This window comes from Quercus lobata, chromosome 3 (genome assembly GCF_001633185.2).
Source record: "Quercus lobata isolate SW786 chromosome 3, ValleyOak3.0 Primary Assembly, whole genome shotgun sequence".
NCBI lineage: Eukaryota > Viridiplantae > Streptophyta > Magnoliopsida > Fagales > Fagaceae > Quercus > Quercus lobata.
The window spans coordinates 27,752,530-27,824,618 of NC_044906.1; the positions used below are offsets into that span (position 1 = coordinate 27,752,530).

Below are 72,089 nucleotides of genomic sequence, written 5' to 3' on the forward strand. Positions count from 1 at the left end.
ATCAAAGTAATTGGTCAAGCCTAATCAGCTTTCAACATAATTGCAGTGAATTGTCTCCAAATTTTGCAGGAGACATTCTTTTCTAATCTTTCATTTTGCTACTACCTGCTATGACAAAGAAAGTGAGATGAGAATTGTCTCCTCAGCCAACAATCAAAATATTTCCTTTTCTTTGGAATTGAAAAAAAAAAAAAAAAAAATCCTTTTTATTTTATTTTTAAATCATAATATTGAATATTCGTAGATATGATACCGGTAGCTGCCAACATTTTTAAATCATAATATTCATTGATAGTTTTGTTTCTTTTTTTGCATTTTGTAATCTCATATTCGCGAGTCCCAAAAAAATAGTGTTCTTAATTTTGTTGTTTTTGTCTAATAGCTGAGATACAAAATACTGGTAGGCCTTTCAATTGTGAACCATCCACAACCATGATGAAAGTAATTGCTTTACAATTTGTTGGTTTGTGTGACTGTGAGTGATGGATACCTTTTATCTATATAGACTTATCATTTTTTATCGATTCTTCGCAATTGTACAAATTAATAAATTGTGAAATTAGGCGTGAGAATGACTGTATAAGTAGGTGGACTGGAGTTCATTCCATGCTTTTGATACAATATTATTAGATTTCTCCAGTTGATTTAGATGGCACCTTGAGAAGGACCAAACTGTTAATAAAATAAGTCTCAAAACCCATCTTGCATATGCTTTTTACACGTGTAAAAAGAACCAAAACAGCCAGCCTTTTGAGGCATTTTAAAGAAGTTTCTGAGCTCTAGTTGTGGTTGGTTGGAAAATTTTTCAAACTAGATGAACCCTTAAATTCAAATATGCTAAAAGCTTTTTTGTTCAGACTTTGGAAGATACCCTGTTGTCCACCTTTCAAAACCCAAAAAAACTTTATAAGTCAAAAAGATTCAACCGTCTTTTTAGAAAAAAAATTCCCTCCTACTCTCTTTCTAATTTGGCCCCTCTTCTAAGAGTAAAGAACTAAATCTGAAGCTTTTTATTTTTATCCTTCCTATATGGTACTAGTTTCATAGCTTACTCAATTCTCATTTGTGGTGGCATGCACTTGCATCTAATTGTCTCAATCAGACAGTTATAGCTTGTCACATATATTTTAAAAAATTGTGAGTTGAAAGTTGAAACCATTTCAACTAGGCATAATGATGTATGTTGTAATTTTTCTCAAGACGCGTCAAGAGTTTTTTAATATAAATAAAGGGTATCGTTGGATCTCTCCTATGGAAAGAATTTAAGTTCAAATCCCGACTTTTTTGGTTGAATATTGTAAAAAACTGAGTTTATTGGTAATATAAGTATTGTTTAAAATTATTTGGGAAAATGAGGAAAGAGAGTGAATTTCAGCAACACTATTGCTGAAATTGCAAAAAAAAGTATGAGAGAGAGAGGGAAGATAAGTGATGTGTCAAAGGAGGGAGAAAAAATTGAATTTCGGTAATGAGATTACCGAAATTCTTGCTGTCCCAAGTTCTGCTCTTGAAGTGCCCCAAGTGCTATGCTAGGTGGAGTGCTTGAAAGAGAATATGAATTGTGGCAACCAAGTTGCTGAAATTGTAGGGAAGGAGGAAAGAGAAAATATGAATTATGGCAACCAAGTTGCCAAAAATGGGAGAAAAAAAAATTTGTGGCAACCAAGTTGCCGAAATCTTGGGGAGAAAATATGAATTGTGACTTTTATATGTATATAGTTATGTCATACAAAGTGTGTTTATAGAGAGTGGTATTAATTATTATCTTAATTTATAAGAAAGGCTATGATTACAAAGTGAAACTTATTTGACTTTTTTCTTTGGCTATGGCTTTTTCTCTATTGGTTTTGAAGATTCATTCTTGCACGTTCATGATTACGTATATGCTGAGATCTAGTGCCATTGCATGAGTAAGTAAAATTATTATATACACACACATATATATATATATATATATACTGAGATCTCGTCACAATTCATCTTTTTTTCCCACATTTTCGGCAACTTGGTTGCCATAATTCTCTTCTTCTTTTTTCCCTCCCATTTTTGGCAACTTGGTTGCCACAATTCTTATTTTCTCTCTCCTCAATTTCGGCAACTTGTTTGCCACAATTGGTTTCCTTTCAACCAGTCCTTTGCAGGCACTTCCACCTGGCAGCTGGGCAGCAAATTCAGACAGCAAGAATTTCAGTAATAAGATTACTTAAATTCAAATCCTCCCATCACATCACTTGTGTTTCCTCTCTCATACTTTTTGTTAGAATTTCGGCAACACTGTTGCTGAAATTCACTCTCTTTCTTCAACTTGACAAATAACTTTGAACAGTACCTATGTCACAAATAAACTCTATTTTCTACAATATTCAACCAAAAGACTCCAACCTCACCTACCATCGTTTGATTTTTTTTTTTTTTTTTTTAAATTCATGGTGATTTTTGTATCTCTAATTGGATAGACTTCACTATCTTGTCATCTCTATAACAATCATATTATTTATAGAGAAAAATATATAGAGTTTAAGCATTAAAAATCAAATTTCGCTTGAATTAGTGAAAAAGAGTTATTTATAGAATTGTAAATGAGTTGAGTATTAAAAGTTCAAGATTGGTTATTTAATTTTATTTAATTTATAGCATGAGCGTACCACTACTACACATGCTTGTGCCTAACACTTATAAAGCATGAGTTATAAAGAATTGTAGTGGTACACTCATACTTGTGCCAAACACTTATAAAGCATGAGTGGGGCGCTTCTCTTGCCGATGTGGGACTGCACTCAAAGTCTTCCCATGTCACTTGAGAGCAAAACTGTGCGGGCTTGACTCCTTAAAGTGGACAAACAAGCTTGTGGGTTGCCAGGAGCAAAATCCTCCCCAGCCCCCCCCCCCCCGACATATATATATATATATATATCAGTATATTTTTATACATAAATGTATGTAAACATATATTGTTATATGTAGTTAAAGTGAACCTTATATTGACAAGATGGTTCATAAACACATTTTTATTTTTTAGCTCAAGCCTAAACTTAGGTTTAAAGTTGGCTCATTTACTAAACAAATGAATAAGAAGAAACTTCTTGAGTGGTTCATGAGTATTCTCAGTTATAAAGTTTTTTTCCTTCAACTACCATGAATGTACCTGTTAGTTAATCCTGGGAACATTGTGGAGCTGCTGTTAATTAAGTAGACCTTCAAGATTGCATTTTCCATAAGCATTAGAGAATTTAGCACCAATTCATTTGATTCATATCCCCGCCGGATTATTACACAGGGGACTGAGTTGCAGTGAAATGGCTGCCCAAAAAACTTGCATTTCTGAAGAATATTGACTAGACTCAATTCCTTCCTTCACCATCATATAAAACAAATAATTTTTTTAAACAAATAAAAAGTGAAGAGATAACAGCCCACTGTTTCATTAAACAAATAATTCAGCCCACTGTTGCAAGATGTCAAAATTTATAGCATCCAACACCTTTGATGTAGTGTGCTTTTTTAAAATTAAATGTTAAAAAATAGCATTTATAGCATTTGACACCTTTGATGAAAATGTTCTAGCTGAATTCATCCATAGCCTTATTAACACATCGCCCCTAGGAGGCTAGGATACCATAGCCAAACCATAAATGTTGTAAGCTTTATGAGTCAGCACTACACTCAAAAGAAACAAACTTCTTTACACACAAAAATAATATTACAGAAATACCCACTCTATTCATGTATTTATTACCTATCCTCTTTTATAAAATAAAAAATATGTGTGTATGCTCGTAAGCATTCTCATCAAGACTTCTAAAAATTTTAGCATTTAACATCTAAAAACCTAAATTTATAGCATTTAACACATCACTTTACAATACACCTAACATCAAAACTTCTATTTTTTTAACATTTCATTTAAATATTCTTTCTTTACTATTTTTTATTCATTTTTTTTATTTCTCACTCTCCCTCTATCTCTCTCTCCCACTGTCTCTCCATCTTTCTCAACTCGGTCTAGAAGCTTCTCCCTCTCTCTGATATTTGCTCTCAAAACCTCCATGGCCTGAGCTTTTCAAACTCATCACCTCTAACCATGGCCATAGCTACAGCCACCACCACCAACCACAACCTCAACCCCTAACCACTAAAATAAATATTAAAAAAGAAAAACCCACGGCACAAACTGCAGCCAAAACCCACCACAAAACCACCATAAAACCGCCATAAAACCCACCACCCTAGCAACCTCAACCCCGATTTGAACCCACCACAACACGTCGCAGCCAAACCCAACCCAACCTCTCTGATGACCACCACCCAGCAACCCAACCACCACAACCAACTTCAACCCAAATGGACCAAACACCCGCCAAACATTACACGAACCACCAAGAACCACCAAAAAACCACTACCACAAGAACCATAAAAAACTGCCACAAGAAAACACACAACACGCCGATCTCCACATCGGTCTCCACGTTGATCTCCTCCACGCCGATCTCATGCCATCACGTTGTTCTCCTCGCCACCAAGCCGATCTCAAACGTACGATCTTGTTGTGAGGCAATGAGGAAATGAGAGAGAAAGGGAGTGAGGAAATGAGAAAGACAGAGAGGGAGTGAGGAAATGAGAGAGATGTGGGAGATGGAGAGAGAACCAGAGAAATCAGAAAGGAGAGAGATGTGGGAGACAGAGAGATAGAGAGCTGGAAAGAGAATAAAGAAATTAATAAAATATTATACAATCTTATTATAGTGCGCTTTCAAAAATAAGAGCATTCCCATTAAGCATTCTATATGCTAAAAGATGCTTTTTTTTTTTAGCATTTATAACCCAAAAACGTGTTCCATCAGAGATTGCATATGCTAAAAATTTTGCAATACTGTTACAGTGAGCTCTAAAAAATAAGAGCGCATTGTAGCACTATGCTATAATTTTTTATTAATTTCTTTCTCTCTCTCTTCCGTGTTTGTCTCATTCCAAGTCTTTTCTCTCTCCTCTCTCACTTCTCCACTATCACTCTCTCTCATGCTCTCCGTCCCTCTCTCCTTCTGGTGTCTCTCTCTTAGGCAAGCCCTCCATAGTTCGCCAAAACATGCCACCGCCGTTATTCTCCAAACCCACATGCTCTCTCCTCGTCATCATTATCGTCATTATCTCCATCCCCCCACTATCCGATCTGAATATGGTTCCTCCACCATCCACATGCCACCGCCGATCTCGTGCTTTCCATCCACTCCTTTCCTTTTCACTGTCTCTCTCGTGCTCTCCGTCCACTCCTTCTTACTTTTTCTTTCATTTTCTCTCCGCCTCTATGTTTCCATTTCTCTCTGCATCTCGAGTTCGTGGGTCTTGGGTGTGGCCGGGATGCGATGCTGGGTGTGGTTGGGCTGCGGTGGTTTTTCGTGGATCGTGGGTCTCTACGGTGGTTCGTGGTGGGTCTCTATGGTGGTTCAGTGAGTGGGTTTTGCAATTTGATATCGGTGAGTTTTAATTTTAGTGGGTTTGATTGATTTTGGTGGGTTATTGATTTCGGTGGTTGGGTTTGTGGGGTTGATTGGGGTGGTTTTGGGTCTTTGTTGTGATGTTGTGATTCTTTGATTTGGACGATTCTTTAATTTTATGGCTTTGGATGTGGAGGTTTTTTTTTTTGGCTATTGTTTGTGGTTGCGGCGATGGTGGGTGGATGTGGTGGTTGTGATATGGGTGGATGGATATGGTGGCTGGCAACGCTGGGTTGTGAAAGAGAGACATAGAGGAGAGAGAGACAAAGAAAGAGAAAAGAAGAATAAAAAATGATAAAGAAAGAATATTTAAATGAAGTGTTAAAAAAATTAGAAGTTTTGATGTAAGGAAGATTGTAAAGTGGTATGTTATATGTTATAAAATTGGGTTTTGAGATGGTAATGCTAAAATTTTTAGAATTGTTGAAGGGAATGCTCTAAGAGTGCACTGTAACAAGATTGCAAATTTAATAGCATATACACGGTTTGATGGAGCAGGTTTTTGGGTTATAAATGCTAAAAAAAAAAAAAACATCTTTTAGCATATACAATCCTTAATGGGAATACTGTAAAGGCTTTCTAGGTACCCCTCTCAACAGTGACAAGATTATATTTTCTTTTTATTTTTTAATTGAGCTATAATACACATGAATTATAATCATAATTTATTCACAACATAATGACATAAATTACAAATATAATGGGGTTGGTGGATGTATATAAATATTTTGTAATAACAATTTGAGTTCATGAGGTATAATATTTCATAATAAATTTTGTAACAACAAAATTATGTACAAATTTATTTATTTATTAAAATACAACAACAGCATCTCTTATGTAATAAATAGCTAAGTGAATTGATAAATTCAATGCTTAGTCCTGCATATTGGTAAATAAATTTATTTTTTCCAATTATATATGCAACATAATTAACTGTACAAATATAAATAATAAAAAAAGAGATAATTTTACATTACTGATTCAATCAAAAATTAAAAATCATCTTTTTTATACTTTTTTTTTGGGTGCTTAATGTCTCTTTTATACTTCATAGATATATTTTAGAGAAATGTTGCGTCCTTAATATTTTCACAATACTATTACAACAAATTATATATAGTGAGTTGTTATTGGTTCTAATTTGAATTTATAACTTAAATTACTTTTTTACCCACTCGTGACAATCAATAATAACTTACCACTTAAAATTTGTTGTGAAAATAATATAAACATAACATTTCCTTATATTTGAAGGTTTTAAGTTTCTAATAATAAATAACATGATTATTATACATAGCAAAAAAAGTTACCCTTTCAATTTTAAGGAGGTACGGTTTTGTCAAAGTTTGACTCTATTAGCGTGTTTATATGATAAATTTACATCAGTCTCTTGAAGTTTGTCACCTTATTGAATTTTCTATAAACGTGACAAAAAAGTCCACGATCAAACAAAGGATTTCTATTCCCCTTTGAAACTATATTATGAGCATTTCATTTAATATTTTACTAATCAAATCATGTTATATGTTTTTTTTTTCCCTCTTGCAAAATATCAAAGTTTAAAATAAAATAAAATAAAAAATTCAAACACATAGAAATCTTAGGTTATGTTTGGTAACAGTTTTTATTTTCTATTTTCAAAAACTTGTTTTGGGAATATAAAGAAAAAAAATCATTTTCTTCTATTTTTGAAATCAAAAACATGTTTGGTTATTTAAAAAAAAAAAAAATAGTTTTTTGAAGAAAAAAAAAGAAAATACTAAAATATGTTGTTACTAGGATTTAAATTTTAATACTAACTTATTAAATGAGACAGATTCATTAAATTAAATTCGTATTTTCATTGACTCTTAAAAATTAGAAACTGAAAACAACATTTTGCATGTTTTTAGTTTCCTTCACAAATTGAGTTTTGAGAATAGTTTTTGTTCTTCCTCAAAAAAAAAAAAAAAGAGAATAGTTTTTGTTTTCTATCTATTTTGGGTTTCCAAACAAGTTTTTTTTTTTTTTTTTTAAAAAAATCAACTATATGGATATATTGATCAATAAATTAAATACTTGAATTTCAAAATTGATTAATTTGGTCCGTAAAACCAACTTAGATGCAAGACACTATTAGGCCAGTTAGTCATTTTTCTCTTTTCTATCTTAAGGATCAAATTGACTAGTTTTAAAATGCTTTGAATCTAGTCGGCCTATACTCCGAATAAGTTAATAAAATTTACTTTTACTTTAAAAAAAAGTACCTATAATATGTTTTTTTTTTTTTTTCTCCCTCTTCAATGACAAAAAATCCCAATTAAGATTTCAAACCGTCAAGATATTGAGAAGGTGAAAAGAAAAGAAAAATGTAGGCATCTTTTGTAGGGGCAGATGGTCCCAATGTCCCATATTTAGTGTCTTTATTGACAGACAGGGGACCTCTAAATGAGCCCCCGTGCCACTGTATTTAAGGGCCATGGCAATGTTTTCTATGCAAAAAACCAATGGCGAAACAAAGTCGCATGGATTGGACGTGAATGGAGAGAGCATTTGGTTTGGTTTATATTTATTTTGCATTCACAGACACAGCGTAGGGGGCCACGTTTCTTTCTCTCTCTCATGCCTTACGTGAAAGAAAAGTGGATCTCATGTAAACACACTTATTTGGACCACATTCAAACCAAACCAAACTGAGGAATATCTGAATAATGAATATGACTCTTATTGGACTATATTTTTAAAAAGGGAATTTTTAAAATTCAACCGACAATTTGACGAGCTCATAACCCCTTTTTTTAGAAATTAAATACATATCATGTGTTTTTTTTTGAGAATAAATACATATCATGTGTTTGCCATGAGCTTTTAGCCCCTCAGTTATTATATATTATAGTTATCATTATTTTATATAAATATTTATATAATATTATAATTATTCAATTATAATAACCCTTATTGTCATCATTATCATAAATTTTTTTTTTTTTGGTTTATCATAAAAAATGATATTACTATATTAGAGTTTTTGTTTGAATCTTGTCGAGGACTATTTTTTTTATTGGCCATATGTGTCAGCACGTCACTCCCTTAACAATGCCCATTTGGATCCACTTCAGCATATATTGAGATTGACTCAAGTCAAAAAATTTCATCATTCGTTATGAATAGGAGTTATAACTTTTAACTAAACCCATTAACTCACCCATTACCCACTTAATTTGAGTAAATCTTAACTCAACCTAATTAAAAATTTGGGTTAAATGTGTAAAAACCTATTAGGTAATCTAATTAAATAAGTCTAAATGGTTAAATGCACTGGATAAGCAATGAGTAAACCCATTTTTATTCATGTATGGCCAAAGAATGTCACTGCTCTCCACTGATCAGTTTTTCCAACTACTTTCGTCTCTGGTGTTAGTACTAGTTTCTTCGCCGGAGACTATGCAAACGGATCATTATTGCAATGTTGTTTTGCAAGTAACAGATCAAACTCATCCTAAGAGAGAGAAGAGAGGGTCAAATTCATAGATCTACAACATGGCTTTTTGTATAGTTTGAATTTCTGATTTGGGCGTGTTGTTTGATTGCTGAGAAAAATTGAAGGAAAGAGAAGAAAGAGAGATACTTTTTTATGTTATTAGGTTTTTCATGTGAGAAAGCTTATAAATCTTAACAGTGGTTTGCTTTTTTAGTTTTGACTAACAAGATCTTATGATGCCATGATGGCAAATTGTTTATTTTTTCCTAATCCAATTTTATATAATTTGAATGTGTGTGTGTGTTTTGTTTGGTTGCTGGGAAAATTTGAAAGAAAATAGAGGAAAGATAGATAATTTTTTAGTTGGTATTGAATATGAAATTTTGGTGAAAACTCAGTTGATTTTCTTTTCCTGGTTATCAGGTTTCTTTTATTAATGAATATTGAACCAGATCGTTGCTCCTAAATTGATTTTATGTTCAACCAATTAAAATTTTATCAATATCTTAATTTGATTTGGTGAGTTGAATTTTAGTCGGGTATGATTTAATTCATGAGATTTAATTTATTTTTTGTTTAAAATTTTTTTTAATTTTATTATGGGTTAAATGGGTAGGCTGTGAATTTAATGGGTTGGGTGGGTAATGTGTATTTAATTTATATTTAGATAGGTAACAAATGGTTAAATGAATAACTTAGTAGCTAACTCATTTATGACCCAATCCAAAATCTACCCAATCCGCCTAATTGCCACCCTAACTAATGGAGGAAATTGAGTTTTTCAATATGAACAGTTGAACACACATGCCAAAAAAAAAAAAAAAAAAAGCAAGGAAAAGCTAGGGTTTGTTTGATTTTTGTTTTTGAAAATTGATTTTTTTTTTAATAAATAAAAACCAAATGTATCTTGAGATTAAAAGGGAAAAACTATTTTTCAATTTTTTTTTTTTTTTTTTTGGTGTGGCTTTTCACCCCTAAAATGTGTTTTTAAAATTTGTTTGGCAATTTATGTTCTATTCTTGGGTTTATCTTTTATCTATCATAATCGATAACATCCAAACCAAGCTATGGTGGTGATTAGTCACCAAAAAATTGTCAATTGTAAAGGTGTGTCAAGAAGTCTGACCTCTCAAGACTAATTTTTCCTTGGTGCGATAATCACTCCACAAGTATACGTGCTTATGGAGTGTAGGGGGTAAGGGTCGGGGTTCAAGTCTCTAAGAAAGAGCTTTCACACACATATATACTTAGATTAAAAGAGAGTAGAATTTCTATCTTATATAAAAAAAAATAATAAAAAAAGACTAATTTTTCCATTTTTAGCAAAACAAATCTTAATTAATAATTACCACCTTCGAACAAAACAAAATTTCTTTTCACACTAGATTCATTTTTTATAACCCTAATCGAAACGTTCGCAATGATAAAAACATCAAAAAGTATTTTCATGTTAGATTTGAAGACACCTAGTTCAATTTTTGCATCTATTGTTAATGAATTTATCCTTACCAGAGTGACCACTAATTGGACATCGAAATCATGAAACTAAACCTACCCTAGTCCTAATTACCTATTGACTTCCAAAGCCTAAGATCCACCCACCGTAAAACACTCCCGAACTCACATATTATGTTAGTTAGGCGTCGTTCCTAACCGTTGACCCATCAAATTGCCATGATTCTTTTCAAATCTAACATTGACATTTGACAGTAATAGTGAGAGTGAGACCGAAAATGAAGGGATTAAAAAAAATGAAAAAAAAAAAAGCCCTCAAGATTTGAAGACTATTAGACATTTGTCACAAATTTGCCACTATCTATTTAGAGGCAGACATCTAAAACTACAAACACTAATTTCAGAGTTTTCTAAAACCAGGCTTGCACAACATTTCCCAACATCTTTGACTGTACACTATAGCTAAGCAGTAAAGAGAAATGGGTTTTGCTCAACTGATGCAGCCCACTGTTGCTATATTTTGATGGTAAATTTAGCATTTTAGCAAAATGACTACACCAATACTAATGCTCTAATCAGAGTAAATTAGGTTGTCAAGATGAACTTTGAAACGACCTGACGTGGATGGATAAAATTCAGAGATTAATATAATCAGTTTTTGTTAGTAAAATATTTTTTATTTTTCCTAAGGGACAACATTGTCAAACAATATAATTTTTTTTTTTTGTTTTTTTTGAGAAAGAAAACAAAGAACTTTTATCAAGAAAAACCAGCTAAGTCAACTTAGACTACAGAAAGAAAATGTGGTGAATCATCGTTCATCTACACATGAAAGTTTGAGATATACACATCTTACCTGGCAAAACTATGAGCAACCTTATTACATTTTCTCTTTGAGCAATATCAAACAATATCTTGAGTCAGGAATTGACCTTTTTGCTGTATAAAGCAAGATTGTGATCTAAAATCTAAATACGGCGCAAGCTGACTTCAATTAGCACAATCTTACAAAAATATATTATTGACTTTCGGCAAAAATGTTTAGTGGCTATCTTAGTCAAACCACTTTTTAGGGCAGTGCAAACAAATGCTCTAATAAAAGATTTCATTGACCCCTTTAATAAGGCTTGTTTTTCTATAAAGTTCTTTCTATAAATTTTCGAGTTTTAATTAATTTAACAGGTAAAATTCTTATTGTCAAATAAGAAATATGAAGTTAGAACGGACTTACAAAAAAAAAAACCTAATTGGTGTCTTTATTTAATAATAAAAAGTAATTATTATAGAGCAAATATCGTAAAATGAAATTCGATTGTATCTATAAAAAAAAAAATGGTTATTTACCGTATAAGCAAGAATTATAACGAAAATATTACAAAAGGACTCATTTGGTATGTTTATAGATTTTTGAGAATTAAAAGGGGCTAAAAAAAAAAAAATTTCAAATTTCGAGAACTAAAAATAGAGCTCAGACCAAACATATATACTATATCTTTGCCTAAATTTTATATGCTGATTGATCCAGGCTATCTTGCTTAATTTGATTAGAGTTCCTAGCTACTTCCAAGTATTTGTTTGAACTTTGAAGCACTCCAACCTCGTGGGAACAAAATGATAGCACTTTGAACAAACGCACTTAACCTCGTGAAGATGAAATTTAATCAAAGGTTATCTCCTTAATTTTCCAACTTAAAATATGTGGACAGGTTTATACTTTAAAAAATTATACGAAGTGACAGTCTCACTCGTGCACCATTGGCCATCAGTGAAATTAGCTTTGTCAAGTTACCTGGTGACATAAAGTTAAACATGGGCCATGTTTGCTTAATTTGTCTAATCTTAATCACCGAAATTTGACCTTTAAAGTTTAAACTCCAATAGCAATTATCTTCAATTTTTAACTCTGGTGAAAGGTCAAGAAGAGCGGTGAAAGGTTAACTAAAGATTAGTCAAGATTGGTGGTTGCTAGACGATAAATTTATGAAAAGTAATGAGAAAAATTAGGTTAATCCAATTCAGAAGGGGACAACAATTTCACTCCCTTTTAGAAGTTTCCTCAAATCTTGTCCCAACTATAAATTACCACATAATATACTTTGTGCAAAGAAAAAACAATAAGAAAGGGGTAAATCTCAAAAATTTGTTAAAAGGAAAAGTTAAGGATATTTTAAGTGTACTGATTTAAAAAAAAAAAAAAATTTATAGAAAAAGAAAAAAAACAATTAAAGTAGTGTAAAAAATTTTCTAAAATAATTTTATTAACAATTGTCCTAAAAACACTCGTAAATAGAGTCTACAAAATTGCAAATTCATTCTTTTGATTATGTGTGAGCCGTATTGTAATTAGTTGCATGCATAATTGTTGTAACCCTACTTGATACTTTATAGACATGAATGCCTTGCATAAACAACATGCAACTTTTTCTTCACATGAATTTCTTTCTTTCATCGACATTAAGTAAATGATGAACTAGAAACATATCGGAAAGTGTTGCATTGCTCTTGATTGCAAGAAGATGAAGTTTATGAAAAGGATTATTGGAATTTAATTTCTTCTACGGTTTGGTTAAAATAAATCAATCACAATCCAAAAAATGTGTCATTTGTACTTTCCTAAGAGCAAATAAAGATGTTTCTTTGACTTGAAACATATTTTTCTTTTAAGTATTGCCCTAAAAAAGTGTGTGCCTCGTAATAGGCACCATAGATGCTAGTGCCTGAAGAACTTTTGAGTTTTGAAGCTTCTGCTTTATTTATACTAATCATTTTTAGTTATTTACAGCACTTTTTTTCCATGTGATGGTTGCATGTAAGAATCATAAGAATGTTTGACTTTTGCATTAGGTGATTAATCTTAAACCCTAAGCATATATCATGTATATGTTTACCACTTATCAAGTTTGGTAGGGAAGCACGTGACATTTACTAAGGTAAAAACCCATAACAAAGGACATTGAAATCATTACAACACTGTTTTGGATGAATAAAATCATTCAAAATTATGATGTTAATAATTTATTAACAACAAGAATTATTCTATCAAAGCTTTATTGATGGATACTATTTACAATTTGGAATGTACCTAATGAATCCTAGATCCATTTACTGTCGAGATCCAGTATATCTTGAATGGACAGATTTGGGGTAAGCACTTTTTTAAAAAAAAAAAAATTAAAAAAAATGATTTTATCATTAATTTGAAACGTATACGCCATTAGGTTCCAAAAAGAAAATTCAAAAGGTTTTCGAATAAATCTTGTAAGATTCAATGAATTGATAAAGACCTCACCTTATTAAAAAAAAAGAAAAAAAAGATCTCACAATATAATTAGTCATTTTTAGAATATGTTAAGAAAACTAAAGTTTCTCATGGTCCAAAAGATTAATCACTTCATTTGCTAGACCTTCTATTGGTAAAAGCTTAAAAAAACTGTACCCCATTTTTTTTCTTCCTTTTGTGCTGGGAATCTGAGATATAGACTTCCAAATTGTATGTGGTTTATACGAAGAAAAAATTATATTATAAAGTAATCAAGTAATTTGACTAGTAGATTCTAGTTAAACCAATTGATAAAATTTCTAATAATTGAATGAGAGATATATAATTCACTGGTATAGATAGCATATTTATAGAATCATATCGTATCATTTTTTTTTATAGATTCTCAAATTGATTTTGTTCTCTATATTTTTTCTCCTTCCTTCTTGTGTGTTATATAAAGCCATATCCCCTTGTTGTTATGGCTCCACATAGAAAATGACGATTCAGAAGAAAAAGGTTCCTGTCCCATTAATTAAATGTTAAATTATTTTCTTAAGCAATGTCAACCTCACTCAAAAATTCGATATCTTTCATCTTTCGCACGTGTGATTCTGCGAAGAAAATAATCACAAATATATATTTATTGTTACACATAATGGAAGCAAAGTTCAGAACGATTTCTTTTTGTTGGATCCTACAAAGTGATTTGCATTTGGACCACAGCATTAGATCTGCAAAGCCTCAATGTATTTAAGAAGTTATATATGATTGAGACTTTACATTCAATGTTGTTGACTAATTTCTTTGTGCTTTTCCCCCCACTTGTTTGCAAAATTAAAATTCTGGGTTCCTATCATTTGATTGTCACTACTTCTACTAAAACTATAATGAAACCAAATATATTCATTGAAGTAAGTAGTAGGTTTCTGTCTCCATACTTTGATTCCTTTATTATGGTCTTAAATTTTTAGAAATAAAAGCTTTCATCAGATGGTAGAAAATCACACCAAATAACTTGAGGAACCACTTATAAATGCTCAAAATTTTTATTTAGGCTCATTCAGTGTCATTTATTGCATTTGGTGGATCCTAATTCCTAGGCCCGTTGCTAGATAATGCATTATATGCTGCATATGCCACCTTCACCCAACCTTGCTTAAATTTTTCTCATAATCTCTTATTGTTTAATATTATAAAGAATTAAATAGTTGCTTGTGGGGTTTATCATCTCAGATAACAATGAGATAGGCAATATAGACTATAGAGCAATCATTATTTTCAGCCCAAACTGGTCTGTTTAACATTTGGGCTACCAAAATAAGGGACAGGCCTCAATATTTCTTGTTGCTTGAGATGTCACCGAAGGGGATAGGCTCAGGTCTTCATGTTGAAGATTCAAACTTGAATTTTTTTTTGGTGAATTTAATTAGCTTTGTATTGGCTTATTCATATTTCATAATGTCACATGTCCTGATGTCCTTATCATACTTGTTACTTGATTATAATAATATACATTTAATCTTAATTAATTATACGTTTTGCACTCCACAAAATAGTTTAAAGGTACATTATAGGTTTGGGAAGTTTTAAGCCCAAATCAAATCAAGAGCAGTTTCAAGAAGGGGTAAAAAAACAGAAGCGAACCAATTTCAAATTGTGCTATGATTATCAAGTTAAGGTTGGATTGAGGTGTCTTTATCCAAACCTAATTTGTTGCCATCGCTTGTCACTCTACAAGTATTTTACTGGAAAATATCTTTCTTTTAGGTTGATAGGTTCACTTCTCACTATATTTGTGATGTCTTAGTCACCACTCTATTAACTACTTTACTAAAAAAACAAGAACTAAATAGCTTGAATGACTCGCTATGATAGGTCAAGTCTTAATATGTAGTTACAACGAATGTTGGTTTTCAATATTAAATAACTTAACTGTTCATCACAAAATATTAAATAACTTAACTTGTAAACATTCACGAAAGCAAAGACTTAGAGGAACGGGGATGGCTACGTTTCATCTGTGTACTGGACACGATATGATGCGGACACGTGTTCAAAACTCTGCATCGTATTGTGTCTAATGCACAAATATACTGGATAGAAACTGTATCCTTATAAGTCCAATAGACTTATAATGGACTCAAAACAATAGGGAAAAGTACAAGTCAATTTACATGCTAAATTACTATTTTCAAAATTTGTTAAAGGGCGATTCACGATTAAGGAGAAGACTTCCCACACTGTATAATCCTTTGTTAATTTTGTAACAAAGTTAAAAATTAATAGTAGCAAGTAGCAACTTTTGAAAAAAAAACAAGTGGGCTATAGGAATAGGGCAAAAATCTTTTCCCTAATAACATACTTTTATCCTATTGCAAAGCATATATAAATAGCATGACTCAATTTTCATCACCATTAGTAGTAAAAGTATAATCACAGCTTTTGCAAACTGTGTTGGTAAATTGGTATGGTAATGCACAAGTAACAAAACCATAGCCTCTAATTTAGTTTTGTTCTGAAACAAAAAGAGAAAATCAACTGCTATAGCTTACCATTCATAATCCATCAAGGCACACTCTGGATCATTATACATAATGAAGAAGCATAGGCCCAAGGCCCATATTCATGCTAGGACTAGAATGAAAATACGAAAAAAAACGAGGGTCAAAACTGTCATTTCTCAATGAACAAAATATGCCACCTCATATTGGCTCAATCTTCTTTTCTTTTCAACTTCAATAGTAAAGTAAAACTAGGAATTTCCAAGCTAGGACTGAAAATTAGAATACAAAAAATCAAACAAGGGTCAAACCCGTCATTTCCGGCAAAACAAAATAACAACCTCACAGAGCATAACGGCCTCTCTCTCCCTCTCTCTCTCTCTTCCGTTTTTGGAATTCTAACTGCCCAAACGGGTTCAGCCACTAATAATTCGCCACGTGTCTCGACCCCATACGCCCCACCACCCACACTCGCGCCCTATATAAACATCCCCTCCAAGGTATTAACGGCCTCACCTACTTTTGCGATCCAAAAACCAAAACTTTCCCGCTCTGAATATAGAAGAAGAGAAAAGTGAGAGAGAAAGTGCGAGAAAGTGAGAGAGAAAATTTTTCAGATAACAGAGAGAGAAAAAAACACAACAAACTGAGAAAGAAAATAGCAATGGCCGCTGTTGCTGTACCTTCTCCTGTACCTGCTCCTGCTCCTGCTGCTGCTGCTGCACCCACTGAGACTCAGAAGAAGAACCGAATTCAGGTTTCCAACACCAAGAAACCACTCTTCTTCTACGTCAATCTCGCTAAGGTATAATCTGAATCTCTCTCTCTCTCTCTCTTTTCTTTGTTTCGATTTGTGATTCGATGTTCTTATGCTTTTGTTTGATTTTCTCTTTGAGGATAAAGAATGTGTTATTTTTATTTGTTTGATTCTTTTAGAGGAATTGAATTCATAAAATGATTGGAATGGATATGTGGTTGTAGAATGTCGATCTGTTATGTGATTCTTTCTTGATTTGTTTGGTTGCTTAGAAAACGAAGGAAACGAAAATTAATGAAGGAACATTAGTTTAGTTTTCTTTCTCTGTTTTCCAAGTAATTAAGCTAATGATGAGTTTTCATTTATCGAAGATGATTTTTTTTTAACCAATCTTGGTGACAAAATTATTGTAAGATTGAATAATTGTAAGATTTTTGAATTGGATCCCAGGATTACAGATTAGAATGCAACTGGTTTAAGCATTATGAGATGAGATAATGGAGGAAATGAAAAAGACCGGATTTGGTCAATCTTTAACACTTTGTTTGGTCACATGGAAAGAAAATGTGGTGAAAGAAAAAGACCAATGCGTTTTATTTATTTTACAACAAGAAAGTTTAGTTTTTTCTTTGTTGCAGAGATACATTCAGCAGCACGATGAGGTCGAGCTTTCTGCTTTGGGAATGGGTACATTTTCTGCAAACTTTCTTTTTTTGAATTAAATTTTCCTCTGTTTTATGCCCAAACAAGAAAAAGATGTGTTTGTTTTTTTTTTCTTTTCCATTGAGGGAAAAGAAAGAAAACACAAAATTTAATTGAATCTGATTTTCTTGTGCTATATATAATCAACTATGGGTTGAAGATTTCATGAATGATTAGCAATTGCAACTTTTTATAAGTACTCATTTTCTTTACTTCTTGAGTTTTCTTCTTTATCCAAGATCAGTGAATCTGATATGTTTGACCATGTGCCTTATATTATTGTGATATATGTTTGACTATGTGCTCCTAGGAATAGTTTTGACAGATTTGTTAATTATTGAGTTATGAGGAAGAATGGACTTCACAAGAATAGGCTTCCAATGATTGATGGGAATTTGGAATTCTCATGGGAGTTTAGTTTTCCAGAATAATAACACTATAGGTTCTCTTTTCTTTGCCTTTGCTTCCCAGCAAAACCAAGGATAGGGTAATAATACGTGGAACTTTTATAATTCACATTGCGCAACTTTGTATACTTTCTAATCCAGTGCTTTTTCTCGCCATCTATTTCAATTTTGTATGTTCTTTTTTGGGTTAGGAGTTATCATACTTGCTAAAATTCTTCAAATATTTTATTTCATTACAGCAATCACTACAGTTGTCACAATCTCTGAGATTTTGAAGAACAATGGACTGGCTACTGAGAAGAGTAAGAATCCCATTGTCCCAATGCTAATAACCATTCCATGTACATGATAATAGTGATAGCTGTTTTGATGATTTTTGTTTATGGAATCGAACAGAAGTTTTGACATCTACTGTTGGCATGAAAGACGAGAACAAGGGTCGTGTTGTTCAAAAGGCCAAGGTGGTTTTTTCTTTTTCTTTGGGGGAAGGGGTGATGTGCATTTGGGTATCTTGGTTCAGTTTGTTAAATTTGCTTTAAAAAATTATGATTATTTCTGATCTCTTTCTTTTTGGTTTTTGACTTTCTATTCCCCTGAATTTAGATTGAAATTGTGCTGGGGAAATCTGAGAAATTTGACTCTCTGATGACTACTGCTATGACTGCTGCTACGACTCCTGCTACGACTGCTACTACTACTCCTGCTACAACTGCTAATACTACTTCTGCTACAACTACTGCTAGTACTGCTACTACTACTCCTGATTCGACTCCTGCTATGACTCCTGCTTCGACTCCTGCTGTGACTCCTGCTCTGACTACTGCTACAACTGCTGCTACTAACGCTACCACAACTGAACCTGAGGCAGCTACTGAGGGCAAGAAATGACTACATGAGGCCATGTCAATCTTCCTTTCTTGTATCATTATCGTTTATATCATCTGCTTCAGTAGAGTTAAATAGTAGAGTAGGTAGGTACTTTCTACAAATGGTGCCTCTAGTATTGAATAGTCACGAGAGTTGAGAGACTGCTACTTCAATTGAGTGACTTTACAGGGCAGTTGCAGTTGTATGCTTCTGTTTACTCTCATTCTTCCTCAGAGAGTTGTAGAGTTTGATCTCTGTCAACATATATTTTTCTTTTCAGACTTATATTGCTTGCTGCACATAAGTTCTGATGTTTGAATGGATCACTAACCATTCTTTCCAGACATAATTGACTTGGGAATTATTTTTACTATAAAATTGTGGGATAGCATTTTGTGTTTTGGTGAAATCCAGAAATGATATTTTTCTTTAATGTATGCTCCAAAATCCAAAAAAGTACTGATTATCTTTCTAGCTTTCACTATGGTTTTACGACAAGGATAACCACAGTTTAATCTGTTGTAGTGGGAGTCATCACCATCACAGATTTTTTTTTTTTTTTTGCTGAGAAGAGTCATCACAGATTAACTTATAGGATGGATGGGTGGATCATATTATTTGTGTATGCGTGCGTGTGTGCATGTGTGTCTTTTGTATCTTGCAACTTATAGAACTTATTCATAAGGAATTGACTATCAGTAGTAAAATTGTGCTTTAAAGGTAAAAAGTTTACAAAAGAGCAGACCAACAAATTAGGAGGTACTGTGCATGGGATTACAGTGAACTATATATTGTCATATGTGATTGCTAAGCCTATGAGGCTAATGACATGAGGTAGGGGCGAACCACATATCATCGTATATGATTAATAAGCCTATGGCATACCATGCGCTTGGGATCAATTGATGCCGAGCAAGTCCAAAAACTATATGAGCCACACTAAGTATTAAAAGAAGTTGGATTGAAAGTAAAACAGGGGCCAATGCAGTGCTGTTTCTGCTCCCTCCATGGGGTTTTGTTTTCAGGGTTTGATTCCTATCTTATTATAAAAAGAAAAAGAAAAAAAGAAGCAGGTACTTGCTGAATCTGTTTGATATTTTCTATGAATTAATATTGCTCGTGCTTGTTTCTTAAGTGTTTAAAATCCTAACTTTATTTTATATATACATTTATGTGTGTGTATTGTTACATAAATTCAATGTTTGCCTACTTTTGGGGGAAGCAGATTGGAAGATTCTGGACTTGGTTTTTTACAGTGATAAAGATTCATGCCTTGTTTCAGGATTAAATTTTGGCCATGGCTGAGAATGTTTCACATGCACAAACACATACACTAAGAGACATTTGGAGTCGTTTAATAAAAACGTCTGATGGTGTTGACTTTTGTCATATGAACTATATGTAAAAATGGTAATTAATCTCTAGTGGGGCTGACCTATAGTTGTGGAGACAGTTCTTACTTAATAGAGTGTCTAATTCATAATTTGCTTGCTGAAGTCAAACTAAACTGAGAGAGGATTTTATACATAGCATGTGCTATGCATATGTATTTTACCTACCCATTAATTTGAAAATTATGAGGGAAGTGGGTGGTAAATGGATACAAATAAAGTAAAACTAGTGAAAATATTGTACTCTCTCTTTCTAAATATAAGGTCTAATAGGAAAACTTCTCTATCCTATGATATTATTTTCACGATTAAAGGAAAAAATAGAGTATTTACAAACCAAAAGGATTATAGCAAAGCAAACTTGACACGGCTTCTATAAATTCCTGGAGTGGTCCTCGTCCACAATTAAAGTGTTCAAAGGAAAATATGGTAAGAATATCTACAAAGATATGTGACAGATTTGCTAGTAACTCACTCATAAATTCTATTTATCGTTTTATGGGTAAGGACATAAAATTGTCAAAACTCTACAGTCTAGACAACCAAGCGTTGAATTTATAGCCTTTCATGTCCTTCAACTTCCAATTCTCTTGAAGAATAGGATTTCCCTGGATTTTCTCTGTGCAAAACCCCTGACCACCATTGAAAATTTTGCTGAGTTCTCAACAAATCTATCTACTCATCCTCACCTCAGTTTCAATGATGTTTTTTGAGGATTTTGCAAGGTATGGCGAACTCGTTACTTTAACAGCCGCTACCCGTTAGCAATCATTTATCAAATATTTATGCATATTTTCATTTTGATATCTCTATGCACTGTGAAAGTATGTATGCCTGTTTTCTCTTTCCACTGCTTAATATAATACCAGTCCTGTTGTTATTGCTATGATTTAATATCTGAATGTTATGCCTCCTTTTTTCTGGATCTATAAAGCCATTGAAATGGAGGGATGGTATTGCTATCACTACTATCACTACAAAAGTTAGTTTCTGAACCTAATTTCATTGATCATAGTAAGGCTGCCCTTGACAGGTTTATTTTTTATGAACAATCTAGGTCGATAATGACAATAGGCACTTCTCTGAAAATTAATTACATCTATTGTTGACAAATTTTAATGTTTTCATTCTTGATTTCATCAAATTTTATAACCTATAAATTCCCTGCGTTTATATTATTATTAAGACTCAAGAACGTACGGCCTGGTTCTGCTGCTGTCCTTTTACCAAATTAGAATGACTTCTGTCATGGATCCAAGCTAGTGTTTTGAACCTTATTTCTTTGTCAATTTTACAAATAAGCACAGGCTTTGGTTCTAAGTTCTAACTGTATTCGTCCAAATTTGAAGTGTGATGCGAGAAGACATACCAAATCACATTGAATGAACCACTTTGGATGGTTCTAATTCTAAAGTTTTTGCCAATGTCCACTCGTAAATGAAATTGTGTATATACTATTTGTTGGATCATATAAGCTGGTTTTTTCCTTATCAACCAAAAAAAAAAAAAAAAAAAAAAAAGTAAGCTGGTTTCAGCGATAACTAGGAAAATAGGCAAGTTTTTTCTTTGACCTTGATTTCTTATTTGTGCCAGCCATTTTATGGGGCCTATAGTGCTCATGAGTTGCACCAGGAATAGACCAACACAAGGCCTAACAATTTTGTTTTCTGTGGTCTTGAATCATCTTGTCACTATCCTAGTGCATAGCTGATGGTCCAAATTCTCATAAACCAAATTTTGTATAGAAAATCAGTAAGGCGTTTATTTTCTAAACTAATATATTTCATCTGAAGTGCCTTGTTTTCCATCATGATTTTTCCACACAGGCCAAGACTATGCACTTGACTGAAGTGTCCTATGGCAAAATCATGTTATTTTTACCCTAGCAATGGAATGGGATCCAGGCCATAGAATTTAAAAAAATATAAATAAATAAATGCAGTAAGATAGATGTCTTAGGGATTTGAAAATTGTTCCCTCATTGGTAACTAGAGGAAGGGCAAACTTTTAATTACTAACAAAAAAAGGGAGTTGTCTTAAGTTACTGACTATAATTATTTCATTTTAGTTTGCAAGCTACTATGAAATAATACTAGTGCAAGGCTATAATAATGTCCAAGAGGTTAATTCTTATCATTTTATTACAATTTGTAATATTTGTCCACACCATTATAGACTTTTACTTCGTGATATACTCTTTACAACCTCCTTAGCCTTTGGATCCATTACCTTTCCTATACGGCTATACCACATTAGACTTTTGTGTTTGCTTTTTTCCTTTCATTGTAGAGTTTTATAGTTTCTTTAACCATGTTGGGTACCATCTGATCTGGACCAACCGTATACATCCCAACCCAATCTACCAACAAAGTCAAATTTCATACAACTTTTTTCATAATTATTGAATGGTATGTGGTGGCAAGGATTCAGATCCTCTAAATTTCCTAGGGCATAGTTGTCAGTATTGTACGATACGCGATACGTATTGTATCGTGTGTAAAAAGTTCCGTATTGTACCGACGTATCGTAAGTGCTCATGAATCGTACGATACAATATGTGTATTGTATGAATCGTATCGTATCGTAAAATTGTACGTATCATACGATACATAGACAAATGCTTTAAAATGATATTTTTTTATTATTAAAATTTGTACTTTTATTTGAATCTAACAAGTTGTTAGACTTGTTTTAAACATAAAATCATTAGGGTACTTAATTTAACCTAATAAAGTAACATATTCATAAGTTTCTTTCCCCCTCTTTCTTTTACAAAATTTGGACTACACAGTATACACTTACACTTCACTTTAATATTTACAAATTTATTTTCTATACTATGAATAAGATATTAATTGAAAATATAATTATTTTTTATTTTTTTCATTATTGTTATATGTTCAAGAAACTAGAATGCCAAGAAGAATTTTTTTTTTTACTTATTAAAAAAAAAAGAACAAGAAAAGATAGCAAATGTTAATGATGATGAAGAAATAAATCTGCAAAATAATAAACGTGATGATAGCATTGACTTAGACGAGGTTGATTAGCCAATATGATGCATATGAATGGTCATTTGTAATATATTATAACTTTTGAATTTAAGCAATTTGAATGTGTATGTTATAAACACATGCTAGTTTGATTTATTTAATTAGCTTGTTAAATATTATTACATAAGTGATGAATAAATTACTCATTAGCTGAATATGTTCAAAATTTATAATGAATATAACTTTTATACATGTGTATCTATAATTTTTTTTATAGATTTTATTAAGTGTGTGTGTATCTCACGATGCACAATACAATATGATACGATACACGATACAAAAAAAAAATTAAAAATCGATTCACGATACGATTCACATTTTGACAACTATGTCCTAAGATACTCTACCAATAGATTTTTTTAAAAATCCTAACCACTCTTTTATGATTTAAGGGTCTAGATTCTGCCATCTCAACATTCCACTAATAATATTATTAAAATAACAAAATAATGTTGCAAACAAAACAATTAAGATTATTGTTAGTGGAATGCTGACATGACAGAATCTAGACCATTAAATCATAAAAGAATGGTTAAGATTTAAGGAAATCTATTTGGTAGAGTATCTAGAAAATTCAGAGGATTTGAATCCGTCGTGGCAATAAGAATGCATTAGCAAATAAGGTTTTAACTCCTTTTCTTTTCCTCTAGCAAATGAGAATATATAGGGCTAGAGATACGTAAATCTTCATATATTTTTTTTTCATGTTATGTCTTGTTTATTTCAATAGAAAACCTTATGTCAAAATAGTTATTTGTATTTTTCTATGTTAGGTAGTATTTGAAAAAAAAAGTCAAAGAAAAACTATTGATTAACTTATTTTTTTATATTAATTTTTATTTAGCTTGGTATGAGTCTATGAGATAGAGTTGTTTTTTGCTAGAATTTTATGGAAAACAATTTTGTCTCATGCGAAACTAAATGAAAAAAATAACTCTATTTTATGCAAAACTAAATAAAAGAAGTTGAAAGATAATTTTTCAATTCAATTTAAGGATACTATCAAATTTAGGGAAATGAGATGGTTTTCTAAAAAAATATTTTTTGAAAAACTAATTACATGAGAAGTTGTTAACATACTAACTATCTAAGTACACGTAAAACGGTCGTGAAGAATGGTCCTTTGACTGATTGTTAGGTACAAATTATGACAGTATTTTTTGTACAATAATTAAAATAAATAAAATAAACTTACCCAAGCATACCCTTTAGGTGAAAGTTGGGAACTTTTTTCCAGCCATATCTTCGTAATTTCACATTTCCCTAAGGACTAACATGCAAATTCAATTACTTTGAAGGACCACCAAAAAAAAAATCACATAGAGTGTGGGTATACTCTACCATAACAGTACAAAATAAATACACAGTACCAACGCCCCCCACCCTCAATCACATAAAAAAAAGATCTCCTCATTTTCCTTATCTCTCTCCCTCGCGCTCTCTCTCTCTCCCTTCGAAACCCTAAAACCCCAATTCTTCTTCTCTAACTTTCCAAACCCTAATTCCTTCATTCTCGAATTCCCTTCTCTCTCGGCTCAGTTTGCTCTAGCACTCTTAGTTACTCATGTAAGTATATCAAAGAAAGCATCGTGTATAATCTCTATATTTCTAGGGTTTTGTTGGTCCTCTGATTTCTTGTGCACTTGTTCTTTCTCGAATTTTTTTTGCGTAATTGGGTTCTTAAATTTTGACCCGTTAATGCATTCTCTTTGTTTATTCGTTTTATGGTTGTTTCTAATCCAAAAAAAAAAGTGGGTTTTGTAGTGTAATTCCCTGGGATTAAGAGATTGTGAATTTGGGGTTATTTCTTTGGGTTATTGTTTTGTGTGACAATAATGTTGTTTGTTTGTTTTCCCGTAATTATTTTGTTTATTTTACTCTTTATTGTGTTTTCAATTTCCCTATCCACTAGGAGTATGCTTTAATTTTTCGTGTAATGTCCATGTTTTGTTGTTGTTTTTCTGTTATTCTTACATGTATGTATGAACATCATGTGTATAGCTTAGGGTTTTGATTGCATTGAAAATAGAAGAGAGAAATGAAAATAGTAGTGAAAATAGCAATATTCATGGAGATAGTTGATGCCGAAGGGGAGTTAGGTGTAGATGTTGGAAACAAAATCAGGGTTTTGTGTTTTTAAGTTGTTTTGATTATGTTGTGCTTGACTTAATGTTGAAGTGAGCTAAAATAGAGAACATAGAATCAGAAAGATCAGCCTTGAATGAGGCTTTATTTGAGGCTAAGGAAAATAGTCACTTTTGCTTGTAGTAGAACTAAAATTTATAGCCTATCGTTATAGGTTTTCGTTGAAAATATAGAATTTGGCCCAAGTAGCGGTTTAGCAAAGAGTCTTTACTTGAATTGAGGTACAATTGTGGGACTGATGATTTCCTTTTAGCTTTGCTGGTTTAATGCATCTAACCATTGTAATAAGATAACATCAAAAAGTTAAATTCTGGATTTTAGTTTTGAACTTTCTGAGTTTTTAATTCTTAATATTATATATATTTATTTATTTACTTATATTTAATAGGCTTCATGATCATGATTTTGGTGCGTCTTACTCTTGATGGTATAATTGATTGATCTTTTTTGTTTCTTCTTTTCCCCAGCACTACACTTATGGCTGAAGTTGAAGTTGATCATGTCTTTGTTGAGCCTGACGTAGATCAAGTACCTGAACAAGTAGCTGAAGAAGTATCTGATCAATTACCTGATCAAATACCTGATCACGTACCTGAAAACACAGAGCCGGAACAAAAACAAGGGCGTGATGAGGATTCTGTCATTGGAGGTGGTGAAAAGAAGTGGCCTGGATGGCCTGGAGAGAGTGTTTTCCGGATGCTGGTTCCTGCACAGAAGGTTGGTAGTATAATTGGACGCAGAGGGGAGTTCATCAAAAAAATAGTTGAGGAGACAAGAGCTCGCATAAAAATTCTTGATGGTCCTCCAGGGACAGCAGAAAGAGCTGTGAGTTTGTTTCTAATTTTTTTTTATCTTGGTTCAATTTATTTCCTCATTAAGCTTTGTGAATGGGCTGGTAGGGCAGAAGCCGTTAATGCTTATTGTTTGGTGGATTCACCATCAATGTATTTATTATTTTTGGTAGTTCAACATGTTGCTACTATAACTGATATTAATGTGTTCTTATTGTTTTCACTAATTTTAATTTCTACTTGGGAGCTGATTAAGAAATTTCTGGGTATTAAAAAATAGTTATTGGTTACATTAGCTTTGAAAGTTAGTGCTGCAAGCAGAGTTCCTCTATTTTTCTTCAAATGTTGAGTTTGGATGGCTATGTTCTGAGAGTAGCCGGGACATCAAGGAATATCCAGAGAGGCATTTAGAGAATCAGTCTTTCAAATATTTCTTCTTAGAACGTATGTTGCTGCCGGAAGCATAACCCTGTATTTAAGTGTTCGATAATTGCTGAAACTTTTAATGGTCAATGTTATGGTTTGGCCTCTGTGTGTATGACACCAATGATGTCAGCCATATGAAAACATGATATTTTAGGATTTTGTAGAGTCAACTTAGACAAGAAACAAAACTTTCTGAATTATTGTTTAGAGTTTCTTAATTGTAAAAATTACTAATCATTACTTATAAAAAAAAAAGAAAAAAATACCAGTCACTTTTTCAGTTAAAATCTATAATAAAGAGGTTACAATTCATTTTTAGCCCATTTCTAATCCATACTAAGTTATTAATTATTCGTTGAAAATTTGGAAAAAGATGGTGGTACTGTGTATTCGTTTATGAATTTAGGTCTATAAGTGGGATGATATTACAAACAAACATGATGGCATTTTCCATCCAATATTGGAATTCCTAACTGTTCTAATGAGAATTAGGATCCTTATAGTGGTCCAAGATTCTTGGAATTCATTCCTTCTCCACATATACTAGTTGCCTACTAGGGTAAAATTCTTTATGAATACTGTAATTTTTCATTATATAAAATTTAGTCACTCCTTAATCACTTCTATTACCAAACGTGAGAAAATTATCTAAACTTGGAAAGCAACCTAAGAGAACTAACAAAATATGGTAATTGGCTATGCACTGTAATATAACTCTTAAAATGATGTAACTAATAGAAGACATGAGGAAGCATCAACGTAACCAATCCATAAAATATAAATATAGTTACATCTATTGTAATAACAAAAATGAATCTGTGCAGGTTCTGTTTGCAAATTTTAAGGCAACGACTCAATCATCAATAAGATCTCATAGTTGAAGAACCAAAGGTCCAGATTGCAGGGATCAGCATTGAGTATTAGAAAGTGCTGAACAGTTGATCTGGAAAAACCATATGCATCTTGTACGCACAATTGTACCAAGAAGCTCTGCATTCTATCTGGTAACTTCAGAACCTGGATGATTGATGTCTTGCCGCAGATTATAACACCATAAAAGAAACTTATAATCTGCAGTCATATGATCCAGAGATTGCCATAAATACTAAACTTCTCTGAGCTCTCCTTAAATATGCCTACGACGAATTAGCCCTAAAAGAAACTATATCAAAAATAAATTTTGTATAATTTTTCAAAATAAAATCCTAAATTTTATTTGTTTATACTGCTTTGGTTAGGTAAAAGAAAAATCTTACAAACCAAAATCTAAAGTCCATAGCTTAACAATCCACTACCATTTTCTTAAAAAGATAAAAAAAAAAAAAAAAACTGCATAATGCTGAACATGCATCTTAAAGTAATTACAATTTTCCGTATAGAAGATATTCTAGGCTTTTGTAGGTTTATGTATAAAGTCTTTTTCCCTTGTATGTTTAATCTATTTTTGAGAATGTTGGAGGTTACTAATCGTGCTCCAATGATGTTATATGATGTCGAATCAATGCCTTTATAAATTGTCCAGAGATTTAGACAAACAAGTGTCTCATATTTCATCTATATTGAAATGTTACCGAAGAAGTTTTCTTCTTCTAAGCTCTCTCTCTACCCCCAACCCCCTTCTCCCTGGATGCAGAAAAAAAGCCAAACTGGAAAAATCGAATACAAATATGACTTCTAGGTATAGTTGCAATCTTTAGTATGACATTGTCCTGAAACATATGTTAAAACTCATAATTTTCGAGGAAACAATGAAAGATCATTAACTGTGTTCTCCTGGGGGATTTTTTTTTTTTTTTTTTTGGGGGGGGGGGGGGTGGTCTTGTTTTGTTGTTAAATTATTTCTCGTAAGGGGTAGGTATTGGGGCTTGCTTGCAATGCCTTTCCATTCAACCTTTTGAATTGCGTGCGTGTCATCTAAAACCTTTCTTTATTGACAACATATCAATTTTGGAAGATTTATCCTTGACAGGTAGATATCCAAATGTATGAAAGTTTTATTAGCAATTCTGAATGTCTCATAAAGCTAAATATCTATTTATCTTAAGTGTTAATTTCTAATACTTGATGTTCATTCTTTCAATAATTTCATAATGTAATAATGAGGTTGATGTAAGCCTTTTTTTTTCTCTGAAAATTGTGAAAGGATAGTTGTTTTGGTAATTTTGTTTTATCTTCCTATTCTCTCTATATTGTATAGGTATTTGTGGATCTTAGTGCGTTTGCTTATTGCTGATGTTGCTGTTTGTTGCTTCTTTTAAATAGGTAATGGTATCTGCCAAGGAGGAGCCTGATTCTTCTCTCCCTCCTGCTATGGATGGCCTTCTGAGAGTTCACAAACGCATTGTGGATGGTTTGGAGGGTGATTCATCTCATGCTCCACCAGGAATGGGAGGCAAGGTCTCTACAAGGTTGCTTGTGGCTGCCTCTCAAGCTGGAAGTTTGATTGGAAAACAGGGAGGAACTGTTAAATCCATTCAAGAGGCATCAAACTGTATCGTTAGAGTTCTTGGTGCAGGTTTTATTTATTATAAAATTTTTCCTTTCTTCCTTTTGAGTTAAATTTATATATGAATATATTAGATTAGCTTTCTGCTTGAGCTGCCTTGCTTCTCTATATATGTGCATACATGGTTTGCTAGATTTTTTTGCTATTCTTTGTGGTGCACTGTAGTATCATGTCATAATCTTACAATATAAAATTTACTTTTCTGTTCAACTTTTCTAAATAACTGAGGCCTATTTTGGACTATTAGATTATAGTCAATTTTCAGTGGATGCATCTAAGTTTTGGAGCACCAATTTACCTTTTTTTTTTTTTTTTCCCTGATATTTCTGAAGGCAAAGTAAATGATGGAAGTGGATCTGAGGAAAAAATAACCTTCACTCACTTGCTTACCAAAGAAAAGGGTCAGTGAAGGAATTTGGTTTGCATGTAAAGGGTACCTATTTTATTGTGGGTGAACTTACTAGGACAGTGTTTAGTTCTAGACATTAGATGTAAAGAGTTGTTGTCCATGACATTCATTTTTGTATTTGAGTTCTGCCCTCAGGATGGAGTTGAAATATTTCCAAATGCTAGGTATTGAATGTTTGGTAACAAAGAGTTGTGGTTCTTCAGGCAACACATGTTTTGGTGTTGCCAAACAAGAATCTAAGCAAAAAGGGGGGGGGGGGGGATGAACGTCAGAACAGATTTCCACCACCATTGTTGTTGCTAAACCATGGTTATGCTGCCACCACTTAACCTCACTGTAAATGACACTGCTGCTTCTCCTGCCTCTGCTATTATTATCACCGTTGTTATCACTGGTCGACTGCTGTAATTAATATTCTAGCATTTCCATTGGCCTCTAACTGCCACCACTGCTAATATTCTTCACTTTAAACATCCCCTTCTGAGAGCTACGTACTACCAGTTGAAACCTATGTCTGAATCTGAATGACATTAATTTTCGTTTTTTGCTACTTTTTAAAAATTTCCCTTGATGTGAAAAATGTCACTATTGATATTCTGATAAACGTGTAATCACTTAAGATAATTCTTAGCTCCTTTAGATCTTGCATTTTTGTTTTGTTTTGCCTCAATTTATCACTTCAGATGGATAAGTTCATTTATTAGTTTGTGTCTCAGTTTCTTCTTTAGAGAGTTTTTTTGTGCGCCTTACAATTTGGTTGATGATTTCTGCAGAGGACCTACCTGTTTTTGCTCTTCAAGATGATAGAGTTGTTGAAGTTGTAGGGGATCCAGCAGGTGTGCACAAGGCTGTGGAACTAATTGCTTCCCATCTCAGGAAGTTTTTAGTTGATCGAAGTATAATTCCTATATTTGAAATGCATGTAAGAAAATGGTTTTCACCACCAGAGCAATAAAGTGATAATCTTTCTTTTAGTTTTATGGGAAATGGAATTGTTGACGTACTGTGTTACTTAACCCCTCTAAAAATGACACATTTTGCTTTTCTGGCAGATGCAAATGGGGAATCCTCAGATGGAGCACATGCCACCACCACAGCATCAATCGTGGGGTCCACCTCAAGGTGTTCCTCCAAGTGGTGGTGGAGGTCCTGGTTATGGACCTACTCCTCAATACATGCCACCTCCACGGCAACTTGACAATTACTACCAACCTGCTGACTTGCCGCCTCCCATGGATAAACAGCCTCATCATGGGATATCTGCCTATGGAAGAGAAGCTCCAATGGGTGTACATGCGTCATCAAATGCCCAAACAGCACCGTCAATGGTTACCCAGGTTACTATCTTGTTTCCCATATTTTTCCTTTCGTTATTGATAATAGACTACTGAAAAGAAGTGACTTGAGAGTTTTTTGATCTCTTATAGTCAGAGGAATGACTGGATAATTCAAAATTATGATCGTGGTATTCTGTTCTGGTGGTTGCAAGAATTGCAAATTAGATGCAAATTAGAAAAAAAGGCCAAGGGATGTCTTGTAAATTTTTTGGTAATTTCTAGTAAATGCTTGTCAAATATGTCTTGTAATCATGTTTCATTCTGTTTGAGTTGATTGGATTTTTTTGAGGGGATCTTCGGGTTGAAGAATGTGTAGTTAATGACTTCTCAGTCATTTACAATACAATATCTTGGTCTCCTCCTGGGTAATTTGTGGCTCATTTGAGCTGGCTAATACTTTAATATTCTTCCTAAGCATTTAGAATTGTAGTTCAGCCCAGTTCTGAGAGGGTTGGAATGGGAGATTTGCAAAACCCTGCATGCAATGGTGTCATAGAGATGTGCTTTAGATGAGATGTTTCTATTCTGAACCCAGTATAAAAATCTGTGTAAACTGGGTTCTGTGGCAATAAACCTTAGCTTAGTATGCTTTTTCTATGTGGACAAGTATTGGGATATTCTTCAGATGCATAGATACATAATTGTTCTACACATTTTTAAATTTGTTGTTGATGGTCTTTGCAGGTCACACAGCAAATGCAAATTCCACTAATGTATGCTGATGCTGTTATTGGGACAGCTGGTACGAGTATCAGCTACATTCGACGAGCTAGTGGGGCAACTGTTACTATACAAGAAACTAGGGGTGTTCCTGGTGAAATGACAGTTGAAATCAGTGGAACTGCTTCCCAAGTTCAAGCTGCTCAGCAGCTGATACAGGCATTATTCCTTGACGTTTCCCATGTTTCATTAAATCACTGTTTGTCATAAATACTTAAGTAGAAATTTTAGAGCTGAGCCGAGCAAAATCATATGCTCAAGCTGAGATTTGTCAACCAAGTTCGAGCTCAGATCTTTAAAATTTATATAGGCTAAAGCTTGGCCCATTTAATAAAACATTGATGGCTGACATTCTGTTAATTTTGTTGCAGAATTTTATGGTTGATGCTGGGGCACCACCGCCGCAACAGGCACCAGCAGGTGGGACTACTGACCAAGGTTACAATTCATATCCAGCTCATGGCTCTGTTTATGCGTCTCCTCCCTCCAACCCTGGACATGCAGGCCACGCTGGGGGTTATGGCTCAGTGTATGGCACGAATTATGGGTACTAAGGTGGCTGATTGGGTAATCATTTTAGAGATTATAAAGTCATTATTGCAAGTTTAGCGTACTCACTGGACCATTGTCTTAGGTAAGTCCTAATATTGTACTTTGCGTCATGCCAAATTTTTACTTAGAGAACTTACATATATTAGATTTCATCATGTGCATTAGAATGATTGTATGGTTGAGTCAATTCAACATTAACAATTTTTTTGAGACTAAATTACAGCTGCTGCTTGCTTTGAATGTATTCCAATTTCCGTTTAGTACTTCAATTCCATTTATGATTGTGAAATAATGGGGGACTCCTGACAATGATTACCCACTTAAGAGGAAGTGTAATGGCCCCGTGTTGTTCTGTACTTCTTATGTATTTCAAAAAAAGGCCTATGGTTTTTTAGCCCAAATGGCTCCATCCACCAAAAAAACCTGGCTGGGGGTGTCTGAAAGTACTACTTTTCCATATATATATATATATATATTTGTATAAAAGAAATGTTGTTAAAAAAGCCTTTGGACTGTTATGCTTTTAGATGATTTATCTGAATGTTATTGATTGCTTAAGTCACTAAATGCGAGTAATTGGAGTATATTGTTCAAGGCAGTCATCAAGGGTTCACAAGCAGCTGAATACAAAAATAATTTGGTGTCTGGGTGCGCACTTGAGTCTTTATGACAGTCGAACCAGCATGATGTCTATCTCTTTTCTCCACTCCATTTTGGAGAAAATGAGAATGATTTCCACCTTATTTGACTCCTAGGATGATAATGATAGCCCTCACTGCAAATAATTTGGTTCTGTAGATTTGTGAGAATTAATATGTTGGATACGGGAAAAGTTTATTGGGCTAGTAGTGTGCCTCAAACGCGTAGGGTGAAGGTTGGCCCAGTGGAAATGGTGTTGATCTTTCTTCTCGCTTCTAAACCATCTTCCAAACCAACACCACCCTCTTTCTCTCTCCTTTTCTCCTTCACATTTCACCTTTTAGTTAGGAAGTACAATTGAGGTTATTTAAAAGAAAGGCTTTGTAATATAAAGTGATAAACAAATGAGAAGTGTTATGTCAATAATATCTTTACAACTAAAGTCTTAAGTGGTAAGTTGTTATAGGTTTTAAATTTTAATCTGAACATAAAGCAAACATTGGTAACTTGAATCATATAATTATAAATCTTTTTACAATCACATCTTTAAATCTTTAACAATCATATGGATCCTCTTCCGAGCTATTATTTTCAATAACTTTTATGAGTGGTCTATTATTTTTTGGCAAGATCTTTTTAAACAAAGAAATTAATATTCTTTCACTTAGAATAATTTTGAATTAGAATTAAGAAGTCTATTTATAAATAAAATTTTTTATGATAAAAGTTTGGTCCTACACACTTGTTATTAAGTGGGTAGCAACTCATTGTTCCTTTACTCTCTCTCTCTCGATGCTATGAACTTAAAATAATTTTTATTTCAACTAACAAAAGTTCCCTAGGCACTTTTCATCTTTCTTCTGGTCATGTCATTGTCATGCTTTGGTCATTTGGCACTCTATAAAGGATAAAAAATTAAAATTATAATAATAGTTTGACCTAAGTGAGTCTTTTCTTATTATTGTGGTTGTGGTTTGAGGCTTGGTTGCGATGGAGGTGGGTTTGTATGGCTGTTGGTGGTGGTGGTACTGATGGTTGGTAGGTGGTAATGGAGTTGGGTTTGGTTGTGGGTATTATCTTCTTCATGTAGAGTCACACAGGTAATGAAAAAAGACAGTTGGAAAAAGTTGACTCAATGTGACCTATGGGCTCCATATGTTGGAGTTATAATTGAGTTTTTGTGATGAAAAATTTGTGCACACTAATCATGTGGACTTTAGGCCTTTAAACACACTACTCTACCCTAGCCTAAAAAGGCAAAAACTAAGAAGCGAGAGAAAATGGGCCCTAAAATTAAACTTGATAGCACTTATATGCTGCCCAACTGTTAAAATCAGGTTACTTAACTTTTATCAGAGCATCTCCAATGGTGTAGTTAAATGTATAAAAATCTTTATAATAGAGAATGACACCATAAAAATAGTCTCCAATGGATTCTCTATACTTGGAATTTTTTTTGGCTCATGAACAGTAGCTCATCAAGTCTGATGGGTTACTGTTCATTCTTCAAATGTTTTTTTCTTTCTATTATAATAATTAGGTATTGAATAAAAAAATGTTGGAAGATGTGTAGTTGTTAAAAAAAGAATAAATGATAAATGAAGAAATAATATTTAAATGAGATAGAGAATGTGATAGAGAATCTGTTGGAAAGTGTATTTGAAAAAGTGAGTAGCTAAAAGGTAAAAGTCACTGTTCATTCTCCAAACAGTACAAAAATTTGCCTAATCTACTGAAGATGCTCTCAAAGCGACACACTCACTAGCCATCCGCACACGTGCACCAAGAAACGGAGGAAAATTACCTCACCCACTTTTGCACTATATTTAGGTTGTGTTTGGTAAGATGTAAAATATTTTTCGAGTGTGAAATATTTTCAGTTGAAAATATTTTATGAAAAGGAAAATGTTTTCAGATGTTTGTTTTGAGTTCTAGAAAATACATCGGGAAAGTATTTTTAGTGTGTGGTTGTGCATGTAAAAACATTTTTTCAGAAAATATTTTCTTACATTGGGACCCCAATGAAAACCTTTTCAAGAAAATGCCAAGAAAATATACCTATAATATAATTGAGCATCTCAAAATACCTTCGGGTTTGGGATCAATTTGAGGGATCGGTGTCGAAAACCATTTAGGTTTGAGGGATGGGTTTGAGGTCAGGGTGTCAGAATACCTTTGGGTTTATTGGTGGGTTTGAGCAAGATGTTTGAGGTCACGGTGTGGATAGAGGGACATATCGTGGGCTAGGATGGTGAAATCAAGGTGGGTTTAGCTGGGTTCATTGGGGAAATGCAGTGCTCGATCTGGGCATGCTAATCGAAGATGGGTTTGAGCATGACGGAAGAGCTGAGGTGGGGTGTACAGAGAAGAAAAGCCAAGGAAGAAAAGGAAATAGAATACTTATTGGTGCGTGGAGGGGAATGAGTGGCGCGATTTGACTGGCGATGGGTTTGGGTGGATCTCCGATTGGACTTTCCTCCACTGCTCTCTTGCTCTCTTTCTGTTTTCAGTCCATAAAATGAGGTTTGAAGGTAATTGCAATGTGTAACTTATTTTACACTTGAAGGGCTCTCATTTTACAGTCAAAGGAATTGATTTTCCCTTTGACCAAGTTTTACATGTGCTCCTAAACACACATGATAGTGTAAAATGTTTTCCAAATTTTATTCTCACCCAAAACAAACTCAACCTTATTCTTTACACATGGCACAATCATCGAGTTTCTTTTCAATAAAAACTAAAAAGAAGCTCACGGGAAGTATTGTAGTTGTCAACCTCAGAAAAAAATTAAATTTTTAAGGAGATATTATTAAGTTATTGTTAAAAAAAAAGGGGAAGCCCTAATCATTTTGCTAATTTTCAAAATATTTTTTGATAGAGTTTCAATCTATGAAGTTCGTTTCTGATGATTGCGCTTTTTATTATCAAACTAAGACAACAATTAATTTTTGATGTAAGCAGGAATTGAACTCTAGACATCTAATTCAACCGTTAGAAACTTTACTAATTAAGCTAAATTTGTAAAGAAGAAAAAATGGGGTGAATTGACAGTTCAATAAATATCCAAGTCCTATTAGTTGGGGCGAGCATATAATAAAGAGAAAAATGCTTCCACACTCCAAAATTTGAAGGTAGTGGTCACTAATCATAATATTCTGAACTTTTATTTTCACATATATGCCAAATTAATGTCTCAATTGGTGTACTGTTAATTACTTTCTAAAAAAGTAGGTCTGCCGTTAATATATATACATGCTGAAAAAACACATGAAGCTTAAAACACCATCAATATCCTCCAAACGCGTATGGAAAGAAGAGGGAGAAACTTAAAGAGATGACTGAACCAGAAGCACTAACGGTCACCGCATCCCCCTCAGACGGCGAAGTTCTTTGTTGTCACTTTCCATGTTATCGTCGTGCCGTTCAACGCATATCTGGATTTGTAATCAAAAGCTAATTCCATTTTCCTTTTGTATTGAAGATTTGAGAAATAAAACACTTTATTTTTGTATTCTTTAGCTCAATCACAAACCTTGATCTTTCAAAACCATCACAGACACACAAAATCCAAAAAATTCCTTCAACAAATGAAAAAAAAACCCAAACCCAAAAAGCAAAGCAAAGTGAGCCCATGAAATCGCTTAAACCTGAATGTCATCAACTACACAAAACAAAAAGGTACAAAAACCATTCATCTTGGTTTCTTTTGGTAATAAATGACGGAGGAGGATTTAATAGACATCAAGTTCACGCTGTACGATGGAGTCGGATTTGGATGGTTGAATTATGTGGTGGGACCACTGATGGTGAGATCGTCGGCAAGCCAAAGAACTCTGACGTGGAAGATTGGGATGCGGCGGCTAAACGTAGTGTTGGTTCGATCGTCTCTCTCTCTCTCTCTCTCTAAGTTTCTCCTTCTTCTTTCTTCTGGTTCCATCATCTCTCTCTCCTTAACTTTCTCTCTCTTATTTCCAAACAGGTCTAGAGGATTGATATTGGTTTCACAAGTGTGTCGTGTGTGTATATTAATGGTAGAGCAATTGATGTATTAATTTGGCATATAAATGAAGTTTAAGGAATAAATTGATTAAAATAAAAGTTCAAGTGATGTAATGACCACTATCTTAAAGTTTAGGGGTATAAATTAATATAAGATTAAATGTACTAAGCTTGGAAACAAAATATCAGTTCAAAGTAACTTTTGACATATGAGATACAAATAGTTTAAGAAAACATAACATTATAATTTGCAAAGAGTTCCATAGGCATCAAAATGTGATTTGTAAAAGTTTCCATAGACATCTAATTGTAATTTACAATAAGTTCAATAAAAATATAAGAAATTTCAATAATTTTGCTGGATTTGAAGCAATGACCATGTATAATCATATATCACATTCTTAACAAATTTCATTCTTTTATGATTATGGTCACATTATATCTCTCTGTGCCTAGATCTGTGAAAATTTATGTAATTTGCACCCACAGGCTTTTCCACGATCACCAACTGAGGAAGAAAATCAATTAGCTAAAAGGGCCAAAGACTGTTATATATGAGTGGTCAATAGTGTTTTTTTCTTTTGGCTGGAAAAAAATCATCCAACATTGAAGATGAATGCATTTAGAGGAATAATAATACTAACACCTCTCATTTTCAACTCTTCTTACGTTTGATGGAAATATCATCCCACATTGATATGATAGTACCATTATCTTCATTGTCAGCCACACTCTAGAATTAAATTATTAGCTTTGGATCTAAATTTTCATTAATGGTCTCAAGAATTAAAAAAGGAAAAAAAAAAAAAAACCACCGCATACCCTTGATGATGGTTACTACACAAGTATTAAGTGCTTGTGAAGTGTAGAGGGGGAAAAGACTAGGGTTCAAGTCTCTAAGAGGAAATTTCACACACATACACACTTAAATTAAGTTTGAGTAAAATTTATATCTTGTATTAAAAAACAAAAATCCCTCGTGGCCTTTTCCTTATCAATGACATATACTAAGGGTCTGTTTGGGATCCGCTTATTTTGTTAAAATTGAAATTTTTTTACTAAAAGTACTGTAGTTAAAGGTAAATGTTAGTTGAAATAATACAATGAAATTTATGAATAGTACCAAAAAGTGCAGTGAGACCCATGAATAGTACCAAAATAAGTTGAATAGTAAAATAAATTAGCAAAACATAAGCCAGCCAAACAGATACTCATATATACTGAATTATGTCATCATATTGATTTAAAAAAAAAAAAAAAGTCAATGAGACTGCATAAAGAGAAATTGGCTCCTTTCACCATCAAAGAAGGCCATAATTGAGCTTAATATATGCTTAGTGGTTGGACAAGACTTTTGATTGTGTTGATTTGCCCTCCAAATGAGGAATCTTCCCATGCCATGCGGGGAGGTATAGATTTAATATTTTGGTGAGGTATAGATTTACTATTTTGGTGGTCCTGTTAACGAGTGCTGTGCCACACCCATTAAGTAGGAATTTAATAATAAATTTTTTACATGTGAAGCCACTTTTATTGAGGAAAGAAAAACTAACAAAGCCAACGGAGGCTTGGCTGAGTGGGTAAGGCTCAGGCGCTTCGTGCACCACACCTAGGTTCAAGTCCGCCTGCCTGCAGGTTTCCGTTGGTGGGCATCCTAGGTGGGAGTTGACCCTTCCACACGTTGGCTAATTACCGACGGCACCCTGCTCGGGGGTGTAATATAATCATAAATCCCCCCATTTTTTTTTTTTACCAAAAAAAAAAAAAAAAGAAAGAAGAAAAATTAACAAATTTCTTATTTTTAAGACATAAATATCAATTTTTATCTTTTAACTTTCCTCACCTTTTACCCTCAAAACTAGTTTAGCCTCGTTAAAAATTTCCAAACTAGAACAAATAACAGTTTCAAACCTCTCAAAAAACAACAAAATCACACTCTTTTACAAAAATAAGAACAATTTGATCTGAAATTAAAAACTTCATATTGGTTTTGGGTGTGAATGAGGGAGGTGATAGACTGTATAAAACTGGATCCAACGAAATGCTTGCTAAGCAGCCATCAACTTTGGCGAGTCTGACTAGGTTGAAATGAAGCTCTCCGCAAGCAAATCAACCTCGTCTAGAGCTCGACTACCAAAATTCCACCATAAATTGAGTTCCATGGCAACGCCACAAAGGCAAATGTGAGTGTGAAGTTGGTTTGGCTCTCTATGAACATGAGGGAAAGGGAAACAAAAATAAGAGGAAAAAAAACTAAAGATTTGTTGGGGGGAAATTTGGGTGGGTTCAAAGTTCAAAAGGTCCCTAGATCCCACCAAAAGGAAAGAAACAGGAAAAAAAAAAAAATGGTGCAACCCAAATTTGTAGTTGTGAAGGAGAAGGAAAGAAAAAAAAAAAAAAAAATCAAAAGATAAGGATAAACAATGAAGCCATACAATGGGAAAGAAATCACAAGGAGAAAATGCAAAACAATATGGAGATGGTAAAAATTGAGAGGGTATTTAAGTAAAATAATGCAACATTTGATGTTTCATATGCTATCGGACACATATTATACAAGTGTTGACATTTTTCTCCATTTCCCCCATTAAAGTAGGGCTATTTCAGTACTAGCATGCAGATTAAACAAGTACCAATGCAAACTTAATGGGTGCTGTATAGCAATTGTTAACAAAATCCATAAAACAATGTCCTCAAGCTTATCTAATTAATTGGACCAAGCATGTAATGAGTCAACATATCAATATTAAATATTTGTTGGACTATGAATATAATCAACCATCATAATACCACCGAGGTGGTGTGGTCTAGCGGTCTTGGGTTATGTACAAGAGTGTGCACTGAGTGCGAGATTCCAAGTTTGAGTCCAAATAGCAACATGCTTGGGTAACCTCCTTTAGTAGCTTAAGTTCGCTAGTGCTCCTCATGGTGCTGGGAAACTATGGCTCATTGTGGTCCCCCTGCACCCTAGCAAGGCTCCAGACCTAGCAGATAGGGTGCTATTATGATCATGCGTAGGTAGGACTGCCACATTGGTTGCCCCCCTACCCATTTTTGGTTCATAAAAAAAAATCAGCCATCATAATGAATGGTTTGCAAAAACAAATAAAAGAAAAAAAAAAAAAAAAAAACACAAGGAAAAAGACTATGCAAATGGACCTACTTCTAAATGAAGATTGTCTATATGAGAAGGAACCTTTTATTAAGATGAAAAGGAGGATGATATACAAAAGATGCTTCTTCCATAAGAGCATTCGATTAGTCCCTGTAAAAGTTTCTATTTATTTTAGCATAAAAACTTACACTTTCTATTTTACACGATCACTTTTTAAAACACTTCACATCGTTATCTATTTCACACTATATTTTATTGAAATAATATTTTTTATTATATTCCAAAATCATCTCTCTCTCTCTCTCTCTCTCTCTCTTCCACAACTAGTCTCTTCTTCCTTTCCAAACCCAAGGTTCTCTCTATCTCCTTCTCCATAACTAGTCTCTTTTTCCTTTCCAAACCCAAGGCTTCTCTCTTTTCTCCTTCACAAGGACCCCAACTAGTCTCTTCTTCCTTTCCATACCAAAGACTCTTTCTCTCCTCCTTATAACCAATTCACTCATTGCACAAATCCTCCATAACCAGTCGATGACCTTGGGTTCTCTCACTCACCGATGAGCCCGTATAATTATTGTTCTCACTCATGGTGGTCCGATTGACATCCTACCCAACCATCATAGATCAACTCAAAACCCATCAACAACTAGATCCACAAAAACCCAAGAACCCAATCCACCAATAGGACTGATTTGTGACCTTAGGCGATGATTCCAGATCCTCCCAACACACTAATGAGCCCATATCATCACCATCTCACTTGTGCTTGTCAACAAGTGTATTAGTGGAGAAGAGAGAGAGAGAGAGAGAGAGAGAGAGAGAGAGAGAGAGAGAGAGAGAGAGAGAGAGAGAGAGAGAGCAATTTTGACGTGGGACAGTGGAAGAAGAAAATAATAAAATAATAAAATGCAAAACTACAATAACTGTGTAAATATACACAATCATCGTAGCAATTTTGTAAATTTGCACACTTTTACAACCACTAATGCATGATTTGTTTTTTCTTCTAAAATGTATAAATTTTACATTTTTTTTCTATTATACACCAACTAATGTAAGTGCTCTAACAATACTTTTAAGCATGAGAGGAGCTGAACTTTAGTCAAACCAGGATGTTCTAAAGATGAAGAAACCCGCAAGTTTAACACCACATTTTTGCAGTCTAATATGTGGAACACAACAAACACATTAAGTACGGGTTCAAGTTATATCTAATGTTATGTTACATCACTTAATACTTTTTTATTGGATGAGCATCTTAAAAAATCCACATTGGATTAGAATTTCTTCTTATACTCTACATGCATGCAAAATTTCAAGATGATCTAAGATCGATAACCATGTCATTTACCAAACGTTTAAATTGCAAGTTCTTTTTTAATATTTAAAATTGTGCATAAATTATGAGTTTTTAGATCGAATATTAAATAGTATCCGACTAACATAAAAATTGGTATGCATGTTAAGAAAATAGTAAATATGTATCCAATAATGATATTTTTGAAATATTAATCTAATAAAGAATTATTAAGTGGTATAAGTATAATATTGCTTACAGTTACATTAGATATAATTCGAACCCAACCCTATATATACCAAAACCTTTTAGTACTATTTCATGTCTCCCCAAAGTCTCCATGCTCTTGTCCACTCACCAAACACGCCTAAGCCTCGCCAATTCAATTTTCATCTCTTTTTACTTTACTTTTATTTTATTTTATTTTATAATCACAGTCTTAATATACCACCCATGTAAGTATGTAACCATTCACATCTCCTATAAAAGTCAAGTCACCGCACTCTTGTAGAAATCCTAGAGATGCTAGCTGCAAGGCGTGCATTGCAATTTGTCCAGGAACTCGGTTTTGTTCAATCCAGCTTTAAAGGAGATTCCGAGACCGTCATCAAGGTTTTACAAAAAGGGGATATTCATATGCTTCTATCTTCTTTTGGTCACTTAACTAGAGACACTATTTTTTTTGTCAGCTCATTGTGGAGTTTTTCCTTTTCTCATTTGTTAAGCAAGATAATGCAGTCATTCACGCCTTAGCTTAAATAGAATATTCTTGCCGTTATTTGTTTGGATGGAATCTGCTTTACAAAACTTAGATGATTTTTTTCAATTGGTTATTTACCAAAACTAATCTTAATCATTTAATTTTTTTTTTTTTTAAATTAAACCAGCCACCACCCCAACCCCTAAGTTATGAGTAATTATTGAGTATTCTTGGAGTACCATAAATGCGTACTCCCCCCTTTCACATAATTGTGGGTCTCACTAATTAAATTTATGGTGAGACTCACAATTCATGTAAGGAGGGGGAGTATGCAATGTATGATACTCCTGCAGTATTCAATAATTTTCCCTAAGTTATAGGCTTTAAAGCCTAGAATTGTACATTATTGAACTTAGTAATCACCACGTCCAACGGGCCTATACTTTAAAAAATCAATGTCGAAAAAACAACACCAACTTGACAGAATTGAAATATCAATCACTTCCCTAGAAGAACTCAGCGTCGAAAGAAACCTCCAAAACATAGAAATAGTTTAGGGCTCGTTTGTTACCATTATTTAAACAACAGTTTTCAGTGTTTAAACAATATTACATGTATTTTCATATATTTTTTCACTCACACGTACTTGCAAAAAATACAAACAATATTACTAGAACAACATTACCAAAAGGGCCCTTAGTCTTTACTTTTTTTTTTTTTTTTTGGGATTTGGTTATTACAATCATGTTTTAAAAACCGGACTGGACCGGCCAGTTCAACTGGTTCAACCAGAAACTAGACCTTAATCTGGTTCTGTTATTAGTTAAAACCGGAAATGAAAGAAAACCGGACAAATAATACAAACCACCGGTTCAACCGGCATAACTGGAAACCAGTGCGGTTAAATTGGTTTTAGCATTTCTTCATAAATACTTTAGCTGTTGTGTTTTTTAACCCCAAAAAATTAAATAGAGAGATCTTGTTTCAGATTTAAGAAGAGAGATTTTGATTTTGAAAATGCTCTCTCAAGTATGAAGTGGTGAATCCTAAGATACCCATAGTGAACCAAAAACATCAGATTTACTTTACTTACCTTTTGCTCAAAAGAAAAAAAGAAAAAAGAAAAAAAAATCAAATTTACTATATTTGTGTTAAGGAAGAACCAAAGAGGCCGAAAAATAAGCAAATTTGTAATGATTTGTCTGCTTCAGTTGAGGCTTTCTTGTTCCTACTCTTGCCTCTTGAACATGCATATATTCATGAGAGAGAGAGAGAGAGAGAGAGAGAGAGAGAGAGAGTTGAAGAAAGAGATTTTTTTTTTTTTGGCTGAATAAGGCAGTATTGAAGAAAGAGATATGAAAAGCAAAAAGTGAGATGGGAAATATCAAATATGTAGAGAACTATTGTTGAACCAATTTTGTGGATGTATGGATTTCAAAATGTGTGGTAGTTGGGATATTAATGTGTGGAATGTGTGAAGGAAAAAAAATATCAAGTGGGCAATGATATTGCTACCCATTGGTGCACTTACTTTTTGTTATTTGAAAGGTTAAAAAATAATTAAAATATTTTATAGCGGGCTTGTGGGTTATTATTTAATTTTTTAGTTAAAATGACCAGTTATAAAATTATTTATTTATTTATTTTTATAATTATTAATTAAATTATTTATGACGTTATCGGTTCCACAGGTCCAACTAGAAAATTGATAACCAGCCCCTTTTCCGATTCTTTCACTGTACCGGTTTTTAAAACCATGATTATAATAACCAATGACATTGTTTAAACATATAAAATAATTTCTAAATGTTAGAGTACCGGCTGTACTCTAAAAAAAAAGAAATGATAAAAGAGTTAAATATAGTTTCGTCTAATTCTTTGGTGAAAATAGCCAAAAACCACATTTTGGCAAAATTTGTGTCAAACTAGCACTGTTTCGAAAATATGTAGCAAACCACCACTTTTTTAGTACTTGAGTTTCACAAAATCGAGTTCTAAATAGTACTCGAGTTTAGTGAACTCGAGTTCCTAGGTGAGTCGCCAACATGACACTGCTGACCTAGAATTTGATTAATTAAAAAAGTAATGTGGTACTCGATATTGCGGAAATGGTACTCGATATTGTGGAAATCGAGTACCCTGTTTTTATTTTTTAAGGTACTCAAGTATTGTAATTAGCTTCCCCACCCTAACTTACAGTTAATTCAAATGCATTAACTATTCTAAGGATCCTGATTTTCCTTTTCTTTTCTTTTTTTGCAGCACAGGGTTTAACAAAGGGTATTCGTTTGTTAACTTCACTAAGGGTCTGTTTGGTTGGAGGAGTGGAAAAGTGGAAGGATGGAAAATTGTGGGAGGATGAAAAAGTGGGAGGATAGAAAATATTTGGTTTTCCCTTTTGTGTGTTTGGTTGGAAGGGTGGAATAGTGGGAGGGTGGAAAAATATTTTGTTTGGTTGGAGAGAAAAAGGGAAGGATGGAGGATGTAATTTATATAAATTGACTATTATACCCCTGTTACATAATATGTAAGAAATATGTTTATTTGTAGTCATTAATAATATAAAATTTACCATATCATACATATAAATTAATATTATTATTTTTATTATTATAATGTAAAAATTACAATAGTGTACATATAAATTTAATTGGGCAAAAGATTTTGTAACCAGCAAAAATGTGGTCAGCTTGATTAGGTCACATTGCTGTGTTGATTAAACAAGGCAAAAAAAAAAAAAAAAAAAAAAAGGGGAGAGAAGAGAACCTGGACATTGCTATGCTGTGAGAAGGTAAAAAGTGATAAGGATAAGAAGTGGCAAAAGTCATCAGGTCATGAATAAAGTGAGGGGTAGGTGAGAGGGTATTTGTGTAAAATACATTTCACAGCACTTTTCCCTCTCTATTTTTCTCCCAATTTGGGAGGATAAAAAAAGTGGGCTCGGGAGAGAAAACTTTCTCCCCTATTTTCTGTCTCTTCTATTTTCTTTTCTCAACTAAATAGTGAAAAACAATATTTTCCACACTATTTTTCTCTCCCTATTTTTCATTCTCCTTGTTTTCACCCTAACCAAATACACCCTAACCCATAAGTAGTGTGGGAGTTTTACATTGCCACTGATGAGCAGAGTTGAGATCATTTTAATTCACACAAGAAGCGTCAGATAGCCCTAGCTAGAATCTGGGTATAGACCTAATTATTATTTGTGTAAAAACTCAAAACTTTTTTAGTGTACCCCACACTACCATCATCATCTTATCTTCTCAAAATGAACTTTGACGAGTTAGATCTAAAAAAATTGTTTACAGGGCAAGGAGGAACTGGTGAGGCACTTTGAGAGTGTGGGTTTTCCATGTGAATTCGATCAAGTTTTACCTGTATTGTTTGAACCACCTCGGGATGGCTCAAGAAAGTTGGTGAAGCAAGCATAGTGGGAAAATGTACCGGCATGGAGGTGTACTAAGAGGCGCTTGGGACTATCCAAATCTAGCTCTGTTGGAGTTGGTGGCTCTGATTTGACAAAGTTCTATCTATGCTTGTCATTTCTCATTATAGGTCAGTTAGTCAGCTAGTTTTTTACTTTTAAAAGTTGAACTCTTTGGTTTGGTTCATTTTCTTCTATTTCAATCAAGTGCTGTAACTTCTAGTTAGTATGGAGCTTAGGTAATTGTGCTACTGTGGTGTAAGCAAGCAAAGGAAGGGGGTGGAACTTGGCACCTGGACCTAAAAGACCATGAAAGGACAGGTGATGGGATCCACCCTTTCCAGATGGATGGTTGTGATCATCTAGTGAACTGTTTGTATATACCATGTTTGTTTGAAAACCCTCGAGAGATGCTGTGGTTCTTCATGAATGCTTTGGATAAAAGGGATTTCCAGGCAAAATGTAGAAAAAAAAAAAAGAAAAAAGAAAAAAGAAAAACAAGGTACTCGACTATGTAAAGCTCGAGTACCTTAAAAAAAGTACACGATTTTCACAATATCGAGTACCACATTACTTTTTTAATTGATCAAATTTCAGGTTAGTAGTGTCACGTTGACGACTCACCTAGGAACTCGAGTACTAATAAGTGGTATAATTCTACATATTTTCGAAATAGTGCTAGTTTGCCACAAATTTTGCCAAAACGTGGTATTTGGCTATTTTTGCCCTAATTCTTTTGAGCAAGACTTAGGTACAGTATTTAGGTACTGTTCCTTAGGTTTTCATTTTAAGATTCTATTATGTGAATTTTTTCTTATGAGAGGGAAGGAAGTGTATTTTTTAGTTAAGTAGCCACATGACTGAATTTTAAGAGGAGAATTTAAGGAATAGCTCCTAAAGTATGTATCTAAAGGTGCGTTTGTGTAAGGTTTATTGCGTTAGTGTTTTTCTAAGTTGTGTTTTTTGGCTAGTCCATGACATTGTTCATGGACTAGCCAAGTGCAAATTGTGGGTGAACAATAAATTTGAGCAATAAAAAATATTTTGTTATAGTGTTTTCAGTAATAAGTTTTTAGTTTTCAGAAAAATAAGTGGTATCCAAACGCACATTAATTGTGTTTGATGAAAATTAAAAAATCAGCTTATTTTACTATTCAGCTTATTTTTGGTATTATTTATGAGTTCTACTGCATTTTTTAGTACTATTTATGAGGTCCACTTAATTTTAGCTAATTTTTACATTTATCTACAGTACTTTCAGCAAAAATTTTTTAGTTTCAACGGATCCAAACATATCCTAAGGGTAGTTTCAGTGGATCCAAACAAATCATAAGGGTCTGTTTGGATAGCGCTTATTTTGCTGAAAACTGAAAACTGAAAACATTGTAGCAAAATAATTTTTCAATGTGTGAATAATATCGTTGGACCCATTTTTAATGAAAAAGGTGCTAAAAAATACAAGTTTGTAGATCCCATAAACAGCTACAGTACTTTTAGCAAAAAATTTTCAGTTTCAACGAATCCAAACATATCCTAAAGGCCAAAATAGGTAACTAAGCATAATTTTTCAACTATTTAGTTAGTAGTTCTAGTTTCCAAACTATATTATTTACTAGCATCTCGAGTCTTTGAGACTCGATTTTCATGGTTGATGTGGCATTTTTTTGCCACGTGGTAACCACTTGAAAATCGAGCCTCTAAGGCTCGATTTATAAACCGAAAAAATTTTAAAAAATATTTGAAGTATCATGTACCAGCCAAAATACCCAAAAACAAATTTCAGAAATCCCAGAACACAGCAAGATTAGAGGGAGAGAGAGCTCACCTCACTGGCGCGCGGCCTGGGCTCGCGCGAAGGCCTGGGTTGCGCGCGGCCTGGGCTCGCGTGACGGCCTGGGTCTCGCGTGGCCTGGGCTTGCGCGACGGCTTGGGTTGCGCGCGGCCTAGGCTCGCGCGCTGGCCTTGGTCGCGCGTGGCTTGGGCTTGCGCGTCGGCCTGGGCTCGCGAGGCCTGGGTTCTGGTGATTTTTTTCTACGATCTCACTCCGATCTCCATCTTCTCCGATGTTCTGGTGGTTTTTTTTTCTCCGATCTCGATCTTCTCTCTCTTTTCTTTTTTTTTTTTTTTTTTTTTTCTCTGGTTCTCCTCTGATGTTTTGGTCTGATTTGTTCTTATTTATAAGGGTTATAAATCGAGTCTTAGATACTTGATTTCCATGTAATCGCCAAGTGGAAAAATATGCCACATCGGACGTAATTAGAGCATAGAAATCGAGTTTTTGATGCTCGATTTATAGGCCAAAATCGAGTTCTTTAGATTCGAGATGTTAATAAATAATATAGTTTGTGAACTGGAACTACTAACTAGATAGTTGGGAAATTAGCCATAATTTCCCATTTCGTCCTATCCTAAGGGTAGTTTCAGCGGATCCAAACAAATCCTAAGGGTCCGTTTGGATACCGCTTATTTTGCTGAAAACTGAAAATTGAAAATATTGTAACAAAATAATTTTTAAATGTGTGAATAATATCGTTGGACCCATTTTTAATGAAAAATTTGTTAAAAAATAGAAGTTTGTAGATCCTGTAAACAGTGCACGGACCCACTGGTGTGACATAAAGCTGCTGAAAACGTGCTTTTCAAAAAAAAAAAAGAAAAAAAAAGAAAACCCAGACGCAAGGCAGTGCTTTTGTCCAATTCTTTTTGTTTTGGTTTCGCATATATATCAGATCTCTCTATATTTGTTTTAATCCTTATATGAAGGATTAAAACAAATATAGATAGATAAACAGAGAGAGCAAGAGAGAGACCACTGCACATTGATATTGACCTGGACGGAGCTGGTGAATGAGTGGAGGTTGGAAGCAAACTATTGAGGTCCCGTTGGATACTACAGCGAGGTTTCTAAGCGGACTTGCTTTTTTTCATTTTTTTTTTCTTTTTTAATAAATAATTGCTTAAGGAGGTAGGACTGTGCCGGCTGCCTGGGTGAGTGTGTTGGGGGTGATAGTTTTTAGACTCCTTAAAAGCAATTGATTTAACCTAGATAATTAGCCAAGTTGTTACTTAGTCCAATTTAACAAGTTTAGGCTATCACAATAACAAAGATCAAATCATGCAAAACAGCGGAAAATAAATAACACAAGATATGATCACCCAGGAAACCAAACCAGTAAAAACCTGGGGAGCATTTGACCTAGCTATTCTCAAGGTAAACTTGAATCCACTATCTTGAAAGAATCGAAGTTCATACAATAAGACTTACAAGCCCCCACGCTCGACTTCTTATTGCTACCCACCAATAGAACTTACTGACACGATCACGTGTAAGCTTCGAATTCATGGACTCCTTCTTTCTTGGATTCACCACCAGATACAAGCACACCCGCTTGTGTTTTCTTTAAACTTTAATGGCAACAACTGAGTTGATCATCAAGGTGTAGATAAATCTTCTCCTTGAAAACCCTAATTTTGTGTAAAGGAAAGCTCTTCTAGATCTCACAAGAGATTTACACAAACTGCAATATGAGCAACATTAAAACGTGGCTAGGGTTTGCCTTTTATACTTAGGACAAATAAGAAACCCTAAAAACATTTTAAAACAACTAGGGCTGAGTTGGAAAATTCTGTAGAAAAACATTCTGCCTGAGCTTCGATCGATCGAGCCTAAGCTTTGATCGATCGAGTCAGGCCGAAATGCATTAATCTTTTCTGCATTAAGCTCGATTCCAACTTTACATAAACGCACAACTTTGAGCAAGACTAAAACACTTCTAAACACATTGTTTTGATCATGGTTTGCCAACAATACAAATTAGAGTTCTAAATACATAAAATCCTAAGTCTTTAGAACCTAATAGAGGGAAATACTTTTACTTTAATTTGACATTGGTAGCTTGGAAAAATTCCAAACCACAGTCAACCCACTGACCTCTAAAAATGATAGGTTTGTTGAAAATTTAAGTGGTTTTAGAGTGGTTTTAGACTTGAGGATTTAGTAGATAGATTACTTTTAGTAATGTATTGTATACTAAATATAAAATTTATTTATTTTTATTTACGGATAAATTTAAAAAGTTATATTTTCTTTAAATCTTATAAACTATTAAAGGAAAAAAAAAAAGGTATCCACTTTCCTATAAATTAAAGCACACACATCTTAAATTATGAATCCTTTTTTACTTTTTCTCTAAAAACAAAATGAAGACCCAAGTAAATTTTATGAGAAAAGTAGAAGATTGAGAGTCCATATGGGAAGCCTGTAACTTGCAATAATTTATTTGTATAATGTTTTTCCAAAGAAAGAGACTTAGGCCCTATTTGGTACACCATTTTATCTTTATACTTTAGTATGCCAAAACTGCCCATATTTCACATAATCAGCGAGCAAAGAGCCCTGTAGTTTCCAGTTTTAATTAACACATTTTAGCAAGAACCGATCATAAAAAAAACTCAAATTTAATAATGATGGGGCGGATCTGAAACTGAGTTTAAAAAATAAAAAGAAGAGAGCAGGACGAGAAGAGAGTGTTTATGTAAAGAAATCATTAGATCTTCTGGACCTGGGGCGTATTTCTAACAGGGGTGAAGGGCAGTGGTGATGAAAGAAAGAATGGGGAGGTTGGATTACTGAAAAAAAGAGAGTAGGGGCTGGGGTTATGATAAAGAAGAAGAGGGAAGTGGGTGGGAGTCATGAGGTCAATGGGAGAAGGTGGGTAGAGATTGTTCAATAAGATAATTTTTTTTTTCCCTAAAATTGATATCAAAATAAAATATTTTAAATATTTTGTAAAGAAAAATTCATCCATTTATGATATTATGATTGTAATCTATCTATATCTATATTTTGGTGACTATTTTTTATATCATCCAAAATACCCTTACACATTAGCCCAAAAAAAAAAAAAAAAAACCCTTACACATTAATCATAATAAATAAATTTAAAATTTTCAAATAATATAGTAAAATAAGAAAAATAATAAATTTAAATAACCTAAAATTTAGGTTACGTTTAAAATATAAGACAAATTCCTAGTATTACTCACTTTTTACACTAGATAATGGCTTATAACTACATGTATTTTTCTAATTATAAAAGCTACATGTACTTCATACTTTTTTGAAAAAAAGGATATTATGAAGAAGTATTTATAACTTCTTATACTTTTCTTCTAAAAATAAGGCCTCTGAACATGGACTTTTGTAATTATAAAAGTTACATGTACTTCATTATTCGTACTATTTATTAAAAAATGGGATATTATGAAGAAGTTTTTATGACTTCTTATACTTTTCTGCTAAAAATAAAGCATCTGAACATGCACTTTTTAATTATAAAAGCTACATGTACTTCATAGTTCATACTATTTGAAAAGAAAAGGATATTATGAAGAAGTATTTACAACTTCTTATATTTTTCTGCTAAATATAAGGCATCTGAACATGCACTTGACTCGTGTGAAAAGACTAGTATAAATTAAAGAGATGTTAATAATAAAATAATAATTTATTTTATGTTCTTTTTTAGAAGAATTTAATTATTTTATGTTCTGATTAGTCTAAGTGCAGCAAATATATAGGATTTTGTCCCAAAAAGAAGAAGCAGCATAGCTGAGTTTTCATTATATCTTTAATTAAACGTGTCTCAACATAGGTGTAGACTGAAATAATTTCTAAGCTATACTATGATTACTAATCTAATTAAAAAATTCTTACCAAAAAAAAAAATCTAATTCAAATTTGAGATTTTGATTTGAGATGAAGTAATGTTAACTTATTAAGCCCCACTTCCTCCCTCTTTCTCTCATTTAGCTATTTCGTGTTTTTACTATTAGTGATTTATTTTTTTTCCCATTATCAGACGGAACGTTAACCTACTATATATAGAAGAAAGGGAAAGCAACACACAATGAATCCTGAACTGTATCGTGCTGCTAGCTCTGGTGATTTAAGGCTCTTTGAGAGATTGGCAAATTCCGAAACTCTTGTCGATGTGACAATTGAGAAGAGCACTGTTCTTCATGTTGCGGTGCAATGCAATCATCTCCAAGTTGCACAAAAGATTGTTGAATTACGTCCAAGCCTTCTGTATCAAACAAACTCCAAAGGCAATACTCCGCTACATGTTGCTGCGAGGGTAGGAAGTCATTCAATGGTAAAGCTCCTAGTAGAAGTAGAACTTATCAAAAGTTTGGATGTTGAAATTGGTGGCCAGATGATTCTGAGCATGGTGAATCTGGTGAAGGATACCGCCTTGCACCGTTGCACGTTGCAGTGCGATATGGTAAATCTGAGGTTGTGGAAGAACTAATTAAGGAGGACCCAGAACTGGCTATGTTTATAAATAACGCTGGGGAATCCGCATTGTTCCTTGCTGTGGATAGAAAATTCTACAATATTGCTTCTCAAATCCTGAGTGCTGCTCCAGAATGCTCCCTTGCTGGAAGGGGCGGCATGAATGTCTTGCATGCAATTGCCCTTCGTTCAAGTCGTAAGTCTCTTTTCTTTTTTGATAAAAAGTTAGAAAACTCAAGTAGCAAGTCTTTGTTATTATAGGAGTATCGACTACTTATATTTGTGAATTTTATGGTGATATGTGATGTTACATGTTATAATGGTGGGGAAAAATTTTCTGAAAATTTTCATGAAAATAGTTAATAATTTTTGCACTTTCCTCTTTTCGGAGCGTTGTTTTTGTATATCTTAAATGAAGTTTGATTGACATATATCATATTGTAGACATCATTAATGAATAAAACTAGAGTTCCCTATAAAAACACATAAAAATTTCACAACAAATTTCAATTTAACTATAAAAAGATTATTTTCTTTCATGAAAACATCTATTTGTTTTCTTTGTATTTAATTTCTCTTTTATTTAGGATGAATCATTTTTTTTTGGAAAAACAAACACATATACAAAGAAGGGAAAAAAATATTCTAATACAAAGATACACCATAAATTACACTAAAAAATTATGATAATTTGATTTTAAGGAAAAGTGGGACAAATTATACCACACATAACGTGCTTTCTTAAGCAATATGGGACTTCTCCACTCCAAAACATGAGTTAGCCATATGACAATGTCCACGTACCCATAATTTGACTTTTCGAGTGTACAGGACTCCAATAAAGTTCAAGGACGATTTTCACCAAAAAAAGAAAGAAAGTTCAATGACTATTCTGTAAAAGAAATTCAATAACAGGTGACAATTCAACATTGACCAATCTTCGATATTCCAGGGACGGAATTGACTACTCTGTACCCACAAATTTTTTTTAAAAATATTATTATATATGTGTACTAATTTAGCAATTTTGTTCTATAAAATTATATTTTTCTTCCCTTTAACAATATTATTGATTCTTTTAAGAATAATGCTATACTCACAAACTTTTTTATAGCATTTTTACAAATTGTTTTGATATCAAATTCTTATTGGTTTGCATATGAGCATACCGCTCACATCATATTTTTACTTACCTGTAACCACTTATCACATCAGTAATTTATAAAAAACTTGTAACTCTAACATTTTCCTCATTTAAGTAACCATAAAAAAATTTATAGATCTAAAATCTAAAACAAAATATACAGGCAAAAAAAAAAAAAAAGCTCAACAAAAAAAATTAAAAAAAAAAAACAAAATTAAGCTTAATTAACTAATTTTATCCAAAATAAATAACCCTACCCTTTAAAAAATTTAAACAAAAATTTTGTTCTTACCCAAAAAAAAAAAAAAAAAAATTAAACTTAGCAGTTAAGTAGTAGAATTAGAGGTTGAAACTTCCGCACACAACCAACAATAAAACCGCCCCCCATAATTCAAAGTTCTAGCTCCATCCTGGTTATATCAATAGATAAAAGAAAAATTCCTAAAATATTGCCATTGACAGAAAAGTACACAAATTTTGATTCTTCCATTAGTCACTAAACAATAATGTCAAATCCTAATATTCTTCTCGTACACCTCCTCAACAATAACTCAAATGTGCTATTCCTCAAAATCTAAAACAGAGAAAGAAGGGTGAAGTAAATAGGTTAGTAAGAGCATTCATATAAAAAATGCTAAAATTTTTAGTATTTAACAATTCAAAAATTTACTTTATCTATTTTAACACCTTACTTTACCATACATGCAACATCAAAGTTTCTATTTTTTTTTTACCTCTTTATTTAAATATTTTTTATTTATTCTTTTTTATTATTATTATATATATATATATATTTTATTATTCTTCTATTATTTATTGTCTCTCTTTCTCAACCCAACAATCCTAGGCATCGCCAACCACTGAGCCACCACAATACCAATAGTCACCATGCTCAAAACTCAAACACCACCAACAACCGCCACAAATCCACCACACAAACCCAACCACCCACCAAAAACCCACCATGCATGCCACAACCACCACAAACCTACCACCCCTGCCACAACCAACAAAAACCCACCCACCATACCCAAACCCAACAAGCCACAAATCAAATTTCACACAACCCAAACCCACGAAACCTAAACAACCACCACCACGATGCCCACAACAATGACCCACAGACCACCACGCTGATGACCACACTGGTTAGAGAGTTTCACGCTGGGTTCAGTCTCAGGCGTGGGAGAAGGGAAGGGAGCTTGGCAGCTTGAGTTGAGGGAGAACTAACAGAAAAGAAAAAGAGAGGATGCAGCGTGAGAAAGAGAGAAAAAGGGATGAGAGGCACACTTGAGGAGATTAAACAAATATTTTTTGGTTTTAGTGTTCAGCTAGCTATAGTGAGCTGCTAGAGATGGCAGCTCACTGTAGTTGAATGTCAAAATTTTTAGCATTTGAGAGCTTTGATATAGTATGTATTTTTGTGTGTTAGTTTTTAAATTGGCTTTTTAGCATTTTTAGCATATTCTTGATGTGAATGCTCTAAGTAAATCGAAATCTCAATTAGCTAGATGAAGCATATATACAAGTAAAATAAATAAACTATTCATAGGTAAAATTCATAGGATCTTAGTTCAATAAATTTCAAAACACCAAAAATTTCATTGGACTTGAAATGAAGTACACAACCAATTAAATTTCATATACTCAATAATCTTTATGACTATATATAGTCGCGCTATATGCATTCCGTAAAGCTGTAATTAAGCCCAGAACATATATAGGTCAATGATAAATTCTAGAAGAAAGTAGTTTATATATGTACCAATATATACCCGTCAGACAAGGTAAAAAAACATAGTTAATTTGCACAGTTAATTATCAAAATATTTCCAATTTCATTTTAGTTTATATCTAAAAATCGAATATCATAGTATCACAATTCAAAAAAAAATATTTTTTATTTAAATCTTTGGTTCCATATATTAATTTACACATGTTTGATCCAAATTTGAAGGAGATATAAATGTTCTAAATAATCTCTGAATCAAATAAATATATAATATTTCATTAAGTTAAATATTCTAGTTCTTTTCTTTAAATCAACTTAGTTAAAATAATTAAATAATTTTTTTTAGGGAAACAAAGGAATATTTAATAAATCAAAAATTATATTAAAAGAAAAATATGACTAGCCAAGAATCAGATTAATTACCTCAATCAATGCTTACTAAAAGAAAAAATCTTGCAACTTCCCAAGAACAGTCCAACATAACCTAAATCCATCATAATCAATTCAATTACTAAAAATGTTAAAAAAAATAACTAAAATAATTTAGATAAGGTTCTAAGTATAACATATCAAAAAGGGATTTCTAGTATATTTACCTCAAGAATCTTCAAGCCTCCACTTCTTGGAATCCTTAGGTAGCCTTAGAATTCTAATATTTTTGTATTTGCCGTGAACTTAAATTTGGGGCATAAATTCTAGAAGATATGGCTCTTGGTTTTATCAGTATATATATAGAGGTATGTGGCAGCCAAAAAAAGAAAAAAGAAAAAAGAGACGTGTGTTTAAGGGATTGCACATGACTAGGTGGACCTTAAACACTTGTCATTTTCTTTTTGTTGCCACATAACTTTGTATGAATAATTGCTGCAAACAAGTATGCGGTAAAATTTTTCACTGAATTTATTAGAGTTAGTCCCACAGGTTTATATTTTGGGTCAAAGGTTTTTAAAATAATTTTTAGAGCTCTTGCGTGTAATTGATTTATTTTTGAATTAGTTTGAAATTTTGACTTGATAACTATGATTAAAGTATTTCTGGAGATTGATTGAAATTATTTCTTAGATTTTCTTATTTGGTAATTTGACAATAAAACGTGGATCTGGCAATCCTTGAAATTAATGTTTCGCATATAAACATATTGTCCTCCTTTTGAAGTGGTTCTCTAGTATGATGATTGCTAACTGGCATTTTGATTTACCCGATGTAGGTGTCGAAATTGATGACAGTCATTTGTTTCTTGCGAAAGGAAGACGAGTTCGCTTCTTGCGTATTCTTTTGGGCTTAGTTAACATATATCTAACCCCTGCTTGGTTGGTCCTTTGGAATGAAGTATACCCGAATCGTGCACAGCTCAGATCTAAAACCATTCCAGAAGGTAAATATATCCGATTCCAGAATTCATTTTTTCCCTTACTTTTATTCCCCATTAAACCATAAATTCATCTTAAATTAGTAAATAATCAAGCAGAGGACTCGTCATCCTTCTTAAATTGTTTAGATGATTAGTTGTTATTGATGGGTATCATGATAACATAATCTTGAATAGTAGTCTATTGTGAAAACACCTAAAATGATAGTCTAAATTTGCTAAAGATGTTGCGTAAAATTCCTAGTTTACACAATTAATAAGAGAATGATATATCATCATTTTACTAAAAACTAAATAGACCTTACCACACACCATCACAACCCTCTTAAATCCCTATTTCTCAAGCACTGGACCTCCACGTCTCCACACAGGCTGTTGAAGTCGTTGTTGAAGCCGCTGTGAATGTGGGTCTGTTTTTTTCTTGATTTGTTATTTTCCCCCATATTGGCTTATTACTTCAATTAACAACAGAATTGAAACCCAACCTTTCTTCCTAAGTATATTACCCAAATAAATTCCAAAAATTTTGTCCACAAAAAAGCTGCAAAAAGAAGGGGTTCTACGGATCATTTCTCAAAATGGAGTATTGAGTCAAAGAAATGGCTGGGTTATTTTATGTAGGTGGGCAAGAAGGGTCAGAAGACAAATAAGAATAAGAGTAAGAGATTACAATAGAGTAACTAGATTTTTTGTACTAAAACGAAGAGATCTACAGCAAAGGGTTTGAGCTATGGCCACAGTATTGTTAAGTGTTAGCAGCAAAACTTAAGCAACAAATACTTGTTTGTAGTGGGTCCTAGTTGAAGAAACAACCTTCATGATCATGAGTCAAGATATGGGGTGTTCATGTTGATGAGGCAAGGAGCGTGGTGGTGAGATTGGAATTAAGAAAAGGAAATGGAATTGATTTGGGAAAAGAACGATTCAAGAATTTTTTTTTTTTTTTGAGGTTGCAACACAATGTTCATGGAGGCGCCATCATATTTTTCAAGCTACAATCAAGATTCCAAAGGCAGATTTGGACATGAACTGATTTAAGGCTGCAATCATTCCTGTGAGCTTTTGTACTTCCTTCGGGTTCCTCGGTGTACTAAGTTGTTGAATTGCGCTGATTTGGTCGGGATTGATATCAATTTCTTGGCACGTTATCATGTAACCAAGGAACTTCCTAGATCCTACCCCGAACACACATTTAGTAGCATTGACGCGCAATCTGTGGTGCCTCAATATCTCAAACACCTCAATTAGATCCGGCATGTGCTCCTTCGATTTCTTACTCTTGACTACTATATTGTCAATATACACCTCCATTGTTTTGCTGATTTGCTGCCTAAAGATCCATGAAACCATTCATTGGTAAGTTGTCTCGGCATTCTTCAGACCAAAGGGCATGACTGTGTAGCGGTAATTACCTTTAGGAGAGATAAAAGATGTCTTCTCCTGGTCTTCAGGAGCCAGGGCAATTTGGTGATATCCCTGGAAGGCATCTAGAAAGCTCATCCTCTAATGGCCATACATGGTGTCCACGAACTGGTCAATCTTCGAGACAGCGAAAGGGTCTTTAGGTTATGCTTTGTTCAGGTTGGTAAAGTTAATGCAGGCCCTCCATTTTCCATTATTCTTTTTCATCCCCACAATATTGGACAACCAATTCGGGAAGAACACTTTTTAATAGCTTCAGCTTCTCCACTTCCTCCTTCATGGCTTCCACGTGAGTTTTGGCTGAATGTCTCGGCTTTTGCTTCTTAAGGGGATACAGGGGTCCACATTTAATCTATGCACTATAAACTTCGGTTCTACCCTAAACACCTTGTATGGATTCCATGCGAAGACATCCAAGTTCTAGACCAGTGACAATAGTACTTTCACACGATCCTTGGTTGGAAGGCTCTTACTCACCCAAAAATACTTGTCTTCATAAGGTAAAATGTGGACCTCAACTAACTCCTCTACATTGTCAACCCAATGGAATCCTCAGGGCTCTGTGATTGCTATAATGGGTTTGACTCTATTTGCTTTTTCTACTTGATCTCGTAGTTAATCGCAGCCCTAAAACATTGCCAAGCTACACTTTGATCTCCCCTCACCATTACTATTCCATACTTAGTAGGGAACTTCACCTTCAATTGTAGTGTGGATGGCATAGCCCCCATGGCATGGATCCATGGTTGTGCCAAGATTGCTGTGTATAGAGAGAAAGCATGAATCACTACGAAATTTTCCATTACCTCTTTCCCTTCTGTGACCACAGGGAGCTTGATCTGCCCTTCGAGCATCACCATCTCCCATTCAAACCCCACTAATGGGATATCATACTTAGTGAGGTCCTCATCTTTCAAACCTAATCTCTTATACAGATCAGGGTACATAATCTCCACTCTACTCCCCTGGTCGATCATCTCTTTTTACAAGGAACCCCCTAATCTTGAGGGCCACGACCAGTGCATCATCATGCGATTGGGTCATTCCTTCAAGGTCGTTGTCATCAAAAGCTATTTTCTCCTTGCCTGACTTGAGCTTCTTCCTGGGGTAGTCCACTATCTTTTGTTCCTATTGGGGAGTAATGCTGAGTATCCCCTTTCATCAGCTATTACTAATCTTGATTGATGCGGCATGTATGACTTCGATGATGCCTAGGGGAGGTGGCATTATCCCTCCTCAATTTTCTGCACTTGTCTTGTAGTACTCCACCCTTGGCTGACCACATGATCTCTCAGATGCCTTGCTTTGACTAACTGTTCCAAGTAATCCTTGAATGTCCTGCATTGCTCGGTGGTATGTCCTTCGTCTCAATGACAGGTGCAATATAGGTTTTGGTTCCTGTATCTCCACTCATTTTACCGGGCTAGTGGAAATAAGCTTTATGCTTGATCTTCTCCAAGATTTTGTGCACACGCTCCTTAAAAGCGACGTTCACCCTTTCTGCTTAGCTAACGGGGTTTTGTCCTCCGACCTCTCTTCTGGGCCTTTGTTGAAAGCCCCTAGTTTGGTGTTCCTTCTGGTACTGAAACACAACAAAGGCCTTCCCTTTACTTTATAACCAGTCGTCTTCCAGTCTTTGTGTTCCTTTGTTCGCCTCATCAGCTAGTGCATGTTCTCTAAGGGCTTTATAGTCAAGGAGTCCCTTAGCTCTGACTCGTAAGGAAGCCACAGTTTAAAAGTGCTTATAGCCACCTATTCATCACCTCCTCCAATCTTATTATACAATTTCTAGTATTTGTTTGATTGTTCGTGTAGGACCGGAGAGTCTCCCCACTTCCTATATTCATGGATTGTAGGGCGTCAATGGGTTGGGGGACTTGGTTGCACATTACAAAGCGAGCCCCAAACGTCTGGATTAACTCCCCGAAGTTGTGGTTGGAACTGTTCTTTAGGCCGTTGAACCATCTCATCGCTATGGGGCCGAGACAGGAAGGGAACATCTTGTATAGAAGCCCATCATACTGAGAATAAAGAACCATAAATTGGGTCAAATGACTTACGTGCTCTACCAGGTTTGTCTAGTCGTTGTAACAGGTGAATAGTGGGCAAGTGAAGTGTCTTAGTATCTTGGTATGCTCTATTATCTCGAAAAAAGGTGATTGAGCTATCCTCCTAAGCGCTTGGCTTATGGCGTCCATAGCGGCATTTGGACGCCCGTCCCTTTCTCTCTTTAGTGACATTGAACTTCCATTTCTGGATTCATTTGACTTGTCCTTTGATAGCTGAGAATGACTTTGGTGAGATGATCTCCCTGTATGCTCACTTGCTGAGCTATGGTTGTGGGACAACCCCTTGGGGGTCCTCCTTTGGCGCTTGCCCCTCATCTCTAACTTTAACTCCCTAATCTGCCTTCATAGGCTTTCCATCTCCTGGTCTTGGTCACTATGGTATGAACCCTTGGGCACGTACGAAACAGTTCTTTCTCCTTTGGATGATGCAGCATATGTGTTCATTTGAGTCTTGTACCCGTCTCAGCTGTGGTGCTCTCTCCTACTAAGGGCCTAGGATGAGCCCCTAGAGTGATTCCCATTGGACCCCACCAACCCCTTGTTTGTATGTTGCCTTTCTATCTAGTGGCTACCTCCACCTCCACCACCTCTAGACTTTTAGCGTAGTAGGATTTCTCATAGATGGTGCCAATTGTGGTGGTCCTTTCCCAACAACTTTGGGCTTTTGGGCCTTGACCCCCTAATTTACTTGTACTCTAAGTTGGGCTTATTCCATAAAGGGAGGTCCAAGAAGTGACTTTTCAGGTCACTAATGGAGTTAAAGTGTTACTTTGGCCCTAAACTCTCTTGATCTTGGCTCAGCCAATATGACTATTAGGTAGTTGAGCCATTTCCTTGAAATTTGAACATGATTTCTTAATTTCTGGAATGTGTTTTTCCTTACTACTCTCATGTTTCATTTTCCCAAATTTTCCAACCCCCCATTACTCCCACTTATCATCTATTTATCTCTTCCTCTTAGTGAGATTATCATGATAAGAGGATATTCCCCATGTCAGTGGGTCCCTTCGTATCATATCACTGACCAGAGGGGATCCACCTCCCACTATTGATATGACAACCTAGTAACTTGTATCTGACGTCGGTTATTGCTTGGTGGGTGGATTACTCCAAGGTATTATCGCTTGTTCTTAGCATATCTAGGGGTACTTAGTTCTTATGTTCGGCCAGCCCATCTCAGCTCGGTTAAGTGGGCTAAGATGGGCCGAGATGGTTCAGTGAGTGGGCTTGTAGACCGACCCGTTATTCTTGGTCCATACAAAGCTTATCTTCCAACTCTTTTATTGGAAAAAGTTATCTTTTAATTCTCACACATATTACAAATGTTACTCCACCACTCTATTTATATTTTATAGGGACTACCACATGTCGCTTATTATTCTTCTTACTAATATATGATTTCAAAATCAATTAGGAAATCTTTAAACTATTCTTCTCTTTTGCTAGACTTGAGAGTGAGTTTGGCATCAACTTTCTGCTTTTAATTTTTATGCATAGCTTTCTAGAACCTCACTTTTTCCAACTTTTTTCAAAGTACAACTATACTTTGACACACTTTCAGTAAGAAGATTTCAATAAAAAACTAAATTAACTATTCCCAAACATTACCACAGTTTCCACCTTCGGTCTAGGAGATCTCTTTAGTATTACCTCATTGGGTATTCCTTTTACATTCCCTTTGTGGGTGGGTATTGATACCAGATTTTGGATAGACCTTCTACCCACAGGGTTTATATTATTATTATTATTATTTACCGGCCTTAAACTAAAAGTATGTAATGTCTCCTATGAAACTATGTTAGGTGATTCATTTATGTGCGCCAAAGGTGTTAGGAACCCTGAAACAATTACCTAGAGGTATTACCCTATTTCTGTATTTTTAGCATTCTAAAAGTATTTTATATGAAAAACTAGAAAACTAGGATTTTATATTTAAAAATAATTTTTGATGTGGAAAACCTGGAACCAGGGCTTGAATTTTTTTGTTGTGGAAAACTAGAATTTGATATTTGGAAAGGTTTTTGATGTGAAAAGCTAGAAAACCAGGGTCTGATCTTTGAAATGATTTTTATATGGCGAACACTAAAACCAAAATTTTTTTAACATGGAAAACCAAGAAATCAGAGTTTCATATTTGAAAAGGGTTTGATGTGGAAAACCATAAAATGAAGATTTTGTATTTAAAAGGTTTTTGAAATGGAAAACAATAGAATCATCGTTTGGCATTTGATTTTTATTATTATTTTTTAAACTTTAAAAACTAGAAAACCATTATTTTAGCCAAGTTTTAGCATTGACTAATGTGGGCAAGAAGTGTTAAATTAAATGATTAAATTCACAATTTCTTAATAATATAAGCTTTTAAAACATCGATAACTTATCATTACATTAGAGGCACTTCTCTTTTCCTTTAGTTTAGTCCACGTATTCTTTCTTCTATTGCCTTCCACTTTGTCAGAAGCGAACCACCGCCATCGTTAACCAAGATTATATCACCTAAGGTTCTGCCCATCATAATTCATAATTCCACTTTGAGTGTGCATCAACCTAAACAAACAAATACGTGGATCCATAGATCGAAGAGTTGCAAAACATTCCCATCGAAATCAGCCCTAAAAACTGTTGCATGAACTAACATGCGCTAGACATGGTTTAAGAGTTCTGTCACATGCGCCCATACACACCTGTGTGTGGCCTAAATCCTTAACTTCTCTAGTATTGGATGTTGGGCTAACAATTTACTTGTTTAGTGGGTAATGGGTATCCTACTATGGGCAATCCTTGCTTGGGCTTTAAAACTAGATATAAGCCTAAACACTCTGGGAACGTGCTTGTTTACTTTCACTACCTTACCCTCAATTTTCCAACCCTTTTTCCATCGTTCTTTTCACTATTTATAGCTTGAGATTAGTGGGGGATCCATGATTAGATTCTGACCCCCACTTGTGTGGGTGGGGTCCAAATTGATTATTCTTGACAAGGAAAAAATGCCGTTGGGAATGGAAGTCATCTCTTTGGAACTGGTGCCAGCCACCAAAATATGATCGATAGCATAGTTTCTCAAGGCATTATTGGCTTGCTGACGATTACCGAACAACACTAGTGTTAGTGTTGATCATTTAGTCACCGAGGTATGCCTGGAGACCAAAACAAGGGTTAATGGGTCGGAGCTCCTGGGTTCACCCCCCCCCCCCCATGGGTTGGACTTAATAAAGTAAGCCCAAGTGTAATATATTTTATGGACCATGGGCTCGAAGTAACGGCTTCTTGTCGTACACTGTACAACACCCACAAGCGCTCATACATTCTAGCACACCTTAGCACACGCACACTAGGGGTGGCAAATGGGCGAGTTGGGTAATAAATGGATTGAATCATAAATGGGTTCGGTGTATAACTACCCATTTATCCATTTATAACCTGTTTATATATAAATTAATTATTCATTACCCACTAAACCCATTTAATTAGTAACCTACCCATTTAATCCAATATAATCCAAATACCTCTAAAACTACTTGAATACTCTCTTGATTTCCAAAATTACCAAAATACCCTTAAATACCTAAAAAGACCCAAATACCCCCAACACTTCTAAAATTACTAATATACCCTTGGACATCTAAAACTATCCCTAAAATCTCTAAAATGAGCAAAATATCGCCAAAATATCTAAAATAAGCAAAATACCTATGAAACCTCTAAAATGACCCAAACACCCCCAATATCTCTAAAATCACTAAAATAACCTCCAAAACCTCTAAAATGACCAAAATATTTGTGAAACCTAAAAATGACCAAAATACCTCCAAAACCTAAAAATGACCAAAATGCCCCCCTAAGCCTAAAAAATGACGGCCCTATGAAACCTATAAAATGACTGAAAAATCTTTGAAACCTTAAAATTATTAAAATATCCCCTAAACCTAAAAAGGACCGAAATAACCCCGAAACTTATAAAATTACCAAAATACCCCTGGAACTTAAAAATTACCAAAATACCTTGTAAACCTAAAAAATGACCGAAATACCCCCGAAACCAATTAAATTACCAAAATATCTCATAAACCTAAAAAATAACTGAAATACATCTGAAACCTAAAAAATGACTAAAATACCCTCGAAACTTAAAAAATGACCAAAATACCTTCAAAACCTAAAAAATGATCAAAATACCCAAAAAACCTAAAAAACTGAAACCAATTAAGTTACTAAAATACCTTATAAAACTAAAAAATGATCGAAATACATCTGAAACTTAAAAAATGACCAAAATGCCTTCAAAACTTAAAAAATGATCAAAATATCCCAAAAACCTAAAAAATTACCGAAATACCTCTAAAACCCAAAAATTAACAAAATACCTTCGAAACCTAAAAATTTCCAAAATACCCCGAAAACATACTGTGGGGCCCAAATAATTTATGGGCTGGACCCATTTACCCGTGAAGGGGGCCAGAGGCCCAAGCCGAGGAAAAGCTATGGCCCAAGCTCGGCAGAATAGCCTTGAGGTTCAGCCAAGGACAGTTCTGTCCTCGGCAGACCCAAAGTCCCACTAGAAAGAGGGGTAAGAATGGGATAAGGCTAAAACTAGGAAGAAAAATCTAAAATATCCCGGGAAAGCTGCCCTTACCGCCATTCAATACTCTGAACCTGACAGAGCCGCATTCTTTGGCTTTTACAACCACCCCCAATGACTTTGAGTATAGGCTGATGGGACAAGTATCAGTCTTGGAAAAGTTGACCCAATATGTGGACGAAGGACAATGAACGCAGGCAGATATAAAAGGAAAAATAAGTAACCTAGGAAAGGGGCTGGGAAAAATGGCCAAAAACCAGAGCCTCCCAGCCCACCTCCAGGAGAAAGGCTCCAGGGGTGAAGGAAAACTTAACCTTGTGTGAACACCATGAAAAACCCACCGCCTGGCGACCAAGGCCTAGCCTTCCAAACCCACGCTCTACAAATGATATTGTTTGGGCCTTTTTACGTGCGAACCCGACACTGTTACGGTCCGCCACAAATCGCGTCCTTACAATTGGCGCCGTCTGTGGGAAAGGCTTGTGTGTTGGCATAGGTGGTAGGTCGAAATAGTTCCTTTGTCATTTCTAACAATTGGTTATAGAGTTTTAGCGTAAAGTTCCGCTAGGGGCTATGCTTCTTGATTAGGGGCTACGTTTGTCAGCGTTAATCGCGCGGATAATTCTAGGGGCTTGGCTGAGGAACTAACTCCCTTAAAGCCAAGTTCCAGCGCTAGAGGAAAACTAGGTTTTGGACAGAACCAAGGCATTGCATAGTCCTCGGACTTAAGCCTGTGGGGAAACTAACTACTTGGATGAGGAAAACTAAGTTTTGGACAGAACCAAGGCATTGCATAGTCCTTGGACTCAAGCCTGTGGGGAAACCAACTACTTGGATGAGGAAAACTAAGTTTTGGACAGAACCAAGGCATTGCATAGTCCTCGGACTCAAGCTTGTGGGGAAACCAACAACTTGGATGAGGAAAACTAGGTTTTGGACAGAACCAAGGCATTGCATGGTCCTCGGACTCAAGCTGTGGGGTCAACTTGGATGGAAAACTAGGTTTTGGACAGAATCAAGGCATTGCATGGTCCTCGACTCAAGCCTGTGGGGAAACCAACTACTTGGATGAGGAAAACTGGAACCAAGGCATTGCATTGGCAAGCCTGTGTGGAAAACTAGGTTTTGGACAGAACCAAGGCATTGCATGGTCCTCGGACTCAAGCCTGTGGGGAAACCAACAACCTGGATGAGGAAAACTAGGTTTTGGACAGAACCAAGGCATTGCATGGTCCTCAGACTCAAGTCTGTGGGGAAACCAACTACTTGGATGAGGAAAACTAGGTTTTGGACAGAACCAAGGCATTGCATGGTCCTCGGACTCAAGCCTGTGGGGAAACCAACAACTTGGATGAGGAAAACTAGGTTTTGGACAGAACCAAGGCATTACATGGTCCTCGGACTCAAGCCTGTGGGGAAACCAACTACTTGGATGAGGAAAACTAGGTTTTGGACAGAACCAAGACATTGCATAGTCCTCGGACTCAAGCCTATGGGGAAACCAACTACTTGGATGAGGAAAATTAGGTTTTGGACAGAACCAAGGCATTGTATAGTCCTCGGACTCAAGCCTATGGGGAAACCAACTACTTGGATGAGGAAAACTAGGTTTTGGACAGAACCAAGGCATTGCATGGTCCTCGGACTCAAGCCTATGGGGAAACCAACTACTTGTAAGGAAAAACTACATTACATGGACTTTAGGATTTATCCGAGGAAAACTCTCCATTAACAATTGGGTTAGTTCCTAAATTGCGAGGATTCTCAAGTCTGCTTTCGGATCTGCAGCACCAAAGGGGTCGATGCAATATAGAGCAATATGTCACCTGAAAAACAATCTGAGTTCTCTACTGCTTAGTCAACTCCTCGGACGGTATTCTCGCACTTATCACAGAATATTCAATTGTTACCTCGGTTAGTTTCCTAAGTTTAACTTACTATGAATTATCGTCGTAATGCCTGGTAGTGTTGGTAAATCAGAATTAGTTGGGTTATGTTTCAAGGTTTCCCGCTCTAAGTATCATTGAAGAAACACATACATGGAGCACACCCTTTCACAAAGTAGTGTTGCAAAAAGAATAGTATTCAAAACAAGTAAATAAATTTCCCTTTTTACTAAAACAAAGAAATAGTACAGCGTGCAATGAAGAGCTGAAATCAGCTTATGTCAAAGCTCACTACATAATTGAAAAGGAAAGATACAAGAGAATGAGATAAAGCCGAGGAGGTACCACAGAGGAGAGGTTGGCTACTACTTCAAGACCTTGTTCTTCCTCAATGCTTTTGCATGCCCATAACTCAGGCAGCAAAAGAACCCAGCTTGGGGCCTGCACCGTCGAAGAAAAGGTGCAGAGAGAGCCCAGCTTCAGGCTAGCATAGCTGAAGAAAAGGGTGCGTGAAACCCAATTTGAGCCTCACACCACTGAAGGAAAGGTGCAGGGAGCCGGAAGTTGAGGAGCCTTCACCAAAAATTTGCCTGCAACAAGGCAGAGACGATGATGGCGGAGAATCTTTCTTCTGACACACCAAAATTCTGGCATGAACAGAACCTGCTTCGGATTTTGACTAAAAGAGGGAGAAACACCCTTTCCCCTCTGTCGAAACGGAATATTCCCTTGAAATTATGCCTTCTTTGCCCGTACCTTACTATTTTGAGTCTCAGGAGGACACGGCGCCTCTGTGGCGGAGAGAGTTCCTTTTCCCCAACCCTCGCCTCAAACATGATATACTAAGGGAGGAAACTGAAGGATTTGTGCGTAAGTAAAACAACTGTCTCTCCTATTTATTTAAAAAGATAAGGTTGTGGCATTTAATTCACGCAGCGTCCCAAGGAACGCTTCAGACAAAATGTCTCCGGCTCGATTTCCAACGCCATCTGCAACCATGAGATTAAAGGAGTCTCGTGAAGGTGCACCTCGAACACTGGGACGCCAAAAAGTACCGCGTGACCAAAGATTACGGAAATACCTCTTAATTTGTGGGCCTAGTAAATTCGCGGCCCAGGCCCGTTCTGCATGGGGGCCCAGGGACTACGGCCCAAGCCGAGGAATAGCCGTTGCCGAGGGCAACCTCCTGCTCGGCACCTTGTGAAATACCTGAGGAAAGAGAGAAACTGAACTATGGTCCTCGGACTCAAGCCTATGGGGAAACCAACTACTCAGATGGGGAAAGTCCTCAGCTCAAACACTGTAAAATGCTAAGGCCAATAAGAGTGTTAGGATGATGGCGGGACGCTCCACTATTCGGTAGCCTAAGGGGGCTGTTCATTTTTACGGGTGATATGTTTTCGAATGATTACTTCCTACACTGCATAGAGCATCCAATTCTAATCTCGGCATTGTTTCGGGCAAGTGTCGTTATTCACAGGTACGCATTGCTATGTCAAACAATTCTATTAAAGTTATGGTGACATCTTTTTATTAGCAACTATTTTGGCCTTAGTTGTCATTGATTCAAATACTATATTATTGTGCCGAGCAGCGCTTGCAAATTTGTAAAAACATAGAGACAGAACATGCGAAGTAAAATAACAAAAATTTTTATTAATATAAAGATGTATTACAACATACAAAGGGGGGCTTAAACAAGCCTATACAAAATATAGATTGCCAAAATCATAAAAAACGCAATACATTGGGTAAATAGTCAGATCTCTTTTTAAATTCGTCTCCGAAGTCTTTCCTAACTCTGCCTCAGTATCGCCCATATCGAGAGAAGGACCTTCCTCAGAAGAAGATGGAGGAGATGAATGAAGAAGATGGAGGAGATGAATGAAAAGAAGGAGGAGAAGAAGAGGGAAGAGATGAAAAGAAAGAAAAAGGAGCAAAAGAGGGAGAAGGAAAAGCACCAGGATGGATCTGGTGTTGGGAAGACTAGGAAAGAGAGGCGAAAGGAGGCGCCAGTGAACGAAGAGAGGAAGAAATAGGGGCACTTAGTCCCTGCCTCGGTCCTGACTTCCAACATACTGGGGCCATATTAGGTATGCTCATAAGAGAGCGGTTGGTACTGATAATGGGTGTCCTCGACTCAGTCACGCCGAAAGTTTGACGTGACGAGTCCCTGCTTCGGATTTTGGCTGAAAGAAAGGTGAGGTTGATTTTGAGTCTTCGCCATCCTTGTCCTGACCGAGCCATTACAAGCTTTATTGGAACGTGGCGTGTGCGAGAGGGGTATGGCTCTTTCATTACTCGTTGTTATGGTAAAGTGTATCACGATTTAGTGTATAAACTGGTAGGTAAAATAAACTCTAGAGGAGGCCAAGTATTTCGAATCTCAGAAGGATGAAAATGGATTCTTTGCAAAAACAATAAACTCCTACCTTCCTTCTTATACAGAGGGTGGAGCGGGAGGCATTTAATAGGTTCAGATCTCCAAAGGAATCTGCAAACACGAATATGCCGGTTCCACTTCTCCACCTCATCCAAACAAACCGTCGAGTTAAAGTAGTCTCGTAAATAGAGGTCATTAAAAGCGCGTTTTGGATACCCAAACGATAAGAACGCATCAAGAGTAAAGTCAAAAGACTGTCTCGTAGACCGGTGCATTTCCTGGGCAGATGAAGAGCCGCCAGCATTATTGATAGGCCGAATTGACTGGGCCATGATAAAGGCTCGGTGTTACCAAAACCCCCCTTTCCAACCGAGAGGTTGGATAGCAGGGTTTTGAGGGGCTATTGTGGGGCCCAAATAATTAATGGGCTGGGCCCATTTACCCGTGAAGGGGGCCAGAGGCCCAAGCCGAGGAAAAGCTATGGCCCAAGCTTGGCAGAATAGCCTTGAGGTTCAGCCGAGGACAGAACTGTCCTCGGCAGACCCAAAGTCCCACTAGAAAGAGGGTTAAGAATGGGATAGGGCTAAAACTAGGAAGAAAAATCTAAAATATCCCGGGAAAGCTGCCCTTACCGCCATTCAATACTTTGAACCTGACAGAGCCGCATTCTTTGGCTTTTACAACCACCCCCAACGACTTTGAGTATGGGCTGATGGGACAAGTATCAGTCTTGGAAAAGTTGACCCAATACGTGGACGAAGGACAATGAACGCAGGCAGATATAAAAGGAAAAATAAGTAACCTAGGAAAGGGGCTGGGAAAAATGGCCAAAAACCAGAGGCTCCCAGCCCACCTCCAGGAGAAAGGCTCTAGGGGTGAAGGAAAACTTAACCTTGTGTGAACACCACGAAAAACCCACCGCCTGGCGACCAAGGCCTAGCCTCCCAAACCCACGCTCTACAAATGATATTGTTTGGGTCTTTTTACGTGCGAACCCGACACTGTTACGGTCCGCCACAAATCGCGTCCTTACACATACAAAATAACCAAAATACCCCTGAAACCTATAAAATTACTAAAATATCTTGAAAACCTACAAAATGAACAAAATATCCCTGAAACCTATAAAATTACCAAAATAGCCCCTAAACCTTAAAAATGACCAAAAAACCTCCGAAATCTCAAAAATACCAAAATACCCCATAAACCTTAAAAAACGACCAAAATACCCCCCAAAACATAAAAAATGACCAAACTACCCCCGAAACTTAAAAAGTGACTAAAAAACCCCCTAAACCAAAAAAAAAAAAAAAAAGACCTAGAAACCTCCAAATCCAAAAAATGGCCAAAATACCCGCAAAACCTTAAAAATGACCAAAATTCCCCTGAAACCTAAAAAATAACAAAAATACCCCTAAACCTGTAAGATGACTAAAATACACCTGAAATATCTAAGATTACTAAAATAGAGGTTTGGAGTATTTTGGACGTTTTGAGGGTATTTTCGACAAATTAAAGGTTCTAAGAGTATTTCGGTCATGTTATAGGTTTCATGGGAATTGCTATAATTTTTTGGGTTTTAGGGTTATTTTTGTCATTTTTTAGATTCTAAGGGTGTTTTGGTCATTTTTAAGGTTACGAGGGCATTTCTGTAATCTCCTTTAGGTTTTTGGTTTATTTAGGTAATTTTAAGATTTTGGGCCTATTTTAGTTATTTTTAAGGTTTAGGGGGTATTTTGGTACTTTTATTGGTTTCGGTGGTATTTCGGTCATTTTTTAGGTTTTGGGGGGGTATTTTGGTATTTTTGAGGTTTTGAAGATATTTCGGCCATTTTATATGTTTAGGGGGTATTTTGATAATTTTATTAGTTCCGAGGGTATTTTGGTCATTTTCTAGGTTTACGGTGTATTTTGGTCATTTCTTTTTTCTTTCTCGGGTATTTTGTTAATTTTATAGGTTTTGGGGGGTATTTTGGACATTTTTTAGGTTTAGGGGGTATTTTGGTAATTTTAAGGTTTTGGGGGAATTTTGGTAATTGTATAGCTTTTGGAGGTGTTTCAGTCATCTTATAGGTTTAGGGGGCATTTTGGTCATTTTAGGTTTTGGGGGTATTTCGGTCATTTTTTAGGTTTAGGGAGGTATTTTGGTAGTTTTCAGGTTTCAAAGGTACTTTGGTCATTTTATAGGTTTCGGGGGTATTTCGATTATTTCTTATGCTTAGGGTATTTTGATAATTTTAAGTTTCAAGGGTATTTTGGTTATTTTATAGGTTTTGAAGGTATTTCGGTCGTCTTTTAGGTTGAGGGTATTTTGGTAATTTTAAGATTTCGAGGGTATTTTGGTCATTTTAGGTTTTGGAAGGTATTTTGTGTCATCCTAGTGTGTCACTTATATCCACATCAGCACCACTTTCTAAGTTCCTAGTGTGCCATGTCAGCATATTGTCCACGTAATTGCCAGCTCATTTGTCACATCAGTAGATTCACCATGTTAGCAAACCGAATTGTCAACCCAGACATGCAACATTAACTTGACCTATATGCGTTGACTAGACCTTTGACCAGTGTTGACTTTCTGCCAGGATTGACTTTTGTTGTGTAAGATGCTTCCTAGCTAATTTTTATGACATGGTTTCATTTTTTCATTTTTTTTTGCATTTGACCTTTCTTTACGGAACAACAAGAGATTTCTTGTCCAATTCAAGTCGTTCTTGATGGTGACAACTACTCTCCCTAGGCCTAATGCCATGTGTAGCTTTCTTAAAGGTAGCAAGTTATGGTTTTATAAGATTGGGTAATGCAAGACTCTTGAACACAAAGATGGTAAAATTGATGATGACTATGCTTTTCCTCTTGAAAATTGGGGTGGCTCGAGCCATCAAATAATCACTTGACTTCGTAATAGCTCTACTCTTGTTGTTCACATGGAATTTGGGGGATACAACACAGCCAAATAAGTTGCAGATATGATTGGTTCCCAATATTCTGGATCTAATGGTGCAAGAGAGCATAATCTTATGGTTGCCTTGCATTAACTCCAACAAGAACCTGGCAAACGCTCCAACCTTTCAGTGCATCCAATTTTGGTTTGGTTATGTACATAGGAGAGCAATTAAGATTGCATTGGTAAAAAAGAGTGAGTTAATTCAAGTTGAGGGAGCCAAAAAATGTTGGAGGAAGACCAAAACTAACATTAACAAAAGTAATAAAAACGGACATGACAATTAAGGAATTAACAAACATTGTGATTTTTTTTTTAAGAAACAACATTGTGATTTTAGATACAATCAAATGGAGGAAAAGAATATTATGTGGTCAATCCTAATTAATATGTTTTTATTTTTATTTTTTTTGAGGGTGATCCTAATTAATATGTTGAGTATTGGTTGCTCACTCAAAAATATCCCATAATTAATGTAATATTGCTAGTAAGCCATTATGATAAAAAAGTTGAAATAAATGAAGAAGGTATTTTGTATCAAATGATACGATATTAGCAGTATCAAAATTCAATAAGCGTGAGACATGTCAGTCTAAAATAATTATCCCACTAACAAATGAAAGACATGTGTTAATGTGTAATTATTTTTATAAATACGTTTCTCATTTATTGGATTTTAATATGGATGACGTGGTATCATTTGATACAAAATAAAATTTCAAATAAATGTCTGAATATTATCATTTTAGTATTTATTTTAAATTCTTGAAGATTTTTCAAAATTCAATTCTCTTATTTTAAAGTGGATGTATAATATTTAGAAACTCCAGGGTTATACCTTGTCCTTTGGTAAGATAAAGT

At 34.8% G+C, this 72,089-nt stretch overlaps 2 protein-coding genes and 1 long non-coding RNA gene across 5 annotated transcripts; 2 read left to right on the forward strand and 1 right to left on the reverse strand.

The window, feature by feature from the left end:
* The first annotated feature begins 16,519 nt into the window (after positions 1-16,519).
* On the forward strand, positions 16,520-19,316 carry LOC115981809 (uncharacterized protein At2g34160-like). The gene is made up of 5 exons (XM_031104171.1): positions 16,520-16,979; positions 17,570-17,618; positions 18,280-18,342; positions 18,437-18,501; positions 18,644-19,316. Exons 1-5 carry the CDS (start codon positions 16,839-16,841, stop codon positions 18,926-18,928), a joined length of 603 nt encoding a protein of 200 aa, XP_030960031.1. The 5' UTR covers positions 16,520-16,838; the 3' UTR covers positions 18,929-19,316.
* A 1,602-nt stretch (positions 19,317-20,918) lies between these two features.
* On the forward strand, positions 20,919-32,567 carry LOC115980105 (flowering locus K homology domain). 3 transcript variants are annotated; one of them, XM_031102377.1, is made up of 7 exons: positions 20,919-21,023; positions 25,964-26,321; positions 28,976-29,222; positions 30,402-30,550; positions 30,681-30,965; positions 31,650-31,844; positions 32,057-32,407. In XM_031102377.1, the coding sequence occupies exons 1-7, from the start codon at positions 20,998-21,000 to the stop codon at positions 32,237-32,239; spliced, it is 1,443 nt and encodes a 480-aa protein (XP_030958237.1). In that variant the 5' UTR covers positions 20,919-20,997; the 3' UTR covers positions 32,240-32,407. The 3 variants fall into 3 exon arrangements, with proteins under 3 accessions (XP_030958237.1, XP_030958236.1, XP_030958238.1); XM_031102376.1 differs by having other exon boundaries at positions 20,921-21,023; positions 28,976-29,228; positions 32,057-32,567; XM_031102378.1 differs by lacking the exon at positions 20,919-21,023 and adding an exon at positions 24,728-24,917 and having other exon boundaries at positions 28,976-29,228; positions 32,057-32,567.
* A 20,638-nt stretch (positions 32,568-53,205) lies between these two features.
* On the reverse strand, positions 53,206-55,248 carry LOC115979522. The gene is made up of 3 exons (XR_004089073.1): positions 55,176-55,248; positions 55,003-55,063; positions 53,206-53,421 (listed from the first exon to the last, which is right to left on the reverse strand). It is a non-coding gene; the product is annotated as an uncharacterized LOC115979522 (long non-coding RNA).
* Between the last annotated feature and the right edge of the window lie 16,841 nt (positions 55,249-72,089).

Coding starts and splice junctions, on each gene's coding strand:
- LOC115980105 (XM_031102376.1), top strand. CDS start 20,998: ATGATGTTTTTTGAGGATTTTGCAAG. Junction 30,551..30,680: donor TTCCTATATTTGAAATGCAT/GTAAGAAAATGG, acceptor CTTTTCTGGCAG/ATGCAAATGGGGAATCCTCA. Junction 31,845..32,056: donor CTGCTCAGCAGCTGATACAG/GCATTATTCCTT, acceptor ATTTTGTTGCAG/AATTTTATGGTTGATGCTGG.
- LOC115981809 (XM_031104171.1), top strand. CDS start 16,839: ATGGCCGCTGTTGCTGTACCTTCTCCTGTACCTGCTCCTGCTCCTGCT. Junction 17,619..18,279: donor GCTTTCTGCTTTGGGAATGG/GTACATTTTCTG, acceptor ATTTCATTACAG/CAATCACTACAGTTGTCACA. Junction 18,343..18,436: donor TGGACTGGCTACTGAGAAGA/GTAAGAATCCCA, acceptor GGAATCGAACAG/AAGTTTTGACATCTACTGTT.